This window comes from Pagrus pagrus, assembly GCF_965226575.1.
Source record: "Pagrus pagrus genome assembly, chromosome: 15".
Lineage (NCBI taxonomy): Eukaryota > Metazoa > Chordata > Actinopteri > Spariformes > Sparidae > Pagrus > Pagrus pagrus.
The window spans coordinates 31,057,535-31,129,623 of record NC_140199.1 but is presented as its reverse complement, the minus strand read 5'-3'; the positions used below and the strand labels follow the sequence as shown (position 1 = coordinate 31,129,623).

Genomic DNA, 72,089 nt, shown 5'->3' with positions numbered 1-72,089 from the left:
GTTTACTAGCCTGAACTGGTTGAATTTGGATCTTCTTCATGGCAAAGGAGTTTTTACCTGGAATTTCATTCATTAAGGCTGAAAAGTGGCTTTTGTGAAAAATGAGCGTTTCAGAGGGAGAGCAGCCTGTTTTTGCACTAAACTGCATTTCACTGAAAAAAGGTCTTTCAAACAGGTTTACTAGCCTGAACTGGTTGAATTTGGATCTTCTTCATGGCAAATGAGTTTTTACCTGGAATTTAATTCATTAAGGCTGAAAAGTGGGTTATGTCAAAAATGAGCGTTTCAGAGCGATAGGAGGCTGTTTTAGCACTGTACAGTCGCCTAAGGCTGAAAAGTGGCTTATGTGAAAAATTAGCGTTTCAGAGCGAGAGGAGGCTGTTTTAGCACTGTACAGTCGCCTAAGGCTGAAAAGTGGCTTATGTGAAAAATGAGCGTTTCAGAGCGAGAGGAGGCTGTTTTTGCACTGTACAGTCGCCTATAAGGCTGAAAAGTGGCTTATGTGAAAAATGAGCGTTTCAGAGCGAGAGCAGCCTGTTTTGGCACTAAGCTGCATTTCACTGAAAAAAGGTCTTTCAACCAGGTTTACTAGCCTGAACTGGATGAATTTGGATCTTCTTCATGGCAAAGGAGTTTTTACCTGGAATTTCATTCATTAAAGGTGAAAAGTGGCTTATGTCAAAAATGAGCGTTTCAGAGCGATAGGAGGCTGTTTTAGCGCTGAAAAGTGGCTTATGTGAAAAATGAGCGTTTCAGAGCGAGAGCAGCCTGTTTTTGCACTAAGCTGCATTTCACTGAAAAAAGGTCTTTCAAACAGGTTTACTAGCCTGAACTGGTTGAATTTGGATCTTCTTCATGGCAAAGGAGTTTTTACCTGGAATTTCATTCATTAAAGGTGAAAAGTGGCTTATGTCAAAAATGAGCGTTTCAGAGCGATTGGAGGCTGTTTTAGCGCTGAAAAGTGGCTTATGTGAAAAATGAGCGTTTCAGAGCGAGAGCAGCCTGTTTTTGCACTAAGCTGCATTTCACTGAAAAAAGGTCTTTCAAACAGGTTTACTAGCCTGAACTGGTTGAATTTGGATCTTCTTCATGGCAAAGGAGTTTTTACCTGGAATTTCATTCATTAAAGGTGAAAAGTGGCTTATGTCAAAAATGAGCGTTTCAGAGCGATTGGAGGCTGTTTTAGCACTGTACAGTCGCCTAAGGCTGAAAAGTGGCTTATGTGAAAAATGAGCGTTTCAGAGCGAGAGCAGCCTGTTTTTGCACTAAGCTGCATTTCACTGAAAAAAGGTCTTTCAAACAGGTTTACTAGCCTGAACTTGTTGAATTTGGATCTTCTTCATGGCAAAGGAGTTTTTACCTGGAATTTAATTCATTAAGGCTGAAAAGTGGGTTATGTCAAAAATTAGCGTTTCAGAGCGATAGGAGGCTGTTTTAGCACTGTACAGTCTCCTAAGGCTGAAAAGTGGCTTATGTGAAAAATGAGCGTTTCAGAGCGAGAGCAGCCTGTTTTTGCACTAAGCTGCATTTCACTGAAAAAAGGTCTTTCAAACAGGTTTACTAGCCTGAACTGGTTGAATTTGGATCTTCTTCATGGCAAAGGAGTTTTTACCTGGAATTTCATTCATTAAAGGTGAAAAGTGGCTCATGTCAAAAATGAGCGTTTCAGAGCGATTGGAGGCTGTTTTAGCGCTGAAAAGTGGCTTATGTGAAAAATGAGCGTTTCAGAGCGAGAGCAGCCTGTTTTTGCACTAAGCTGCATTTCACTGAAAAAAGGTCTTTCAAACAGGTTTACTAGCCTGAACTGGTTGAATTTGGATCTTCTTCATGGCAAAGGAGTTTTTACCTGGAATTTCATTCATTAAAGGTGAAAAGTGGCTTTTGTGAAAAATGAGCGTTTCAGAGGGAGAGCAGCCTGTTTTTGCACTAAGCTGCATTTCACTGAAAAAAGGTCTTTCAAACAGGTTTACTAGCCTGAACTGGTTGAATTTGGATCTTCTTCATGGCAAATGAGTTTTTACCTGGAATTTAATTCATTAAGGCTGAAAAGTGGGTTATGTCAAAAATGAGCGTTTCAGAGCGATAGGAGGCTGTTTTAGCACTGTACAGTCGCCTAAGGCTGAAAAGTGGCTTATGTGAAAAATGAGCGTTTCAGAGCGAGAGGAGGCTGTTTTAGCACTGTACAGTCGCCTAAGGCTGAAAAGTGGCTTATGTGAAAAATGAGCGTTTCAGAGCGAGAGGAGGCTGTTTTTGCACTGTACAGTCGCCTATAAGGCTGAAAAGTGGCTTATGTGAAAAATGAGCGTTTCAGAGCGAGAGCAGCCTGTTTTTGCACTAAGCTGCATTTCACTGAAAAAAGGTCTTTCAAACAGGTTTACTAGCCTGAACTGGTTGAATTTGGATCTTCTTCATGGCAAAGGAGTTTTTACCTGGAATTTCATTCATTAAAGGTGAAAAGTGGCTTATGTGAAAAATGAGCGTTTCAGAGCGAGAGCAGCCTGTTTTTGCACTAAGCTGCATTTCACTGAAAAAAGGTCTTTCAAACAGGTTTACTAGCCTGAACTGGTTGAATTTGGATCTTCTTCATGGCAAAGGAGTTTTTACCTGGAATTTCATTCATTAAAGGTGAAAAGTGGCTTATGTCAAAAATGAGCGTTTCAGAGCGATTGGAGGCTGTTTTAGCGCTGAAAAGTGGCTTATGTGAAAAATGAGCGTTTCAGAGCGAGAGCAGCCTGTTTTTGCACTAAGCTGCATTTCACTGAAAAAAGGTCTTTCAAACAGGTTTACTAGCCTGAACTGGTTGAATTTGGATCTTCTTCATGGCAAAGGAGTTTTTACCTGGAATTTCATTCATTAAAGGTGAAAAGTGGCTTATGTCAAAAATGAGCGTTTCAGAGCGATTGGAGGCTGTTTTAGCACTGTACAGTCGCCTAAGGCTGAAAAGTGGCTTATGTGAAAAATGAGCGTTTCAGAGCGAGAGCAGCCTGTTTTTGCACTAAGCTGCATTTCACTGAAAAAAGGTCTTTCAAACAGGTTTACTAGCCTGAACTTGTTGAATTTGGATCTTCTTCATGGCAAAGGAGTTTTTACCTGGAATTTAATTCATTAAGGCTGAAAAGTGGGTTATGTCAAAAATTAGCGTTTCAGAGCGATAGGAGGCTGTTTTAGCACTGTACAGTCTCCTAAGGCTGAAAAGTGGCTTATGTGAAAAATGAGCGTTTCAGAGCGAGAGCAGCCTGTTTTTGCACTAAGCTGCATTTCACTGAAAAAAGGTCTTTCAAACAGGTTTACTAGCCTGAACTGGTTGAATTTGGATCTTCTTCATGGCAAAGGAGTTTTTACCTGGAATTTCATTCATTAAAGGTGAAAAGTGGCTCATGTCAAAAATGAGCGTTTCAGAGCGATTGGAGGCTGTTTTAGCGCTGAAAAGTGGCTTATGTGAAAAATGAGCGTTTCAGAGCGAGAGCAGCCTGTTTTTGCACTAAGCTGCATTTCACTGAAAAAAGGTCTTTCAAACAGGTTTACTAGCCTGAACTGGTTGAATTTGGATCTTCTTCATGGCAAAGGAGTTTTTACCTGGAATTTCATTCATTAAAGGTGAAAAGTGGCTTTTGTGAAAAATGAGCGTTTCAGAGGGAGAGCAGCCTGTTTTTGCACTAAGCTGCATTTCACTGAAAAAAGGTCTTTCAAACAGGTTTACTAGCCTGAACTGGTTGAATTTGGATCTTCTTCATGGCAAATGAGTTTTTACCTGGAATTTAATTCATTAAGGCTGAAAAGTGGGTTATGTCAAAAATGAGCGTTTCAGAGCGATAGGAGGCTGTTTTAGCACTGTACAGTCGCCTAAGGCTGAAAAGTGGCTTATGTGAAAAATGAGCGTTTCAGAGCGAGAGGAGGCTGTTTTAGCACTGTACAGTCGCCTAAGGCTGAAAAGTGGCTTATGTGAAAAATGAGCGTTTCAGAGCGAGAGGAGGCTGTTTTTGCACTGTACAGTCGCCTATAAGGCTGAAAAGTGGCTTATGTGAAAAATGAGCGTTTCAGAGCGAGAGCAGCCTGTTTTTGCACTAAGCTGCATTTCACTGAAAAAAGGTCTTTCAAACAGGTTTACTAGCCTGAACTGGTTGAATTTGGATCTTCTTCATGGCAAAGGAGTTTTTACCTGGAATTTCATTCATTAAAGGTGAAAAGTGGCTTATGTCAAAAATGAGCGTTTCAGAGCGATTGGAGGCTGTTTTAGCCCTGAAAAGTGGCTTATGTGAAAAATGAGCGTTTCAGAGCGAGAGCAGCCTGTTTTTGCACTAAGCTGCATTTCACTGAAAAAAGGTCTTTCAAACAGGTTTACTAGCCTGAACTGGTTGAATTTGTATCTTCTTCATGGCAAAGGAGTTTTTACCTGGAATTTCATTCATTAAGGGTGAAAAGTGGCTGATGTCAAAAATGAGCGTTTCAGAGCGATAGGAGGCTGTTTTAGCACTGTACAGTCGCCTAAGGCTGAAAAGTGGCTTATGTGAAAAATGAGCGTTTCAGAGCGAGAGCAGCCTGTTTTTGCACTAAGCTGCATTTCACTGAAAAAAGGTCTTTCAAACAGGTTTACTAGCCTGAACTGGTTGAATTTGGATCTTCTTCATGGCAAAGGAGTTTTTACCTGGAATTTCATTCATTAAGGGTGAAAAGTGGCTGATGTCAAAAATGAGCGTTTCAGAGCGATAGGAGGCTGTTTTAGCACTGTACAGTCGCCTATGGCTGAAAAGTGGCTTATGTGAAAAATGAGCGTTTCAGAGCGAGAGCAGCCTGTTTTTGCACTAAGCTGCATTTCACTGAAAAAAGGTCTTTCAAACAGGTTTACTAGCCTGAACTGGTTGAATTTGGATCTTCTTCATGGCAAAGGAGTTTTTACCTGGAATTTCATTCATTAAGGGTGAAAAGTGGCTTATGTCAAAAATGAGCGTTTCAGAGCGATAGAAGGCTGTTTTAGCACTGTACAGTCGCCTAAGCTGCATTTCACTGAAAAAAGGTCTTTCAAACAGGTTTACTAGCCTGAACTGGTTGAATTTGGATCTTCTTCATGGCAAAGGAGTTTTTACCTGGAATTTCATTCATTAAGGCTGAAAAGTGGCTTATGTGAAAAATGAGCGTTTCAGAGCGAGAGCAGCCTGTTTTCGCACTAAGCTGCATTTCACTGAAAAAAGGTCTTTCAAACAGGTTTACTAGCCTGAACTGGTTGAATTTGTATCTTCTTCATGGCAAAGGAGTTTTTACCTGGAATTTCATTCATTAAGGGTGAAAAGTGGCTGATGTCAAAAATGAGCGTTTCAGAGCGATAGGAGGCTGTTTTAGCACTGTACAGTCGCCTAAGGCTGAAAAGTGGCTTATGTCAAAAATGAGCGTTTCAGAGCGAGAGCAGCCTGTTCTTGCACTAAGCTGCATTTCACTGAAAAAAGGTCTTTCAAAGAGGTTTACTAGCCTGAACTGGTTGAATTTGGATCTTCTACATGGCAAAGGAGTTTTTACCTGGAATTTCATTCATTAAGGGTGAAAAGTGGCTTATGTCAAAAATGAGCGTTTCAGAGCGATAGAAGGCTGTTTTAGCACTGTACAGTCGCCTAAGCTGCATTTCACTGAAAAAAGGTCTTTCAAACAGGTTTACTAGCCTGAACTGGTTGAATTTGGATCTTCTTCATGGCAAAGGAGTTTTTACCTGGAATTTCATTCATTAAGGGTGAAAAGTGGCTTATGTGAAAAATGAGCGTTTCAGAGCGATAGGAGGCTGTTTTAGCGCTGAAAAGTGGCTTATGTGAAAAATGAGCGTTTAAGAGCAAGAGCAGCCTGTTTTTGCACTAAGCTGCATTTCACTGAAAAAAGGTCTTTCAAACAGGTTAACTAGCCTGAACTGGTTGAATTTGGATCTTCTTCATGGCAAAGGAGTTTTTACCTGGAATTTCATTCATTAAGGGTGAAAAGTGGCTGATGTCAAAAATGAGCGTTTCAGAGCGGTAGGAGGCTGTTTTAGCACTGTACAGTCGCCTAAGGCTGAAAAGTGGCTTATGTGAAAAATGAGCGTTTCAGAGCGAGAGCAGCCTGTTTTTGCACTAAGCTGCATTTCACTGAAAAAAGGTCTTTCAAACAGGTTTACTAGCCTGAACTGGTTGAATTTGTATCTTCTTCATGGCAAAGGAGTTTTTACCTGGAATTTCATTCATTAAGGGTGAAAAGTGGCTTATGTCAAAAATGAGCGTTTCAGAGCGATAGGAGGCTGTTTTAGCACTGTACAGTCGCCTAAGGCTGAAAAGTGGCTTATGTGAAAAATGAGCGTTTCAGAGCGAGAGGAGGCTGTTTTAGCACTGTACAGTCGCTTAAGGCTGAAAAGTGGCTTATGTCAAAAATGAGCGTTTCAGAGCGATAGGAGGCTGTTTTAGCACTGTACAGTCGCCTAAGGCTGAAAAGTGGCTTATGTGAAAAATGAGCGTTTCAGAGCGAGAGGAGGCTGTTTTAGCACTGTACAGTCGCTTAAGGCTGAAAAGTGGCTTATGTCAAAAATGAGCGTTTCAGAGCGATAGGAGGCTGTTTTAGCGCTGAAAAGTGGCATATGTGAAAAATGAGCGTTTCAGAGCGAGATGAGCCTGTTTTTGCACTAAGATGCATTTCACTGAAAAAAGGTCTTTCAAACAGGTTTACTATCCTGAACTGGTTGAATTTGTATCTTCTTCATGGCAAAGGAGTTTTTACCTGGAATTTCATTCATTAAGGGTGTAAAGTGGCTTATGTCAAAAATGAGTGTTTCAGAGCGAGAGCAGCCTGTTTTTGCACTAAGCTGCATTTCACTGAAAAAAGGTCTTTCAAACAGGTTTACTAGCCTGAACTGGTTGAATTTGGATCTTCTTCGTGGCAAAGGACTTTTTACCTGGAATTTAATTCATTAAGGCTGAAAAGTGGGTTATGTGAAAAGTGAGCGTTTCAGAGCGAGAGGAGGCTGTTTTAGCACTGTACAGTCGCTTAAGGCTGAAAAGTGGCTTATGTGAAAAATGAGCGTTTCAGAGCGAGAGGAGCCTGTTTTTGCACTAAGCTGCATTTCACTGAAAAAAGGTCTTTCAAACAGGTTTACTAGCCTGAACTGGTTGAATTTGGATCTTCTTCATGGCAAAGGAGTTTTTACCTGGAATTTCATTCATTAAGGGTGAAAAGTGGCTTATGTCAAAAATGAGCGTTTCAGAGCGATAGAAGGCTGTTTTAGCACTTTACAGTCGCCTAAGCTGCATTTCACTGAAAAAAGGTCTTTCAAACAGGTTTACTAGCCTGAACTGGTTGAATTTGGATCTTCTTCATGGCAAAGGAGTTTTTACCTGGAATTTCATTCATTAAGGCTGAAAAGTGGCTTATGTCAAAAATGAGCGTTTCAGAGCGATAGGAGGCTGTTTTAGCGCTGAAAAGTGGCTTATGTGAAAAATGAGCGTTTCAGAGCGAGAGCAGCCTGTTTTTGCACTAAGCTGCATTTCACTGAAAAAAGGTCTTTCAAACAGGTTTACTAGCCTGAACTGGTTGAATTTGTATCTTCTTCATGGCAAAGGAGTTTTTACCTGGAATTTCATTCATTAAGGGTGAAAAGTGGCTGATGTCAAAAATGAGCGTTTCAGAGCGATAGGAGGCTGTTTTAGCACTGTACAGTCGCCTATGGCTGAAAAGTGGCTTATGTCAAAAATGAGCGTTTCAGAGCGATAGAAGGCTGTTTTAGCACTGTACAGTCGCCTAAGCTGCATTTCACTGAAAAAAGGTCTTTCAAACAGGTTTACTAGCCTGAACTGGTTGAATTTGTATCTTCTTCATGGCAAAGGAGTTTTTACCTGGAATTTCATTCATTAAGGGTGAAAAGTGGCTGATGTCAAAAATGAGCGTTTCAGAGCGATAGGAGGCTGTTTTAGCACTGTACAGTCGCCTAAGGCTGAAAAGTGGCTTATGTCAAAAATGAGCGTTTCAGAGCGAGAGCAGCCTGTTCTTGCACTAAGCTGCATTTCACTGAAAAAAGGTCTTTCAAAGAGGTTTACTAGCCTGAACTGGTTGAATTTGGATCTTCTACATGGCAAAGGAGTTTTTACCTGGAATTTCATTCATTAAGGGTGAAAAGTGGCTTATGTCAAAAATGAGCGTTTCAGAGCGATAGAAGGCTGTTTTAGCACTGTACAGTCGCCTAAGCTGCATTTCACTGAAAAAAGGTCTTTCAAACAGGTTTACTAGCCTGAACTGGTTGAATTTGGATCTTCTTCATGGCAAAGGAGTTTTTACCTGGAATTTCATTCATTAAGGGTGAAAAGTGGCTTATGTGAAAAATGAGCGTTTCAGAGCGATAGGAGGCTGTTTTAGCGCTGAAAAGTGGCTTATGTGAAAAATGAGCGTTTAAGAGCAAGAGCAGCCTGTTTTTGCACTAAGCTGCATTTCACTGAAAAAAGGTCTTTCAAACAGGTTTACTAGCCTGAACTGGTTGAATTTGTATCTTCTTCATGGCGAAGGAGTTTTTACCTGGAATTTCATTCATTAAGGGTGAAAAGTGGCTGATGTCAAAAATGAGCGTTTCAGAGCGATAGAAGGCTGTTTTAGCACTGTACAGTCGCCTAAGCTGCATTTCACTGAAAAAAGGTCTTTCAAACAGGTTTACTAGCCTGAACTGGTTGAATTTGTATCTTCTTCATGGCAAAGGAGTTTTTACCTGGAATTTCATTCATTAAGGGTGAAAAGTGGCTGATGTCAAAAATGAGCGTTTCAGAGCGATAGAAGGCTGTTTTAGCACTGTACAGTCGCCTAAGCTGCATTTCACTGAAAAAAGGTCTTTCAAACAGGTTTACTAGCCTGAACTGGTTGAATTTGTATCTTCTTCATGGCAAAGGAGTTTTTACCTGGAATTTCATTCATTAAGGGTGAAAAGTGGCTGATGTCAAAAATGAGCGTTTCAGAGGGATAGGAGGCTGTTTTAGCACTGTACAGTCGCCTAAGGCTGAAAAGTGGCTTATGTGAAAAATGAGCGTTTCAGAGCGAGAGCAGCCTGTTTTTGCACTAAGCTGCATTTCACTGAAAAAAGGTCTTTCAAACAGGTTTACTAGCCTGAACTGGTTGAATTTGGATCTTCTTCATGGCAAAGGAGTTTTTACCTGGAATTTCATTCATTAAGGGTGAAAAGTGGCTTATGTCAAAAATGAGCGTTTCAGAGTGATAGAAGGCTGTTTTAGCACTGTACAGTCGCCTAAGCTGCATTTCACTGAAAAAAGGTCTTTCAAACAGGTTTACTAGCCTGAACTGGTTGAATTTGGATCTTCTTCATGGCAAAGGAGTTTTTACCTGGAATTTCATTCATTAAGGGTGAAAAGTGGCTTATGTGAAAAATGAGCGTTTCAGAGCGATAGGAGGCTGTTTTAGCGCTGAAAAGTGGCTTATGTGAAAAATGAGCGTTTAAGAGCAAGAGCAGCCTGTTTTTGCACTAAGCTGCATTTCACTGAAAAAAGGTCTTTCAAACAGGTTTACTAGCCTGAACTGGTTGAATTTGTATCTTCTTCATGGCGAAGGAGTTTTTACCTGGAATTTCATTCATTAAGGGTGAAAAGTGGCTGATGTCAAAAATGAGCGTTTCAGAGCGATAGAAGGCTGTTTTAGCACTGTACAGTCGCCTAAGCTGCATTTCACTGAAAAAAGGTCTTTCAAACAGGTTTACTAGCCTGAACTGGTTGAATTTGTATCTTCTTCATGGCAAAGGAGTTTTTACCTGGAATTTCATTCATTAAGGGTGAAAAGTGGCTGATGTCAAAAATGAGCGTTTCAGAGCGATAGAAGGCTGTTTTGGCACTGTACAGTCGCCTAAGCTGCATTTCACTGAAAAAAGGTCTTTCAAACAGGTTTACTAGCCTGAACTGGTTGAATTTGTATCTTCTTCATGGCAAAGGAGTTTTTACCTGGAATTTCATTCATTAAGGGTGAAAAGTGGCTGATGTCAAAAATGAGCGTTTCAGAGGGATAGGAGGCTGTTTTAGCACTGTACAGTCGCCTAAGGCTGAAAAGTGGCTTATGTGAAAAATGAGCGTTTCAGAGCGAGAGCAGCCTGTTTTTGCACTAAGCTGCATTTCACTGAAAAAAGGTCTTTCAAACAGGTTTACTAGCCTGAACTGGTTGAATTTGGATCTTCTTCATGGCAAAGGAGTTTTTACCTGGAATTTCATTCATTAAGGGTGAAAAGTGGCTTATGTCAAAAATGAGCGTTTCAGAGTGATAGGAGGCTGTTTTAGCGCTGAAAAGTGGCTTATGTGAAAAATGAGCGTTTCAGAGCGAGAGCAGCCTGTTTTTGCACTAAGCTGCATTTCACTGAAAAAAGGTCTTTCAAACAGGTTAACTAGCCTGAACTGGTTGAATTTGGATCTTCTTCATGGCAAAGGAGTTTTTACCTGGAATTTCATTCATTAAGGGTGAAAAGTGGCTGATGTCAAAAATGAGCGTTTCAGAGCGGTAGGAGGCTGTTTTAGCACTGTACAGTCGCCTAAGGCTGAAAAGTGGCTTATGTGAAAAATGAGCGTTTCAGAGCGAGAGCAGCCTGTTTTTGCACTAAGCTGCATTTCACTGAAAAAAGGTCTTTCAAACAGGTTTACTAGCCTGAACTGGTTGAATTTGGATCTTCTTAATGGCAAAGGAGTTTTTCCCTGGAATTTCATTCATTAAGGGTGAAAAGTGGCTTATGTGAAAAATGAGCGTTTCAGAGCGAGAGGAGCCTGTTTTTGCACTAAGCTGCATTTCACTGAAAAAAGGTCTTTCAAACAGGTTTACTAGCCTGAACTGGTTGAATTTGTATCTTCTTCATGGCAAAGGAGTTTTTACCTGGAATTTCATTCATTAAGGGTGAAAAGTGGCTTATGTCAAAAATGAGCGTTTCAGAGCGATAGGAGGCTGTTTTAGCACTGTACAGTCGCCTAAGGCTGAAAAGTGGCTTATGTGAAAAATGAGCGTTTCAGAGCGAGAGGAGGCTGTTTTAGCACTGTACAGTCGCTTAAGGCTGAAAAGTGGCTTATGTCAAAAATGAGCGTTTCAGAGCGATAGGAGGCTGTTTTAGCGCTGAAAAGTGGCATATGTGAAAAATGAGCGTTTCAGAGCGAGATGAGCCTGTTTTTGCACTAAGATGCATTTCACTGAAAAAAGGTCTTTCAAACAGGTTTACTATCCTGAACTGGTTGAATTTGTATCTTCTTCATGGCAAAGGAGTTTTTACCTGGAATTTCATTCATTAAGGGTGTAAAGTGGCTTATGTCAAAAATGAGTGTTTCAGAGCGAGAGCAGCCTGTTTTTGCACTAAGCTGCATTTCACTGAAAAAAGGTCTTTCAAACAGGTTTACTAGCCTGAACTGGTTGAATTTGGATCTTCTTCGTGGCAAAGGACTTTTTACCTGGAATTTAATTCATTAAGGCTGAAAAGTGGGTTATGTGAAAAGTGAGCGTTTCAGAGCGAGAGGAGGCTGTTTTAGCACTGTACAGTCGCTTAAGGCTGAAAAGTGGCTTATGTGAAAAATGAGCGTTTCAGAGCGAGAGGAGCCTGTTTTTGCACTAAGCTGCATTTCACTGAAAAAAGGTCTTTCAAACAGGTTTACTAGCCTGAACTGGTTGAATTTGTATCTTCTTCATGGCAAAGGAGTTTTTACCTGGAATTTCATTCATTAAGGGTGAAAAGTGGCTTATGTAAAAAATGAGCGTTTCAGAGCGATAGGAGCCTGTTTTTGCACTGTACAGTCGCCTAAGCTGCATTTCACTGAAAAAAGGTCTTTCAAACAGGTTTACTAGCCTGAACTGGTTGAATTTGGATCTTCTTCATGGCAAAGGAGTTTTTACCTGGAATTTCATTCATTAAGGCGGAAAAGGGGCTTATGTGAAAAATGAGCGTTTCAGAGCGAGAGGAGCCTGTTTTTGCACTAAGCTGCATTTCACTGAAAAAAGGTCTTTCAAACAGGTTTTCTATCCTGAACTGGTTGAATTTGGATCTTCTTCATGGCAAAGGAGTTTTTACCTGGAATTTCATTCATTAAGTGTGAAAAGTGGCTTATGTCAAAAATGAGCGTTTCAGAGCGACAGGAGCCTGTTTTTGCACTGTACAGTCGCCTAAGCTGCATTTCACTGAAAAAAGGTCTATCAAACAGGTTTTCTAGCCTGAACTGGTTGAATTTGGATCTTCTTCATGGCAAAGGATTTTTTACCTGGAATTTCATTCATTAAGGCTGAAAAGTGGCTTATGGAAAAATGAGCGAGAGGAGCCTGTTTTTGCACACCACTAGTCTGCGTCCACACGCGACAGCGCATCTGCCAATACATTCTCTATCCCCTTCTTGTGGCAGATCTGCAAATTAAAATCCTGCAGGAGCAAAGATCACCGCATCAGACGCTGGTTGGAATTACGCATCCTAGCCAGGAACACCAAAAGGATTGTGATCTGTAAAAACCTGAATTGGCTCCACACCAGACCCCAAATATACTTCGAAATGATTCACTGCAAGCATGAGAGCAAGTGCTTCTTTTTCAATGGTGCTGTAATTGACTTGGTGTTTATCAAATTTCTTTGAGAAATAGCAGACAGGGTGATTTTTTTTTCCACACCCTGGAGAACTTTACGCATCAGTCTCTGAAAAGTTGCGGGCGCGTTTCTTAATCCAAAAGGCATCACTGTATATTGCAGGAAATGATCAGGGGTTACAAAAGCAGAAATCTCAGATGCCCGTTCAGTTAGGGGAACCTGCCAGTATCCCTTAAGTAAATCTACTTTTGTGACAAATTTGGCTGCCCCCACTCTATCCACACAGTCCTCCAGCCTGGGTAGAGGGAAGGAATCTGGCTTAGTGACTAAATTAACTTTTCTGTAGTCAGTGCAAAAATGAGAAGTGGAGTCGGGTTTGGGGACCAGGAGGCAGGGAGAGCTCCATGCACTTGAGCTCGGCACAGCTAAGCCGTGTTCCAACAGATACGTCACTTCCTGTTGCATCACAGCTCGCTTTGATGGATTTATACGATAGGCGTGTTGTAATTAAACAACAGGGCATGTCCCTCTACTATGTCATGGTGCAAAAATGATGTTCGGCGAAGGTGATCAGAAAACAACAGTGGGTGATTCTCAATCAACTTAATGATATCAAGACGGGCAGGTGCAGGCAAATGAGACAAAAACAGGTAAGTTATTCATAACTTCAGAATTTCCCAAGCGTACAGAAGGAGTGAAACTGTTTTTCTCAATGAGCCCATCCTCCACCAATGGGTACGGAGGAGGCGGGGCCACACACACCGTAGCAACAGGTTCAGGCACAGTAGGGACCGGTGACACAGACGCATCTGCCCGAGCAACGTAACGTTTCAACATATTGATATGGCACCCGGGACGTTCGTTTTCTGTCAGGAGTGTGTATGGAGCTAAAACACTGCCATCACGCAAAACTGAAAGAAAAAATGTTGAAAGCTTGAAACCCCGTGTTTGAAAGTGCACAAAAGATTTGAAACTTTGGAACTAAGTTGTGAAGATGTAAATAGTGTTTTGAAAGGCTGAAGTAAAACTTAAAATCTCTGAAAACATTATTTTGTATTTGAATTTTCTTTCCAAATCTCTGCAACTTCTGTTTGTTTTTTTTCTTTACTTCTTTACAACTACAGCACTGTTTTTACAGTGTTTCAACAACACACAGTTCAAAATTTGGCACTATTCTCGCACAGTATCATTTTGTTATCCAGTTTTGAAACCTTGTAAATGGAGATCTGAAAACTGGTGTGAATATATTTAGAAAAAGGTGTTGAGATGTTGAAACCTGAGTTTTGAAAGGGCGAATCTCTGATTTGAAAAATTTGAAGGCCTAAATAGTGTTTTCGCAGGCTGGAAAAAAAATTCAATTATCTGAAAACATTATTTTGTATTTGAAAATTCATTCCAAATCTCTACAACGTTTCTTTGTTTTTTTTCTGTTTCTTCTTCACAACTACAGCACTGTTTTTACAGTGTTTCAAAAACACACGTTCAGAGTTTAAAATTTGGCACTATTCTCGCACAGTATAATTTTGCTATCCAGTTCTGAAACCTTGTAAATGGAGATCTGAAAACTGGTGTGAATATATTTGGAAAAAAGTGTTGAAATGTTGAAACCTGTGTTTTGAAAGGGCGAATCTCTGATTTGAAAAATTTGAAGACCTAAATAGTGTTTTGGCTGGCTGGAAAAAAATTTCAATTGTCTGAAAACATTATTTTGTATTTGAAAATTAATTCCAAATCTTTGTCTTTTTCTTTTACTTCTTTACAACTACAGCACTGTTTTTACAGTGTTTCAACAACACACTTTCAGAGTTTCAGATTTGTCAGTATTCTCTCTGAAACTAAGTTTTGAAACTCCGTGAAAAAGTTTTGAAACTCTGAAGACAGGAGGAGGGAGTTGGTACCAGCCTTCTCAGCCTATTGGTTGCTGAAGTAAGCATATAGTCCAATGACATGTCGTCCTGTCGATCGGCCACACGAGATTGACATACTGCTCCACCAATGCGGTGACACAGCGCATAAATGGGGGTGTGGTTATGTTGAGTGACAGGTTCGCAGACAGTTACCGGCCGTTAATTGGTTGCTTCGAGTTCAGTGGGCTGGTTCTCGGCCGGCTAACCACCGCACCTCTCCAAATATGGAAAGTACACTCCCACTAAAATCCAAGATGGCGCAGTTCAAATCCCCGTAGTAGCGGCACAAAACAGACTGCCCCAAACCAATGGGTGACGTCATAGGTGCTACTTCCATTCTTTTTACAGTCTATGTAGTTACTTAACTTTTTACATTTTACAAAAACACAAGATGTGCTTATTATACCTGCAGTGACTATCAATAATCGTTCAAGAACAAATGTCAAAATTCTCTGATTATCTAATCAAATCAAATCAAATCAAATCAAATTTTATTTGTATAGCCCAAATTCACAAATCACAGTTTGCCTCAGAGGGCTTTACAATCTGTACAGAGACGACACCCTCTGTCCTTCGACCCTCGATTCGAGTGAGGAAAAACTTGCCCCAAAAAAGGCCCTTTTAACAGGGAAAAAATGCGGAAGAAACCTCAGGGAGAGCCACAGAGGAGGGATCCCTCTCCCAGGACGGACAGACGTGCAATAGATGTCGCATGTACAGAGCAGATCAACGAGATCACAATGTATTCAATTATAAGCGATGGTTGACAGGAGTGAAAGTACACAAAGATGTATTACAGCAATAATGATGAAATGCACATGGAAATGTGATTACTAGTGATAACAGTAGTAATGATCAATGGCAAGGATGGTATGTAGCAATGCAGTACGATAATAGTAGTGGAACGTATGTAACAGAGATGTGACTAATATTAGCGACAGTAGTGGTGGGTGTCAGGCAGGGTCATGGCAGTAGGTGCATCCACGATCAGGCAGGGCCATAGCAGTAGGCGCATCCACGATCAGGCAGGGCCATAGCAGTGGGCGCATCCACGATCAGGCAGGGCCATAGCAGTGGGCGCATCCACGATCCACGACCCGGGCGCGGCCAGGATCCAAGGGAGCCTGTAGGACTAGAAAGCACAAGGACTCCGGGGAAGAAGCAAGTCAGTGACATGCAGAGATGGGGCATGTATACAGGCATAATGTATACAGATGGAGAGGAGAGGAGAGGGGAGGAGAGAGAAGCTCAGTGTGTCATTGTCCCCCGGACTAGGCCTATAGCAGCATAACTAAGAGCTGGTCCAGGACAGGCCTGGGCCTGTCCTGGACCAGCCCTAACTATAAGCTCTATCGAAGAGGAAGGTCTTAAGTCTACTCTTAAAGGTAGAGAGGGTGTCCGCCTCCCGGACCAAAACAGGAAGATGGTTCCACAGAAGAGGAGCTTGATAACTGAAGGCTCTGGCTCCCATTCTACTTTTGGAGACTTTAGGAACTACAAGTAATCCTGCGTTCTGGGAGCGTAATGCTCTAGTTGGGTGATAGGGTAATATGAGCTCCTGGAGATATGATGGTGCCTGACCATTAACAGCTTTGTAAGTGAGGAGAAGGATTTTAAACTCTATTCTTGATTTTACAGGGAGCCAGTGCAGAGAGGCCAGTACAGGAGTAATATGATCTCTTTTCTTAGTTCCTGTCAGTACACGTGCTGCAGCATTCTGGACCAGCTGGAGACTCTTTAGAGACTTGTTAGGGCAGCCTGATAATAGAGAATTACAATAGTCCAGTCTGGAAGTAACAAATGCATGGACTAGCTTTTCTGCGTCTTTTTGAGACAGGATGGGCCTGATTTTTGCAATGTTACGTAGATGAAAAAATGCAGACCTTGAAATTTGTTTTATGTGGGAGTTGAAGGACATATCTTGATCAAAGATAACTCCCAGATTCCTGACGGTGGTGCTGGAGGCCAAGTTAGTGCCATCCAAACTCGCTATATCATTAGATAATGCATCTCTAAGGTGTTTAGGACCAAGTACTATAACTTCGGTTTTATCTGAGTTTAACAGCAGAAAATTGCAGGTCATCCAGGTCTTGATGTCCTTGAGACATGCATGGAGTTTAGTAAGCTGATTAGTTTCATTTGGCTTTATTGATAGGTATAACTGTGTATCATCTGCATAACAATGAAAGTTTATGGAGTGTTTCCGAATTATATTTCCTAGAGGGAGCATATATAAGGTGAATAGTATGGGTCCAAGCACGGAGCCTTGAGGAACACCATGACTAACCTTGGTATACAGGGATGACTCATCATTAACATGTACAAACTGAAATCGATCCGATAAATAGGACTTAAACCAGTTTAATGCGGGTCCTTTAATGCCAATTAAGTGTTCCAGTCTCTGTAGTAGAATGTGATGATCAATGGTATCAAATGCAGCACTAAGATCTAGTAAGACCAGGACAGAGACAAGTCCTTTGTCAGAAGCGATTAGGAGGTCATTTGTAACTTTCACCAGCGCCGTCTCTGTGCTATGATGTGCTCTAAAACCTGATTGAAAATCCTCATATAAACTATTTTTATGAAGAAAGTCACATAGCTGGTTGGCGACTGCTTTCTCAAGGATCTTGGAGAGGAAAGGGAGGTTGGATATAGGTCTATAGTTGGCTAAAGTTTCTGGATCAAGATTAGGCTTTTTAAGGAGCGGTCTAATTACAGCTAGTTTAAAGGATTGTGGTACGTATCCTGTTAATAGAGACAGGTTGATCATTTCTAGTAAAGATGTGCTAATTAAAGGTAAAGTTTCTTTCAGCAGCCTAGTTGGGATGGGGTCTAGGAGACAAGTTGTTGGTCTAGATGAAGAAACCATCGAAGTTAGTTGGTGGAGGTCAATGGGAGAGAAGCAGTCTAAATATAAGTCAGAATTTAGAACTGTTTCTGAGGTTCCTGTGTTTAAAGATACAATAGTGCCAGTTGAGGGCAAGCGATGATGGATTTTGTCTCTAATAGTTAAAATTTTATCATTGAAGAAGCTCATGAAGTCATTACCACTGAGCGTTGTAGGAATACATGGTTCAGTAGAGCTGTGACTTTCTGTCAGCCTGGCTACAGTGCTGAAAAGAAACCTGGTGTTGTTTTTGTTTTCCTCTATTAATGACGAGTAATAGCTTGCTCTGGCATTGCGGAGGGCCTTCCTATATGTTTTAAGGCTATCTTTCCAGGCTAAGCGGGATTCTTCCAAGTTGGTGGAACGCCATTTCCTTTCAAATTTCCGTGATGTTTGCTTCAATTTGCGGGTATCCGAGTTATACCAGGGTGCTAACCTCCTGTGCTTTATAGGTTTCCTTTTCAGGGGGGCAATAGAGTCCAGTGTTGTTCGCAATGAGCCTGCAGTGCTATCAACAAGATGATCGATTTGTGAGGAACTGAGGTTAGTGGAGGAGTCCTCTATTATATTGAGACATGGCATTGAGTTTAGTGCCAGCGGTATAATTTCCTTAAATTTAGCTACAGCACTATCAGATAGACATCTAGTGAAGGAGTTTTTGCCTAATGGTGTGTAGTCCAGTAATAGAACTTCAAAAGTTATTAAGTGATGGTCTGATAAAAGAGGATTCTGTGGAGAAACTGTTAGATTTTCAATCTCGATACCATAAGCTAGAACAAGGTCAAGGGTGTGGTCAAAACAGTGAGTTGGTTTATGTACACACTGAGAGAAGCCAATAGATTCTAATAATGAGATAAATGCAGTACTAAGGCTATCATTAACGACATCCACATGAATATTAAAATCACCTACAATAATTACTTTATCTGATTTGAGGACTAGACTTGATAAAAACTCAGAGAATTCAGATAAAAATTCTGAGTAAGGACCAGGTGCTCGATACACTACAACAAATAGAACTGGCTGTAAAGTTTTCCACGTTGGATGTGAAAGACTCAGAACAAGGCTTTCAAATGAGTTATAATTTAATTTAGGTTTAGGAATGATTGACAGACTTAAGTCATAAATAGCTGCAACACCACCTCCTCGGCCGGAGCCTCGAGGAATGTGAGTATTAATGTGACTGGGTGGAGTGGATTCATTCAGGCTGACATATTCTTCAGGATGCAGCCAAGTTTCAGTAAGACAGAATAAATCAATATTACAATCTGAAATTAAGTCATTTACTAGTACAGCTTTCGATGACAGGGATCTGATATTTAGGAGTCCGCATTTAATTCTCTTGTCTTGTTTTGAGATTGCAGAGTTGCTGTTAATTTTTATTAGATTTTCATGCACAACTCCTCTTCTGTGGACTTTTGATTTGATTAATTTAATTAATTTAGGTGGTCGGGGGGCAGACACAGTCTCAATGAAGTTTTGGGTGTGCAACTGATCTAATGGAAGCTCAGAGAAGCGTGTAAGACTGCAGCTCTGCCTCCTGGTCTCAACTCTGGGTTGTCAGGCTGGTTGTTGGCTAATGAAATGGGTTAAATTTCTAGAGATGAGAGCCGCTCCGTCCAAAGTGGGATGGATGCCGTCTCTCCTAATGAGACCAGGTTTTCCCCAGAAAGTCCGCCAATTATCAACAAAGCCCACATCGTTTGCTGGACACCACCTCGACAGCCAGCGGTTGAATGATGACATGCGGCTGAACATGTCATCACTGGTTAGGTTCTACCCAAACTTCCATCAAAGTTAATTTTTAAGTCATATGTGGCAGTTACAGGTGATGCATGGTAATTATTGTTGTTGTTAACAATGTTGTTTGTATTTTTTCTGTATTATATTCTCTTTACAGATACAACCTGGTAATATTTGGTGGCGTCGATGGATTTTCAAGGAAGGTATCACAAATCATGCATACTAGCCTATACTGTACAGTTGTTCAGTCAGTTAAAGCAAAATAAGTGTCAGATTTCTCACCGCAGAGGAATAACAGAGTTTCTACAGGGTCTTTAAAAAGTAAAAAAAAAAAAAATCTTTTGCATATTCAGGTATTATGTAGGTCTTAGAATTATACAGGTATTAAATATGTTAACCTTCAATTAGGTGCAAGGATTTTATTGTCATTTTTGTTGTGTATATATACATGGACAAGAGAACGAACTTTGTTTCTCATCAGTGAAACACCATCAAAAACATAAAATCAAATCAGAATAATAAATACAGTATCTGCTTCTTCGCCCTGCTCCTTTTACGGAACACGGCGAAGAAGAGAGACTTAACTAACAGTTACCACATTCAACACGGAGAGAGCAGCACCATTAAATATCTGGATATTAACAGAGTGATAGTTTTTGTAAGTGTCAGGTGGATGGAGGCTGCAGACGCACGTATCACCGTTACGAAACCCAGCGATCTCATGAAATTCTCTACAGTTTACTAAGCATAACTCGGCTATAGCATTTGAGAAATCAGCCTAATTACTGCCGTGAACGCAACTTTATAACCATCAGGAATGGTTCGGCTGATGGAGGGATGTGAAACACCGGCCCAATCTCCCGGTGACAGGAAAAAAAGAAAAAGCTCCGCTCCGGAGCGGCTAGTCTCCCTCCTGAGTCTGGGCTCCGATTTCCGACAGTAACAGGTCTGTCACTGACTGTTTGTTTACACAGCTGATTAATGAGCATCTGACATATCATGGTTTTTAGTTCACCTCATTGCTCAAAATAAAAGTTGAGTTAAGTTTTCACCACAGACTTGATGAATATGTGGTTATATCGTATTTATTTATTTACTTTACTATTAAAAGCAACAACAACATGAGGTTCGCCGCATTAGTATGGTTTAATAGTTATTCTGACACAGCAGAACTCCCCTCCTACATGTTCTACGCTGGATCCAATGTGCGTGCACCTGGTCAGAGCTGGCCTGAGATTTTTTACGTACCCTACGCTCACGTTCAGATTGATAAAAGCCGATCCTTGTGGTAGATCTGGCGTACACCCATTTTTTGGTGTCCGCATATTTGATAAATAAGGGCCACTGTGATGGTCTTTGATGTGCAGCTGCCCACCCTGACTGTCTGTTGTCATTGAGTCAGAACGTTGTAGATCTAGTTGCAATTGCCTTATCCACATTTAGCAGCTGCAGCTTTTCTACCAACTGCTGTGGGATGATGGTGTTGAATGCACTGCTGAAATCTATGAACAGGAGTCTGGTGTAGGTGTTCTTCTGCTCAAGATGAGGTGGAGAATGGTGGAAATTACATCTTCTGTGGATATGTTGTTCTGTACGCCATTTGCAGCAGGTCTAGGTCAGCAGGGACACAGTTCTTAATGTGTTGCATGACCAGGCGTTCCAAACATTTCATAACTGGTTTCATAAATAGTGCAACCGTGGGGTCAGTGCAGTGTCAGGGGTTTGTAGTCAGTGATGTTGTGAAATCCCTGCCACAGGTGAGGTGAGTCCTTAACATCAGTGAAATGGCTGACCAGCGCACTTCCCCTGTCAGCCATGGCTTCTGATTAGCAAGTCTTTTGATGGTTCTGACATCCGTTACATTCTCAGTACACTTGTTGATGTAGCTGATGACAGTCTGTGTATTCCTGTAGGTCTGTCTTCCCATCATATGTTGCTGCCTCTCTGAAGATGTCCCAGTACGTGGTATTGAAGCAGTCCTGTGGTGTTGCTGTTGCTTCCTGGGGCCACATTCTGACCTCCCTGACCACTGGCCTGTCCTACTTCACTCTGGGTTTCTAAGCTGGTGTGAGTCTGACAGTTACATGGTCTGAGCTACCAATATGGGTGAGAGGCTCTTCTTTTTTAAGAGTTTTTAATGTTTGTATAGGCCAAATCCAAAGTGTTGTTTTCTCTGGTCGCAACGTTTACATGTTGGCAGAATTTAAGGAGTCACCAGCTGCTATGAAGAAGGTGTCTGGGTGCTCCTGCTGCCTCACACTGATGTTGTTGTAGAGCTCGGACATGGCTTCCTCCACGTTAGCACTCGGTGGTACGTAGATGGCTGTTACGAGAACAGCCGACAGCTCCTGTGGCAGGTAGAATGGTCGACACTTCACCATCAGTAGCTCTACATGTTGTGAGCAGCATGTGGAAACAGTGATAGAATCCATGACACCACAACCTGCCGCCTCCCCTCCGCTTGCCAGTTAGCGCATTTATCAAATGTTCATTTAAATGCTGCTTTTGGCCTCAAAATGAGGGTGTCTTTTTTTGGAGAAATATTTTGACAGTATAGATTGTATAGCCTATGTTCCATGTTGTAGTAACATCTATAATATGCTGGAATAAATCTACAAATGAGACAAGCTTTGAACTGATAACTGATGCAAACTTTTCAGCCCACTCATAATGTATCACAGTACACACAGCTTACTTGTAGTTTTCATAGAAAGTCATTGGATTGGATATTTGCATTTTAAATTTTGAAACTGCTTTACTTTTTCTACTTCAATTAGGGTGAACTCCAATTTCAAAGAGTCCTGGCTTGACAATAATGCATATAGTGGTTGACTAGGGAGATTAGAGAGTCTGTGTGAACCTCTCTAGTCATTTTTGGGGTGTTTCTTATATTTCCACAATTGTCATACTTTGGCTGTAACAATCCCACCAATATCACATCAAACTTGTGTACACTTAGTTCTTTGAATGTGAATGAATGCATTTACTTTGCAAATAATTCTGGGGCCCTGATTTCCCTTCATATATATTTATAGAGAAATTAGCTCTCTTTTTTGACAAGTGTCCTACAGAACCATGTTTATTAATATTATATCAACAGTTATCAATGTAATACAGTTATAACATTTAGGTAATACATTTGTATGATTTTGTGAAACATAATTCACCTGAAATACAGTATGACTACAGAAGCTGTCAATCCTTGGCGAGGAGCATTACTGCAGTTTCTGCCATGGTTTACTTGACTGTCTCCTGTCATTTTAACATAACCAAACATAAGATTACTCTTTCCTTTTGACAGTTATTTTCAAACATTGTTGATTGTTTTTTTGTACCCAAACCGTTTTTAGTTATTAATCTGTGTTAATTTGCACAGGTCATGTATTTGGATGCGGCGACTAACAATCGTGCAAGTACGGCATTCTCCTTCTTCCTTGAGGCCATCCGGCAACACGGCATACCATCAAGGTTATTATTGTTGTTAATGTTATCTGCCTGTCATTAATTTGATCATTTTTAATTTCTCCTTAATATTACAGTATATTCTAAAATCAAGAAAAATTCTCCTGAGCAAACTAGACTGTAATCCATCTCAGTTGTTTTCTCTCATGTTTTAACAGTACTTCAGAATCAGTAAGAATGGTTACTGCTGCAGATGCTCTTGATTACAGATGATATTTTTTTCTTTGTTACAGGGTTCGAGGAGATCAAGGTGTAGAAAATCTGGAGATAGCCTACTTCATGTTTTCATGACGTGGAACTGGCCGAGCTAGCTTTATCTCTGGAAAAAGCGTGCATAATCAAAGGTAATATGACAAAAATTGCCTCAACCAGTTTGTTGGGACTGCAAACAAACGGGTTGTCATTTTAGTTGACGAGAGAAAGCTGGTAAAACGTGGGTCAGGTAAACAATACGACATCACCATGACAACATATTGTCATGTGTGTATTGGTTTGTCTCGTGTTTGTCATCCAGCATTCAGATTCTAGATTCTAGATCGCTTGAGCTCACCCCTCCCGTTGGCTAAGTAACGGTGGCCTCCGAGGCCAAAAACATTTGCAAACGAACTGTTAACTGATAAACAATAACTTTGCACGAGTGTTAGAAAAAAGTAGTTATAATTGCTCAGACTGCCACTTGTGCCGTCAGGCATATTTCAAAGCAAAAAGTTACACAGGAGGACTTACAGTACAGTGGGTACTAATTGAAAATGGACGTTTCACTCACATTCACGCATTGCGTGAAATGTAAGTCACAACTGTAGCCACTAGGTGGAAGCATAGTACTGAAATGCAGCTCAAAAGATTTTGGGACAATTCCACGTTTTACCACAATGTAGCTGCAATGGAGAGCAACTGGATGTTGCTTAAATACAAGAATAGCCTATAATAATATCTGATATGAATTATTAGCCTAAGTACTATATAAATACATCTGTGGTTGTGATTTTCCTCGCTCGCTGCAGCTAAGCAGAGACAGAAACTATTACACACAGCCTACAGAAGTTTCAAAGTCCATACAAGCATATTTGTAGACAAGAAATGATTCTAATCAGTTCCATAATTCAGAGAGGATTTTTACTCAATGAAAAAAGGTCAGTTTTTAGGTAGAAAAAATGGGAGCAGCACATCCAGATGCACATGTGTGTCAATATCTAGTAGTTTTATTTTCAGCTGGTATGTTTGAGACAGGTGTCCAAATGGACTTTTATTTAATTCTGAACAAATCTTATTCTCAATTTCCTTCTTTAAAAGAGTAATAGAAGGAAAGAGCCGATCTGGAGCACACTCCATGTATAAGTTAACCAGCGATTAAACTTATTCTAAATAAATGTGTGCTCCAGCTACAGACTGTAGCCATACAGGCCATACAGGCCATACAGTCCAATTCTTTCATTGGGTCAGTCCGAGTTCTCAATGGGCCGAACGACACCAATCCGGACGCCCTGGGTTCGGATCAAAAACATTTTATAACTCGGGTCAGACCAACCCTCACCCTAACCCTTGGCTACTGTATTCTAAGATTTGTACAGTATTTGTAAACAACTTATTCTAAGGTCCGAGACAGCAATATTTGATTTTTGATAATAAAAAGCTCTGCGGCTTAAAAAACATGTTTATTTATGTTCTTGTATGGTTTATGCTAAAATCTATCCATATTTTTAGGAACTGCAATATCCAGAAATTGACTGGGAGGATTCCCCCCCTGAGACCTCTGACCAGGGGATTCAGGTCCTAGCAATTCAAGTGCCTCTGACAGCAATAGGTCTAACAGCCCATTCAGGCTCGCAGAGTCTACCTGTGATGGCCATGACCTGTACATACAGACGTTGGACTTCATTCAGCACCACACCTCTACACCAGTTGACTAGACTAGAGAGTGTATGAGTGGGAGAGTGAGAGTGTGTGTGCGTGAGAGTGTGTTATGTGGCCATGCTCTTTATTAATATCAGAAGATTCACCAATGCCACGGCACAAAGAGTGGCTTTGTCCTCGTGACATTGAACCCCTCTCTGCAAGTTCCCTCTGTCCCCAGGGTGCTCACGTATTTGTCAGCGTTCACATTCACCCTAAGGCTGACACCAGACCTTGACCTTGAGCTGTTTATATCAGCATGCTACTTGGCCTGCATGCCATTAGGAGGATATGTTATGGCTGTGTCAAAGTGGCAGGAGTGCCAGCCGAATCGCCGGACCATGACACCATACACCAGCTTTTTGCTCATACAAGACTGTTTTGTTTTTTTTTACATTTCCTTGACTTTTCAAGGCTGTTTTGTCAACACAACCTGATCAATTACCTGTACTGAAACCATATAGAACAAATCTAGTAGAAATTCAGTAGAAATCCAGTAGAAATCTTCCCTCTTTATGGCAACACCATAGGCTGCACGGACATGACGTCAGATTGACTTGTCAGATAGAGATGCTTTTAAGCCTTAGCTTTGGATGAACCACTTCACATTCAGTTTTTCTTTTCTGCATTTTTGAAGTTGTTATTTTTTAGTATGGTTGTGTTCATAATGACAGTAAAGGCAGTTCTCATTTATTGACTTGGGGTCAAAGAAGTTTTCATGATGAAGATTGTACTTCAAAAAATGAATCTATGGGCAACCTGAGTGCTAGTGAGGCCCCTATTTCGACATCAGTTAGTCTAATGATAGTGGCAGCGAAGGATCAAAGTTTATTTCATCAAATAATTGTAGTGCAAGAGTAAACTCCCCTTTACATTGCTTTTAAAAGTACTACAACCTGCCAGTATTGGGCTTTTGTTTGCAAAAGAAAAGGCCCAGGTAAAATGATTCTGAAGTCATGGGGCTACCTTGGTTTAAAAAAAAAAAGTAACAACCAGATATTGTGAGGAGTGCCATTTTCTTTCCTGTCAGCTGAGTTTCTTTCAATTTCAGTTGAACCTGCTGTGTGTGAATTCAGCACTGGCCAGTACAGGTCCAAAGTCACAACACCAAGTATTTTTGCCCGAGAAAATGGTCTTAAACAAGGTCATTGGTCTTCAGTCTTTTGACCCCATCAAACTACTCTCTGGGAAATGAAAATTAAGAGGGAAATGTCCCAGATCAGTTATTATTCTATTATTTCCCAGACTATTACAATACATATTAAGGGGCAATTAAGGGGTTTAAAAAATTAAAAAGTAATGATTATTTTATATGAATGGCAAGAATGGATGTTCATTAAAAACTTTTTGCAGTGAAAGTTAAAAAAAAATTAAAATTCCAAAAACATTACAGCATCATCACGTCAGTGTCTAAAGTTTGTTTAGTGTTTCTCAAATCACCGTGTGTATTGTTTTGCAAAAAGAGTGAAGCTGACATGCTTATAGTGGTGAAAATATGGGCCGATGTTTTGCTCCATGAGTGTAAGGCTTCAATAATTGTGTAATACTTTTGATTTTAGTGTAGTGTTTTAGAGTAGTTTAGTGCAATAAAGGAAACGTCAGTAAGGCCGGTACTGGTGCACTACCAGCGGTTGCCTCTCTTCCTAGGGGAGTTGGTGCTGTGTGAGGTGTGTTGATTGTATGTGAGGTGTGCAAGGGTGACTATATAGTTAGTAATTGGTATATTAGAATAAAATAAAACAAATCAGCTCTATCAAAAATTTATTTTCAACATTATCACAACAGCTCAACAGCTGTCCTAAAAACTGTTTCAGAGAGCAAGATGTGTTGAATCAATGGCTAGTACAATGGAATTAGATTACATTTTACATTACAACACTAAATTAAAATAAAGGTACGACCCTGAGGATATGAACAAATGAGCATAAAGTTACCTTAACACAAACATGCTAAGAACTTTCACAAGAAGGACCATTATATCAGCCCAAACCCAGTGTCAGATGTTGCAATGCATGCTTCAAGGACTTGTTTAAACTCCTCGTAAGTTGAGAAGCGGCCAGGGATGCGTAGGCACTGGTAACAAGTCGATGATTTTGGGAACTCTCCACGCACAACCTCGACCCTCAGCTTGTCAGGGAGCACCTCCCATCTAGTCCAAAACTTCAGTAGGTCCTTGCGAGACTGTGCTGTTCCTCCAAGTACATAAAAAAAATGTGTTATTTTGTTGCGATATTAAAATACATAACATAATCTTTCATCAACTAATTGCATACAAAATTAAATGAATGAAACCTAAAAATTAGTACAATTTACAAATATGGCATACTGGTTTCAATGAACTGCCGAAGGTACAGTCCAATCTTGGCTCTTGTCTCATGGGGATATTCCTCGTTGTCATCGTCAACTGACTCACTAGTTGGCCAGACAATGTTGCCAATCATGACCTAGTTTTAAATTGAAAGATTTCACAAGTTTTACATCTCAGTGCATCTCATGGTGAAGACAGAAATATACAAATATATTAATTATTACCATTACAAATATATATTTATTACCTGTGGGCTGCAGACTGCATTTTTTTCACACAGGAAGACATATTCAGCCACATCCCTTCTTTCCGACAGTGTTGGCCACACTCTTTTAGGCCCTTTCTCATCTGTTTGGTCTGAGAAGACGTTCTTCCCAGAACCTGCAAAAATAAGAACACAAAAAAAACACAATGTACAAAATAAAATGAAGTAGGGCTGTCAAACAATAAAAAAAAATAACTGACTAATTGCAGTACTATGCAATTAATCGCAATAAAAAACATAAGTTTAGTATCTTGATCTTCAAGTAAGGAAAGTGGATTAAAGTGAGCATTCCCTTTTCACGTTAAAAGCCCTTACAGATGTCAGTGCAAGAGTTGTGAGAAGTACTTGAAAATCATACTCAGGGTAGGAATGTAGTGGAGTTAAAGCACAGCTAAAGATACAAATTCAAGTAAATAATAAATCCTCCAAGAAATGACTTATGTACAGTAACTCAATACTTGTAGTAAAGTACTGACCCCTCACTGCTCCTGATGGGCTGTGGTTAGCGCCTTGCATGGCAGCTTCCGCCATCAGTGTGTAAATGTGTGTGTGAATGGGTGAATGCAATGTATGATGTAAAGCGCTATATAAATACAGACCATTTACTTTACATCACTGGTCAGTGCCTAGGGTGGTGTTAAAAGAGACAAAATAAACAGTCCTGTTTCTGACTGGCATTTAACACCATAACTGAAAAAGCACCAAGGTTAGCTAAACTCATGTTTAAACAGATGTGTATGTGCATCTCTATCTCCTCAGCCCTCCTTCTCTGTTGCTGCATGCGTGGCAACACAGACAGGCTCTACCAAAGTCACATGATGCGTTTAATCATGCCTTAATTTTTCTTGAACGCGTTACGGTTTCCAGATTATTCACGCGTTATTACGCTAAAGCAGAAGTGTGATTGGGTCATTTGTGCTAACTTCCTGTCAGTGGCTGGAGTTAACTCGTGTGGTTGCACTAATTAACTAAACCAGACACCGGGGTGCCGGAGAGCAGCCGTCCATATATGGGAAGACAAATTTCGAACAGCTGTACAAAAGTCAGTCCTACCACACGTTTTACCAACTTATTGAAGTGATATTCGATTGTATAGTAATATGACTGTGACCGTCTGGGTTTTTTGTAGCCTGTAGTGACCATATACTGTATTTACAAGAGAGTGGAGGTGGGGTCTGCCATGATTGGATCTGGCAGAGACCTTTCCCCCTTAACTGATCCCAACACTGAAATTTACAGATGTTTCTTTGAATATTGCTTTACAGGGTGGGAAAATGCCTTGAAATTTCAGATGAATGTAGATCCAGAGTTAGCTGATGTTAGATGATATAGGCCTACAAGTATTAGTGTATGCAAAAAAGTTTCAACTTTATCAAATTGTCCCATTACTGCATGCTGCAACAGTCGCTGATGAAGAAATTTTCTGTTTTGACTTGTCAGTCGTGGCAGGTCCCACATGTCGGTTAGGCCATTGACACCATCCCTCTCGTCCTCAGATAGCTCCCTGTTGGTATCCAGCTGTGGGGGAGAAAATAGTGCCCCATTGTCAGTCCATTGTTTTAACCACACACCCTAAAAAGTTAAACAAAGAGACTTAACTTCTTACCATCTGGATTGTGTTCCTTTGATCTATATCAGGGCAATCCTCAAGTGCCAATACTGCTGTCTCCAACTGTCCCCCTAAGAGCACATGTACAACAGCAGGACTGATCCCTGCCAAACCTGGGCCACCATGTATGAATGAGTGTCCAACCATTCTGCCTGCCATCAGGAAAAGGTCGGAATCAATGAGAGTCTGAGAGGTACAAGGTGATCCTTCTGTCCCTCAAACAGTCTTGTCACATCAGCATTGCCTGTGTGATAATCATGAAACAAGAGTTGCTATAACAGTTAAAGGGAATGGCATACATGAAAAAACAAATCAGCTACAGATTGCATTTTAATAATCTCTTCCTTTGACCAAACTGATGAAAATGAGACACAATACACTTGATAAACAGATTTCTTAGGGTCTGACAGTGTTACACATTTGCCAAGAAAGCAGTCTGAAAACAGATGAAAAAGATGAGATGGAATCTCAATAGAAAGAAGCCTCTCAATGTCATACTGTTCCTACCTAAAAGAACAACTTTGTTTTTTTATAAGTCATTTGTCACTTTGAAAAATAAAAAACCCACAGTACAACAACAGGAAAAAAAAACATACCAAAGTTAATGTGGAATCCAGACTGCAAAGTATGCATAGCAAAGCTGATGAAGTACCGACTTACACCATCACCGATGGCTGAGTCACCTAAAGCAAGAAGAATAATCTTTATTAGCTCACAAACAGTATGGTTGTCTTTTACTTTGCAGGAGTTGGAACCAATCACTATGAAAAGGGCATCTTTGTCAAGCTTATATTGTCATAGGCTCATTTTTATTAAAAAATAAATAAATATTGCAACCTTCAAGCACACAGTGAAGTGGAGAGGCCCATTTAGTTCTCTGGGTTTTGTAGAATCTGATAACTGCCTTTTCTCTGTCTTCAACATCCGACTGCATGTCCATTGTGACATGAAGAGGTATCTCCAGCTGTTGCTCCATCAAGATACGTCTTCTGAAGAGTGTTGATGCAGCTGAAGCATTCATGATTTGCTTCCACTCTATGAAATACAAAAAATCATAAATAGTTGAGAAAAAATTAAGTGTGATATTAAAATTTTAGAAAGGTATGTTCACTGCCCCTTGGAGCACCTTGGAGAGTGCTGCTGCAGATAATCTTCATACAACTTTATGAATGGTCAAGACGATTGTTAAAAAAAGATTTAACTCATATTCTTGAGAGGACATGGATCAGGTTTAGATACTTTCAACAACTGAGAACCCTGCTGAGTTTACCTATTATTCCATGACTACACAAACCTTTTTGGAAGAGAAACAAAGTTGTAAATATAAGATAAACAAAAACAAAGCCCCACAATGTCTGTGTGATGTGCAGCTGAATGCACAGCGAACTGACGGGAGTAGACGCGAAAATATGCAGTGAGTTTTTGGTGTATTTGTGGATAATTGGTCTCAGAACCACATCTACATCTGGAGAAAAGCTGCTCCAGTGCCAATTATTGATTTTATCAACAAGAATAGCATCTGAACATCTGTATGGTTCTATTAATGAACACGGGTGACTCTTACAGTGTTTGTTATCCACAGCTGTTTATACTGTAGAACTGATGTGTTGAAAGGTCTGCAGCCTCAGAGTTGCTGCACAGAGCAAAGTGCCATTACTCACAGTCGTTCTATGTTTTCATTTTTCATGAATGAAATGTCGGGTTAGCAGCTCATCATTCAAATTGATTTTTGATTAAAGTAACTTGTGTTTTATTCTTGAAACACATTGCTTGGCAAATGCATTATAATAGCAATCAGCCAAAGTGATAGATAGATACTCATATTTCCACCATTAAAATAGCAACAGTGGATTTGTACACATCCTAAAGGCACTTGCGCCACGTGCTATAGATGGTTACAATAGGGCCCTTTGTCCAGTGAAATGATGATCTTTCGATGCTAGAGGGCTCAGGGGCAAATTGACAGTGCTCACACATTGGCCCCACTCTATTCATTGTGTAATTAAAAGCAATTCATGTCAGAAAGTAGCTGAAGACACAGGTCTTGTATGAGAAACAGGGGAACTTAAGATGACAACCAAACACAGTATAACAACTAGTATATTGTGGCAGCATAAAAGTCAAAATTGTTTGTGAGATCTGTTTTTTAAGAAATGATTCTGACTGGCACCTGGGGCAGAGTGACGAGCAACAGCAGTTGAAGGTCCGGCCATTTCATTGAAACCACTGGTGCTCTGTTCGGATCGGCTGGAACCTGGCTGCATGACACCTGTTGTGCCTGAATTCCCATCTCTGGCATCATTATCAAGAAATGGCATGATGTCTGATGAAAATCTAAACATTTTCAGATATACCATGAGGACCTCATGTGTAATAGCAATCATCAAAACATCACATTGGTGAAATATAAGGAATGTGTAGGGGTAACTGAACCCATCTCCGCAGGAGCTGGCATGGTATTCTATGTCCTCTCTGGGGACATCTTGTCCACATATTGGGCATGTTTCCTGAATATGTAAAAAAGCAAATGATCATAAAATTAAATCTAAGTAAGGGTTAAATACAATAAATAAACATTTTAATATAATTTCAAAAGAAATTATGAGTTAGCATGGTTAGCACAGTTAATGTGTAAAAGTGATGAAATGATCTTTGGGAAACTCAACTGTAGCTATGGCATCTTTTCCATGTATGCTGTCAATTTCAGAGTCATCACTGATCTGTGAATTGACAAAAGAAATGAATGAGGTAGGAGGCTTGGTTTATTTATCTTTTCTAAAGTGCCAGTTAAAAGATAATCTACAAAACTTCATTATAAGGCTGAACACTTCTGACAAAAAATAACAATAGGTATTCACTGTTTTCTTTATTTTTTCCACGGTTAGCCAGGATGTAGAAATGCAGGCTTTTGTTTTTTAATTAAATTAAGTTTTATTTCTTGATTTCAATATCAACTTTTTCCATTTTTTATTTTCTTTATTTCTCTGTTCTTCGCTTTTCTTTTGCTGATTTAGTCTAACTACACAGATAGCTGTGTTATTGATAGCTGTCAGGCGGTTTCAAATCATTCAGATGCTGAAAAAATAGGGGACAATGGTGGGTACTGGGCAGATCATTTAAACCCTGTAAGTGGTGAGAGATCTGACTTATTTAAGTAAATCCTGATGCCCAGTCAGGTCAAGGTGTGGGTAACTTGGAGGCAATATTAGGTAACTAACCATTGAATACAAGAACATCTCACAAGACCGGCTAGTTTTGAGATGCTGGGACACAGTTGTCTTGCCATTACAATATTGTCCTCGGACTCAAACTCAGACCTATACTCTTTCCCATTTTTCCTGCTGTCAACCCATCGACACCAATAATTGTGTAAACTTGTCCTCAAGTAGCTATACTGTAACATCACTAAGTATTAAGTACAACTAATAATGTAAAACTAAAAATACATTCACATATTACTTTTTAATTTAATTCTTACCACTTCCGCTTCGCAGTCCTTTATGTGGAGAGCCAGGAACTGTAGTGGCATCATAATACCGCACTTTTTGCACGAGGACTTAGGCATCTTTGCAAATTCCTGGGAATCGTACGGGAGTGGAGTACTATCGATGTCCTCTTGTAAAGGGAGGATGTATAAGATGTGTCTCCCGTTGTTCGACACATTTTTGAGGAGCTGTGCATTGTAGCCTTCGTCTTCTGTCGCCACAACAGTAAGCTTTCTCTGTCCATGACCTCCTAAAAAAAAGAAATACAAATCTTACTTCAGTTAGATTACACAACGTTGGCCTGACAGTTAATGCAGGTGTTTCATGTCTTGCACTATGTTTACACATGGCCGTCTATTTTCATAAACGGAGACATTTCCCTTCATTTGCACCCTTCATTTACATGCAAACGGACGCCTATTAAAACGATTCTTTCCAAAAACTCCAGCCAGAGTGGAGATTTGGCCTCATTGGGCGTCAGAACTTGCATCTGTGCCACCTGGCTAATGTGGGCTTGAGCTTCTCGTTACACTGGTACATACAGTCTTTGGCATGCTCTTGATGTCATATATACACGAGCTAGTGTGTAAAAAAAAAACTTTTCTGTAAACAGACAGGTGTGCATGATGTTATTTTTAAAAACGGAGAGAGTGAAATGTCCGTTTATGAAAATAGCCGGCCACGTGTAAACGCAGTGTTGATGTAGCTGTGGTGTACCCTGTTATTCAGCAATGACATTAATTTTGGAATAAGAGTAGATATGAACATGGACAGATATTTATAATTTTGTCATGACACTATATAAAACTGTGATATGGCTATATATGGTTAAATTATTAGCCAATACAGCTTGGTAGGTGAAATGGCACTCGGATGCCGCCCAAGCCGAGTGAGTACTCGAGTACTCTGATATCGGCTACAGCCCTAATAAATTCATTCAGTGAATTAAAAACTCCAACAGGTTTCCTTTGCCTTTCTCCCTTACCTGATGCTTTGTAGCAAAGTCAGCCTCCAGACAGCTGCTTCAACTTGGGGTAGTGTTCTTCAAGTTGACTGACAATCTAAATAAAGGTGTAACATGAAAAACACTGTGATCCTTACTGTTAGGGTAAAATCAAACATGGCACACTTGTGAGGTCTTCTTTATTTATAATTCATCTGTCTACATGGCCCCACTATTTTTACAAAAGCCTTTTCTTTTCATTTCACACAAATCTGATTTAATCAGCTTGTACTCAGCAATCCTTTTTTTAAAAATAAAATCAAGCTTAATATCAAATTTACCTTGATGCATTTATTTCTTTCAACTCATTACACTACAAAAAACTATCTTATGTCTCTCACCATGAAACACACTCTTGTTGTGTGTGTCTGCGTGTGTGGTGGGAGGGAGGGGGGTTGACAGAGGTGAAAAGAGCAACTTAAGAGTGTATCGTCTTGAAATGTCCGACCAAGTCGCGGACTTTACTTTCACTTCCGTCAGCTTACTACGACATGTAGCCTACGAGGTGCAAGTGGCTGCTCCTCCTGCTCCCTCCACCTAGCTGGTGGAGAGTGCTCAAATTTTGGCAAGTACGATTACAGGCTGTAGGTGGAGCCAGAGGAGTAGGATTTTGTCCTAAATTACTCATTTAACTGCTTACTATCAGAATATAGTGTCAGTTAGGGTTGTCACGATACCAGAATTTCAGTAGTCGATACCAATGCCTGTGAATTTCCACGATTCTCGATACTAATTCGATACCACAATTTTAAAAAAAACAACAGAACCCATGTACTTTTAAATTCACCAATTTATTGAAAACTGCTTCAAACTGTCAAGTATTTAACACCAATGTGCTTCAACATCTTTTTGCACAGAATTTAAATTGCAGTACCAGCTGCCAACTGCCAAAAGGTACTTTTAGTTTAAATAACATAAGGTAAGAGACTGTCAGACAGTATCTCATCATGTCACCTTACGTATAATGACGCAGACCGTATCGTTACATTACGTTAAACATCTACATGAGTGAGCGCCTGAGCGAGAGTAGAAGCCTGCGCCCCAGCTGACTCTCATGCCCAAATGACGGAACGTAGGCATATTCGGGTTAACGTATGACGTGACACAACAGTGATAGTAAACGGAAACTCACTCGAAACTCACTTGAATTCTTTAAACAAGTCGGGGTGCCTGTCTTTGAGGTGTTTGGCCATGTTTGACGTGCTTCCTCCTTTCGTTTGAAAACTTCTGAGGCACTGTTTGCATGTCGGCTTGTTTGAGTCTAGAATTGCTCCGTATTCATCCGCCTCGAATGCAAAATATTTCCACATGCGACTCTTAGTACCTGTCTTGTCGACGAGCCGATGTGTTGTGCTTTCACTCTCACTTGCTAAAGCTATTTTTTCTAAGACGGCAGGTTTCCTTCTTCAGCGCCGCTGACTGCTCTGTGCTGCTCACACGCGTATACTGCCCCCGTCAGTTCCGCCAAGAATCGACTCGGCTCGCCGAGTGAAAAGTTGTATATTCGGTTCTGACGTTACCAGAAAAAAGCAAGTATCATATTATTTTTTTCGTGTCGGCATCGAATTGGTACCGAAGTATCGGTTCTTGTGACAACCCTAGTGTCAGTTCCAGCAAATATGAATAATTTTTACCTAGTGACGCTTTAATGCAATAGTAGATTAGTCATAGATTTATCGTTGCACCCTACTCCTGACCCATCAGCAGAAGAACATTAAATTGAGAGTACCTCGTTGTGGCAAGAGTTGTCTGCCACACAGACTGTTCTTTTTCCCAGGCCTGCCTCCAGGAGACGGATTTCTTCAGAGGACTTTGGTGTCTGTTCACCAGGGCTGACATCAAGAAAAACTGGAGCCTGATATACTTCTTGTTTATTGTCTGGGAAATTTTTGCTAGTGCTGCAGGCCGTTTTTTGCTCCTAACTGTTTCCCGCCGAAAAAATCCTGGAAATGATCTACAAAGGGAAAAACAACATTTACTTTCACGTTGAACATTACAATGATCTTCACAAATGTGCACTGCATTAAAAAAATCAATATAGACTTTAAATAAATGTAATATCCAGCTGAAGTGAAACGGGGCTACACAACAATAATGACAGGTTGAGGTGAGGTGAGGTGTTCTGTGGTCATCTGTCATTCAGTTCTCATTAAAACACACAAAAGTCAATTATAATTTATTGTCCATTTTGATTTAAGCTCTACAGGTTCGGACTAACTTGTTTTCAGTGTAACATTGTATATTAATTAACCATCAAAATGAGTTAGGCCTAATGATCATATCTATAGGAGCTGAATGTGCGTGGTGTGTTCTGAGGTTTGGTGTAATTCACTCAGTGTGTGTGTGGGGTCGCTGTGCTGTCACCTGGGGAGCTCAGGTGCATATAGGTGGCATTATTCACTCCCCCCTTTGTTAGGCTTTGACCCGGAAGGGCAAACGGTTTTCGACTGCTGTGACGCGGAGGCGCTCTTCATTAGCTGTTTTGTTTGTTTGTTTGTTTTTTCTTTTGTTTACGGACAACGCACCGTAATAAAACCCACTGTGGAGCAACTCAAGGACAGCGTGGACATTCATTCATTGCAGTATGAGAGCAAAGCCAAGGCGAGGCATGTCAACCAGGTTATTCCTGAGTTAAAACCTCAGTAGCTCAAGTATTAGGCTGAGCTCCTTTAATATTAGTCGAAAACCAGCACCAGTTGGAACTTCGTGGGACACTCGTACGGAACGGAGGCGAGCACAAGACGAGTGGAGCTGCTGGAAGCGGTTTGGACTTCGAGGGAGTTTGGAGAGCGTCTGGACGTGGATATTGAGACGCCGGAGCCGCAGTGCTGGGGCTGAGCTGGCTGTGGAGCATCGGACCACCGGACCATGGGATCACCGCACGGCGCCCAACGCACGGAGGTATGTGTAGCGCTACACCGGTAAATGGCCATTTAAATTGTGTGCACACATAGCCGGGCATAAACCCAATGCATTGGTCGCCGAAGCGGACAATAAATGTAGCGTCAGTTCTTTTGTTTGCTGCGGACTGTTTATCAACTGACTATTCATTATGGAGAAGCGCAACATTACGTCGGACATAATTAAAGCTGCCGGGACTAATGTGCAAACTGTAAATAAATCCAGTAGTGTGGCTGGCGGTGTTGAAACACAAACTCAAAAACGAGTGGTTAAACTCACTGCAAAGGCGCTTGCCAATGAATTAGACAGGTTGCAATCTGGCAGAAAAGCTAAGTTTCACAAATCAGCCATCATAAGAAAATCAATACAAGGTTTGATTTTAAAGCATGATAAAACAAAGGTACAGGATGCTCTTGAGGAATTGTTTGAAGTCTGTTATGAAGTAAAAAACATGCATAACAATTTGTTGGGTTTGTTGCCATGTGAGGAAAAGGAAAAACAGGAAATATGGTTTAAGGCAAAAATGTTGCCTATTAATGAGTGCATTTCCAACACAAAAAAGTGGGTATCATATGATGAAGGTAATGAAAATGGTAATGTTGGGGATGATATCAATCCTAATGACAGTGTTTCAAATATCAGTAAACGCTCAAGCCATAGGAGCCGTAACAGTGCAACGTCAGGTACTGCATCCTCTGCAGCCATAAAGGCTGAATCAGAAAAAGCAGCACTTGTTGCTCTGGCTGCAGCTTTAAAAGAAAAGCATGCCTTGGAGGAGCAGGAACAGCAGCTGAAAAGGAAAAGAGAGCAGCTTGATTTGGAAGCTGAAATAGCTGCGTCCACTGCTAAGCTGGCTGTATTACAGGCTTCAGAGCGGAGAAGTTCTTCTCAAGCACACAGCAATGGCATGAATTCCTATCTGGAAAAGGAGAAAAAGAAAAGATTGGAAAAATCTGTCAACGTGTTAAACCCTATGGCAAGGGAGTACCACCCTGTTGCATGGAAATCAACACAACAAAATGAATCATCAAAGTGGTCACTACCACCCAACAAAACACAATTAAAGGACGTGCGACCCAAGGAAACTGAGCAATGGGTTCAAGCTGCTTCAACGCATCAGTGCAGCCAAAATGAACAGCAACAGGATAATAGGTCTGGAACGTCACTGCATTTTCAACACCAGTCATCAACTGCTCAACCTACATATCATCACCACATTAGCCAAAGTCCACCATACTTACCATCATGCAAAGGCAAAATGAATGATTAGGGAGCAATGGAGGACCATAGCTCATGACATAATGGAGACAACCAATCAACCAGCTTGCTTCATTGATATGGTCATGTTTATCGAGCGTCGTGTCATGATTCTTTCTGACCCTTTGTTCGGTGAGATACAGGAGTCATCTGGTGTTGCTGGGATAAAGACTGTCACTGGGTTTAAAGCACAACCTAGAAACAAAATGAAAGGAAATGTCGTGGCCACCACCATAACATCTATTGAAGTGCCTGAATAAATTAAAGAGCCTACATCAGGTCCAGAAAAGGCTGAATGCCTGTGCTGTGCTCGTGGCCACTCTTTGGAGGACTGCAAACAGTTCAAGGGAAAGAAGCACAAGGAAAAGATTCAGATTCTGAGGGAAAAGGGGGTTTGTTTTGCATGTTTATGTGTGGGACACATGAGCCGTGAGTGTGAAAGCCGCTTGACATGTAAAATATGTAGTCAAACCCATCCCACTGTGCTTCATATTAAAAGGCAACCAGCCCCGGAACAGTTTGAAACATCTAACCAGCCAACTTTACCTAAAACAGGTGGACATACAGGGGCCGGTAAGGACCGGTGTGTGTTATCCATCCTGCCTGTGAAGGTCAAAAGTGCAAAGGGAAATCACATAATAAAAACCTATGCCTTTTTGGACCCAGGAAGTTCGGCGACATTCTGCTCAGAACATCTAATGCAGAAGCTGAACATCACAGGGAGAAAAACCAACTTCCTGTTGAGCATGATGGGGCAGAAAACAGTGGTTTCATCATACTCATTAACTGGCTTGGAGGTATCCAATCTGGACAGCGAGGATTTTCATATTCTCCCAGAGGTTCTCACACTGACAAAAATGCCGGTTAATGTTAATAACATGGTAACATCTGAAGAACTGGCAAAGTGGCCATATTTGTCCAAGGTGAACATCCCAAACATAAAAGCAAATGTTGACCTGTTAATTGGAACCAACGCTCCCAAGATATTGGAACCCTGGGAGATCATTAACAGTAGCGGAATGGCCCATATGCTATAAAGACAGTGCTTGGATGGGTTGTTAACGGACCACTGAATGGAAACAGTGGTGCTTCAGAGGTGGAGCTGCCCTTGGCGATGGTGAACAGGATTTCTGTGTGTAAGCTCGAAGAAATGCTGGTCAAGCAGTACAGTCATGAGTTTAATGAGAAGACCATAAAGAAGAAAGAGATGTCCAGAGAAGACCATAGGTTTCTGGAAATCATGGAGCGCTCAGCAGTACTTCAGGAGGGAAGGTATTGTTTGAAACTTCCATATAAGAACAAAGAGGTCCGTCTGCCTAATAACTTTGCAGTGGCTAAGCAAAGGATCCAGGGTTTGAGGAGAAAATTCCTGAACAACAAACACTTGCATCAGGAGTATGCTGGGTACATGAACACGCTCATCAGTAAGAACTATGCAGAGCAAGTGCCTCAGCAACAGCTGCATGGTGAAAGGGGTAAGGTGTGGTACATCCCTCACCATGGTGTCCACCATCCGAGGAAAGGATCTCTCTGTGTAGTGTTCGACTGTGGAGCCACATTTCAAGGAGCATCCTTGAACAGTGAATTGTTGCCAGGTCCCAACCTCACCAGCTCTTTGCTTGGAGTTCTTCTTCGTTTCAGGAATGAAGTGGTGGCATTCATGGGTGACATTCAAGCCATGTTCCACCAAGTGAAAGTTGCTGAGGAGGACAGAGAATTTCTTCGCTTTCTTTGGTGGCCAGATGGTGACATCACTCAGGACCTCAGGGAGTATCGGATGACTGTACACCTGTTCGGCGCCGTGTCATCTCCTAGCTGTGCAAGTTATGCACTGAGGAAAACTGCGGATGACAACCAGCCTGAGTTTTTGGATGAGGTTGTTCAGTCTGTAAAGCAGAATTTCTATGTTGACGTCTGTTTAAAGAGCTTAGCCACCGAAGAAGAAGCGATCCAAATGATAAAGGATTTAAGTGCTCTGTGTCAGAAGGGGAGCTTCATCTTGGAGAAATGGATAAGCAACAGTCGTGTTGTGTTGCAAGCCCTCACAGAGGAGCAAAGGGCCAAGGACCTGAAGGAGTTAGATTTGGACCGAGACAACCTGCCAGTGGAAAGGGCTTTGGGTCTACTGTGGTGCGTGGAGACTGACTCTTTCAGGTTTAAGATGGAGATGAAACAACAGTCTCTCACCAGATGAGGTATGCTGTCAGTCACCAGCTCAGTGTACGATCCGTTGGGTTTTCTAGCCCCAGTCACCTTGCCTGCCAAGATGATGCAACAGGAGCTCTGTAGGAGAGGCTGCGGATGGGATGATGATCTCCCCAAGGACATCTTACCTCGTTGGAGAAGGTGGTTGGAGGACCTGGGCCAGCTGTCTGCATTCAATGTGGGAAGGTGCATCAAGCCAGTGGAGTTTGGAGGGATCAAGCATGCCCAATTACATCACTTTGCTGATGCCAGCAAGGGTGGATACGGAACTGTAACATACATCCGTATGTTAAATCAGGAAAACAACATCCAGGTCACCTTTCTGCTCGGCAAAGCCAGGGTGACACCTCTGAAGGCTGTGACTATTCCCCGACTGGAGTTGACAGCAGCTGTCCTCGCAGTCAGAGTGGACTCATTGTTAAAGGCAGAGCTGGACGTCCAGGTGGAGGATTCAGTCTTTTGGACTGACAGCACGTCAAGTTTTGAAGTACCTTTATAATGAGGACAGGTGCTTTCATACGTTTGTGGCCAACAGAATTTCGACCATCAGAGAAACATCTGAACCCTCACAATGGAGGCATGTAGGTTCCAAGGAGAATCCAGCTGACGATGCTTCAAGGGGAATGAAGGTCTCTGATTTTCTGAACAAAACCAGGTGGTTGCAAGGTCCTGCATTTCTTTGGAAGCCTGAGGAGGACTGGCCTAAAACTGTGTTGGACATCTCAGTGGACTCTGATGACCAAGAGGTCAGAAAGGAGGTAATGGTGAATGCCATCAGTGTGTGTAACATCTCTAGTCCTACGGACCAGCTCATTGTCTTCTTTTCTGACTGGAAGAGGCTCAAGACAGCTGTTGCCTGGATCCTAAGGTTGAAGGTCATGTTGTTGGCACAGAGTTAGAAGAGGAAGCAGTTGGAGGCTTCTGTGGCTTATCGTCTGGAGAAAGAGGGTCAGGGCAGCTCAAGGAGGACTGAAAGAAAGAGAGTCACATCAACATTCATGAGTGGCAGTCTGACGCTGGATGATTTGCTGGGAGCAGAGGGTGCCATAATCCGTTATTGTCAGCAACAGAGGTTTGGTGAAGAGATGTCTGCTTTGTCATCTGGGAAAGGATCAGTGAGTCGAAAGAGTCCCATATACCGGCTGGACCCAGTTTTGGAGGATGGATTCCTGAGAGTTGGAGGAAGACTGAGCAGAGGAGCAATGCCTGAGGAAGCCAAGCATCCACTCATTCTCTCCAAGGATCAGCACATTTCCATGCTCATCCTCAGACATGTGCACCAGAATCTCGGCCATGGTGGGCGGACTCACACACTGTCCAAGGTGAGGAGGAGATTTTGGATTACCAACGCCAATGCAGCTGTCAGGAAAATAATTGGTGATTGCAGCTTTTGTAGGCGATATAATGGAAGAGCATTGGAACAAAAAATGGCTGACCTGCCAAAGGTGAGAATTCTTCCTGATCTTCCACCATTCACCAACACAGGGGTGGATTACTTTAGTCCAGTGGAGGTGAGGAGAGGAAGATCAACCTGTAAGCGATATGGCGTTATATTTACTTGTATGGCAAGCAGGGCTGTCCATCTGGAGGTGGCTGTTTCACTGGACACCGATGCATGCATCAATGCTCTGCGGCGCTTTATCAGCAGAAGAGGGCAGGTGACTAGTCTAACATCAGACAATGGCACCAACTTCACTGGAGCAGACAGAGAGCTGAAGGAGGCGTTTGCCGCTTTGAAACAAGACAAGATTCAAGGAGCACTGGCACAGGTTGGAATTCAGTGGAGCTTTAATCCACCAGCAGGCTCACACCATGGTGGTGTGTGGGAACGAATGATCCGCCTGGTGAGAAGAGTGCTCAGTTCTGTTCTGCATCAGCAGAAGTTGGATGATGATGGACTCCATACAGTGTTCTGTGAAGTGGAGGCCATTTTGAACGATCGTCCAATCACCAAGCTCTCAGAGGATGCTAACGACCTGGAACCTCTCACGCCTAACCATCTTCTTCTATTAAGGGGTCAACCAGCTTTGCCACCTGGAGCATTTGAACCTCATGATCTGTATGTGAGAAGGCGCTGGAGGCAAGTACAGTATATCTCAGACCTTTTCTGGAAGAGATGGATACGGGAGTATCTGCCCTTGCTCCAAGAGAGGCAGAAGTGGAACGAAAGGAAGAGGAGTTTGAAAGCTGGAGATATCGTGGTGATCATGGATTCTTCAGCTCCACGGAAGGGCAAACGGTTTTCGACCGCTGTGGCGCGGAGGCGCTCTTCATTAGCTGTTTTGTTTGTTTGTTTGTTTTTTCTTTTGTTTACGGACAACGCACCGTAATAAAACCCACTGTGGAGCAACTCAAGGACAGCGTGGACATTCATTCATTGCGGTATGAGAGCAAGCCAAGGCGAGGCGTGTCAACCAGGTTATTCCGGAGTTAAAACCTCAGTAGCTCAAGTATTAGGCTGAGCTCCTTTAATAATATCAACGATCATAGTAAACCTACAAATGTACCATCTTAGTTTTTAAATCATTATTTGTGGAAAAGTCCGTGCGAGTCCTATAAAAATTTAATTACTCATTCTTTAATCCACAAGTATAGTATTCATAAACATGCAGTGCCAAAACTTCATTGCCGATCGCTCGTCCTCATAACCCCGAAGCATGATGGGAGGCCCAAGAGCATCATGGGGGGTGACTCAACTGCGCATGCTCTATGGGCCCCATAACGCCGAAGTAAACCCGGAAGTCAGAAACATTTTCGGCCTATGCGTCAGGCGAGCATCATCCATTGAAATCAATGGCGGCCCCTCGGAAATTCGGAATGACGGTCCTTCGGAATGGGGGTCACCCCCCGTAGCAGCCACTACCTTTGCATATCAGCCTGGACTGTTGGCTGAGGACAGACAGCAGGGGCAGGTGCAGGGGCAGGTGGCTGTTGTCTGATTAATGCCATTAGCGAATGGGCGACATCTGCAATCATCTGCAAGAAAAACGGTGAAATCTGCCTTTATAGCATTTTCACAAATAGAATAAAGGTTTCACAGATCAGAAACTGTATTAGAATGAATGTTTAGCCTCTTTAGGATAATCTAGGCCAGATTTGAGAAGACTAGGTACAGTGGTTTTTGACCTGGACCAGGTCTAATGTGGTCTATATGATGAGAAAACGGTGAAATCTGCCTTTATTGCATTTTCACAAAGGTTTCACAGATCAGAAACTTCGTCTGAATGAATCTTCAGGGCCTGTAGATTAATCTAGTCCAGATTTGAGAAGTCTGGGTACAGTGGTTTTTGATGTGGACCTGGTCTAATGAGGTCTGTAGGTAATGTTAGCAAACAAAAACAGTGAAATCTCCCCTTTAGCATTTTCACAAATAAAATAAACGTTTCACAAATACAACTGCGGCTGTCAGGCAAAGTTAATGTCATACCTAAAATGTTTTCTTCAAGAAGTGTCACAAAAAACAGACAGTGTACAAACAGTAGCACTGCACGTTACGTTTATTTCCTCTTAACTTTCCCCTTAGTGCCGAATCGGAGGCTAACTTCAGCGTCGTCTGATCACCCCTCCCCCCCGTCGGACCGACGGCGGGAGGGTGTCATCCCGAGTCCCGAAGAAAGTAACGACTTCGGGTAACGTAACATAAGCGAAGAGGAAAACACAACGTCGGTGAGGGTTTTAAACCCTCCATTTCTCAGTTATGACTGCTGAATCGTCAGCGATACGCGTGTTAGCCCACATGCTAACCCGTTAGCATTACAGCTACAGTCGGTCCTTCTGCTCTTCAAATGGTTGTTATCCTAATGTTAATTCATACAACACAATAACTTGAAAAGTTGCTCACCTCTCTGTTGCCAGCCCCCGCCATGGCCTCCAGCTCCCTCTTCTTTCACTTGAACTTCTCTCCTTCTCTCCCTCCTCAGTTCTTATCGTCCTCTTCGTCCTCGCTCCTTGTCGTCAGTCTTCTGCTTCTGGACTGGTCCTCCACGGCTCCTGCCGTGAACTCTGCGCTGTGTCACCGCATTGGTGGAGCAGTCTGTCAATCTCGTGTGGCCGATCGACAGAACGACATGTCATTGGACTATATGCTTACTTCAGCAACCAATAGGCTGAGAAGGCTGGTACCAACTCCCGCCTCCTGTTTTCAGAGTTTCAAAACTTTTTCACGGAGTTTCAAAACTTAGTTTCAGAGAGAATACTGACAAATCTGAAACTCTGAAAGTGTGTTGTTGAAACACTGTAAAAACAGTGCTGTAGTTGTAAAGAAGTAAAAGAAAAAGACAAAGATTTGGAATTAATTTTCAAATACAAAATAATGTTTTCAGACAATTGAATTTTTTTTCCAGCCAGCCAAAACACTATTTAGGCCTTCAAATTTTTCAAATCAGAGATTCGCCCTTTCAAAACACAGGTTTCAACATTTCAACACTTTTTTCCAAATATATTCACACCAGTTTTCAGATCTCCATTTACAAGATTCAGAACTGGATAGCAAAATTATACTGTGGGAGAATAGCGCCAAATTTTGAACTCTGAACGTGTGTTTTTGAAACACTGTAAAAACAGTGCTGTAGTTGTGAAGAAGAAACAGAAAAAAAACAAAGAAACGTTGTAGAGATTTGGAATGAATTTTCAAATACAAAATAATGTTTTCAGATAATTGAAATTTTTTTCCAGCCAGCCAAAACACTATTTAGGCCTTCAAATTTTTCAAATCAGAGATTCGCCCTTTCAAAACACAGGTTTCAACATTTCAACACTTTTTTCCAGATATATTCACACCAGTTTTCAGATCTCCATTTACAAGGTTTCAGAACTGGAGAGCAAAATTATACTGTGGGAGAATAGCGCCAAATTTTAAACTCTGAACGTGTGTTTTTGAAACACTGTAAAAACAGTGCTGTAGTTGTGAAGAAGAAACAGAAAAAAAACAAAGAAACGTTGTAGAGATTTGGAATGAATTTTCAAATACAAAATAATGTTTTCAGATAATTGAAATTTTTTTCCAGCCAGCCAAAACACTATTTAGGCCTTCAAATTTTTCAAATCAGAGATTCGCCCTTTCAAAACACAGGTTTCAACATTTCAACACTTTTTTCCAAATATATTCACACCAGTTTCCAGATCTCCATTTACAAGATTCAGAACTGGATAGCAAAATTATACTGTGGGAGAATAGCGCCAAATTTTAAACTCTGAACGTGTGTTTTTGAAACACTGTAAAAACAGTGCTGTAGTTGTGAAGAAGAAACAGAAAAAAAACAAAGAAACGTTGTAGAGATTTGGAATGAATTTTCAAATACAAAATAATGTTTTCAGATAATTGAAATTTTTTTCCAGCCAGCCAAAACACTATTTAGGCCTTCAAATTTTTCAAATCAGAGATTCGCCCTTTCAAAACACAGGTTTCAACATTTCAACACTTTTTTCCAGATATATTCACACCAGTTTTCAGATCTCCATTTACAAGGTTTCAGAACTGGAGAGCAAAATTATACTGTGGGAGAATAGCGCCAAATTTTAAACTCTGAGCGTGTGTTTTTGAAACACTGTAAAAACAGTGCTGTAGTTGTGAAGAAGAAACAGAAAAAAAACAAAGAAACGTTGTAGAGATTTGTAATGAATTTTCAAATACAAAATAATGTTTTCAGATAATTGAAGTTTTTTTCCAGCCAGCCAAAACACTATTTAGGCCTTCAAATTTTTCAAATCAGAGATTCGCCCTTTCAAAACACAGGTTTCAACATTTCAACACTTTTTTCCAGATATATTCACACCAGTTTTCAGATCTCCATTTACAAGGTTTCAGAACTGGAGAGCAAAATTATACTGTGGGAGAATAGCGCCAAATTTTAAACTCTGAACGTGTGTTTTTGAAACACTGTAAAAACAGTGCTGTAGTTGTGAAGAAGAAACAGAAAAAAAACAAAGAAACGTTGTAGAGATTTGGAATGAATTTTCAAATACAAAATAATGTTTTCAGATAATTGAAATTTTTTTCCAGCCAGCCAAAACACTATTTAGGCCTTCAAATTTTTCAAATCAGAGATTCGCCCTTTCAAAACACAGGTTTCAACATTTCAACACTTTTTTCCAAATATATTCACACCAGTTTCCAGATCTCCATTTACAAGATTCAGAACTGGATAGCAAAATTATACTGTGGGAGAATAGCGCCAAATTTTAAACTCTGAACGTGTGTTTTTGAAACACTGTAAAAACAGTGCTGTAGTTGTGAAGAAGAAACAGAAAAAAAACAAAGAAACGTTGTAGAGATTTGGAATGAATTTTCAAATACAAAATAATGTTTTCAGATAATTGAAATTTTTTTCCAGCCAGCCAAAACACTATTTAGGCCTTCAAATTTTTCAAATCAGAGATTCGCCCTTTCAAAACACAGGTTTCAACATTTCAACACTTTTTTCCAGATATATTCACACCAGTTTTCAGATCTCCATTTACAAGGTTTCAGAACTGGAGAGCAAAATTATACTGTGGGAGAATAGCGCCAAATTTTAAACTCTGAACGTGTGTTTTTGAAACACTGTAAAAACAGTGCTGTAGTTGTGAAGAAGAAACAGAAAAAAAACAAAGAAACGTTGTAGAGATTTGTAATGAATTTTCAAATACAAAATAATGTTTTCAGATAATTGAAGTTTTTTTCCAGCCAGCCAAAACACTATTTAGGCCTTCAAATTTTTCAAATCAGAGATTCGCCCTTTCAAAACACAGGTTTCAACATTTCAACACTTTTTTCCAAATATATTCACACCAGTTTTCAGATCTCCATTTACAAGGTTTCAGAACTGGATAGCAAAAACAGAAGTTGCAGAGATTTGGAATGAAAATTCAAATACAAAATAATGTTTTCAGAGATTTGAATTTTTACTTCAGCCTTTCAAAACACTATTTACACCTTCAAAACTTAGTTCCAAAGTTTCAAAATCTTTTGTGCACTTTCAAACACGGGGTTTCAAGCTTTCAACATTTTTTCTTTCAGTTTTGCGTGATGGCAGTGTTTTAGCTCCATAAGTGTCGACCACATAATCAGTCTCTGAGAGCTTGCGCTCTACTAGATAAGGGCCAGAGAACCGAGCCTGCAGCTGGTTCAAAAACTCGTGCCACAGCTTTCCTGTCAAAACTGCCGCTTCATCTTGGACTGGCTAGCGGCAAGAGTGAGCAGTTTCACAAGTGTAATGCAAACGTTCACGAAAGGAGCTGACATAATCTAACACATTGTGTTCCACCCGCATAACATCTGAAAGCCATTTCTCTTTTAACAAACGCAAAGGTCCGCGCACTGTGTGGCCGAACACCAGGTCAGCTGGGCTGAAACCGAGGGGTTCCTGAGTCGTTTCCCTCACTGCAAACAACAAGAGCGGGAGACCCTCATCCCACTTTTTGGCCGAATCAAGACAAAAGTTTTGGAGCATAGACTTAAGCGTTTGGTGAAAGCGCTCCAAGGCTCCTTGCGACTCTGGGTGATATGGACTGGATTTCTGATGTTTTATTTTGAGCTCCGACATGACTTGTGAAAACACTTTAGACATGAAGTTAGATCCTTGATCTGACTGGACAACTTTTGGCAAACCGAAAGTGGAAAAAAACTTAACCAGGGCTTTAACCCCAGGCGAAAAAAAAGTATACTTCAACATACTAAATTTAAGCACACTTAGTGTACTTCATAAGCACAAAATTATTGTACTCAAAGTGTGTTATTTTCGAGTACTAAAAACGTACTTAGTATACTGATGATATTTCATTATTGCTACTTAAGATATACTAAAATACAACTTAGTATGCTTGACTGTACTATTTTGAGACACCATTAAGATCAACTTAAATATACTTAAGTACACTTTTCTCTACTAATACTGTACTTATTTATAATGTTCTTTAGTTCGATTTAAAGTATACTTTAATCTACTTTTCAGATTACTATTAATAAATTTAGAATATACTGGAAATGTATTTCTAATTTAATCATAATGTGTTGCCATTGCATTTTAAATATATTTACAAAAATTAAAAAGTTGTACTTAAGTATATTATAGTTCATCTTAATGGTGTCTCAAAATAGTACAGATAAGTACACTAAGTTGTACTTTAGTATGTCTAAAGTAGCACTCATGATATATCATTAGTATACTAAGTACATTGTTAGCACATCGAAAATAATATACTGTGAGTACACTAATTATGTGTGCAGAAAGTATACTAGATGTATTTCATTAAAGTACACTTCAACAGTACACAGAAAGTATATTTTTTTTAGAATTAATTTGAATTTCAAATTACTTTTAAGTAAACATAAAACATAATTAGAACAAACTTGGGGTAGAAAAAAAGTTTATTTTTAACATGCACGGCATTACAGAGAAAATGTGCATAATAAAGTACATTTAAGTACATCTTTAACAACATCTTAAAGGAACTTGGGGCAGGATTTGGGAAAAAATGAACATTACACATTAAGTTTTTTTAATGCTAATGGGTGATGAAGCGTTCAAAACCAAAAAGGATGAGCCCACCCATGTATCTCTCCATTGCCTTGAACAGGCTGTGTGCTGCATAATGTACTGCAATTCGGGCCCGAATTTCCCGCGCAGCCCTGCAGACGTGACGTGAGCTGACGCTGAATGCGCGTCCTCGACGGCATTCGATAAGTTTCGACTTGGAGGAAGAAGAGGAGTGTGGTGACCCGGGTCGTAATGGAGTCTGCTGCGGCCAGCAAACGACCGAGCGCCAAACAGAGTCCAATAAAAAGTAACCCAAGGAAGAAAAAGAAGGTTTTATCGGCAGCATCTCGTTACTCGAAACAAAGTTACGAGCAAAGCCGGGCTGGTACCCGAATATACATTGGTTACGCACTTGAGTCATGGAGGCAGCTACAACTGGAGTTGGGTCTGAAAACGGATGCTGACATGGCTCATTTCCTAGTAACCAGGTAAGAAAACATTACAGGTAATGTTTAGAGCTTGATTTTAAAATCATATTAGATAACCGAGGACTCGGAGTGACCTAAGTTAGAGTTAGTTACATGTTTGCAGCTAACGTTACTTTGTACGTTATGTGACATAACGTACAAAGTATCATTAGCTGCGGTGGACAAAGTTACATTTTACAGCTAACGCTACCTCGTACGTTAGGTCACATAACTACAAAGTATCCTTAGCTGCGGTGGACAAAGTTACATGTTTGCAGCTAACGTTACTTTGTACGTTATGTGACATAACGTACAAAGTATCGTTAGCTGTGGTGGACAAAGTTACATTTTACAGCTAACGCTACCTCGTACGTTAGGTCACATAACTACAAAGTATCGTTAGCTGCGGTGGACAAAGTTACATTTTACAGCTAACGCTACCTCGTACGTTTGGTCACATAACTACAAAGTATCGTTAGCTGCGGTGGGCAAAGTTACATTTTACAGCTAACACTACCTCGTACGTTAGGTCACATAACTACAAAGTATCGTTAGCTGCGGTGGACAAAGTTACATTTTACAGCTAACGCTACCTTGTACGTTTGGTCACATAACTACAAAGTATCGTTAGCTGCGGTGGGCAAAGTTACATTTTGCAGCTAGCGCTACTTTATACGTTAGGTGACCTAACGCTGTGTAACACTGAATAGTTACAGACGCTTTCCACGGTTAGTCTGAAACCGAATAGTTAGAAATATGTCCCTTTTATATATAAAAGGCAGTTTAGAGCTAAACGTGAAGTGCACAATCGCATATAAACAAGCTCAGGTGGTGCTCTATAAATTGATATTATTATCGTTATTATTACGACCTTGCTTGTGAAACGTTTGTGTGGTTGAGTCCTTTGGGGGGTGTGGTGGGTGAAAAGAGTGGTCTCAACTCATCGATAGAGCTTTTAGCATTTATTCTTCTAAATTTGACTTGTGTTGTACCTTCCACACAAGATTGTTTCAGATATCATACATTGCGTTGTATGTATAGCAAAACCAATTGTTTCTAAAAGTGACACACAAAATACCGAACGACTGAGACACGTGTTTTGATTATTATTGTTGCAGGCAAAAATTATATGGTCATAGTTGTTCTGGCCAAACAGAAAAGAGACCAAGGTAGCAAAGTCACGGCCAGCTTGTTGATATATGCTTGCTGACTCAGACTGTAACTTTTTAAAATATTGCTTATTTCCAGCTATCAGAAGAAGCAAACTCCTGAAGCAGCTACTCGGGGAAGTAAGGAGATGAGAATATCAACACCCAGCAAGCGAACAGCTGCTAAAATCTCTCATAGATTATCACCAATTGAACCAGTGTCTGAGGGGTTAGTGTGTTTTCACTTTCTAAGTTTTAGTCATTAGGAATTTCAATCTTTTCAGAATATAGACAAAACATTGAACAATATTATAATATAAAATAACATGAAGTGCTGACATTACATTACACATTGTAATTATGTATTTAGCCACACTTCACAACTACACACACACACACACACCACTGATTACACTGGTGACATTATCTTGACAGGGAAGATATTCTAATGGCTGGAGTTGAGGCAATGGCGGAGGACCAAGCTTTGGATCCTTTGGAAGAAAGGTAAATGTTCATGACACATTTTATAGTACATTTAGATTTTTTAAATGTATAATCCTGTTTTTAAAGGCAGGGCAGATTTGTGTTATTAATAGAAGCATGGAATTGCTGAGTGATTTTTAGGGGAGATGGATTTTGCTCCATATTTGCTTTGTAGTAGAGGTACCAGTACTAGTCTTTACGTATAACATACATACTTGTGTTGTCTGTAGTTTCAAATCCATGGATCTTTTAATGGATGCTGTTATAGTAGATGAGGAACAAGCAAACAGCTTCCTCAACAGTGTGTGAGTTGAAAACTTCTCCGAATCTTCACATCTTGTAATCTACAATGTCTACTTCATTACACATTTATATTTATCCTTTTGTTTTTCAATTACAGAATTGAACTGGATGTAAATGGTTCCAATCCAACTGACAGTGATTACGTGCCACCTATCTGTGTACGGTATGTATCTCTCCGTAGTATATACTACGATAATCTGTTTGTTTCCTCAAGCTTTTTTTGCGCGGGGGGGGGGGGGCGACTGTTATTACCAACAGTCCTGTTGGTAATGAGTTTCATCTGTATACACATTTTTATCCTGTCACACAGAGCTGCTGGTGGTTTACAGAGTGCGATTGATGCTCTACCCATTGTTGGGCTTGATGAATCTGTCGTTGACATTCAAAACCGCAACGATGAAACAGATGAAGACCCTGAGTCAGATGAGGAGAAAGACAATGATGTGCCCTCCTTCCCCGGTCCAGAGCAGGTCTCCGTTGAAGAGGACCTAGTTGACCAGCCTGCATGTATCGCCTTCAACAGCAGCTTGGAAAGAATGGTCAATTTCCTCCAGCTTCCCATCAAGAAATGTCATTATAGGGACGGCGAGACGGGTACAGGATGTGATGCCACTCCACCGTTTCGGGTCAAATTCCAGAAAAGGGGAAGTGCTACCATTATCGAGTGGGTGAGTTGAGAGTTTACACTGGTCAGGTTAATCTTTGAATGACAAATAAAGGAAAAATGGGGCCCTGGAAGTCTCAGAATTTACAGAGGATCACAAAGAGCTAGAATGTAGCCTACAAAGAAATTTGAGTTTGAGCTTGAGATCTGACTTTGGATTTACTTGGCAGATAAGCTTCTAAATATGAATGTCATCTGGCTGCCGGACCCACATAAACAATGAGCTGCTGCTTATATAGACATCAGATTAGATTTGCAAATAACACTTATTGGTAATTGTCCTGCTACAAATCACCCAACTCTTTCAATACTGACCTGCACATATCAGTTTGGGGACCCAGTGAAGAGTAGATGTTGCCTTTGGAAATTGTTGATTGTGTAGGAGCCATGTTTTATTTATAAACATCTATAACACCAAACTGCTAGGTGGCAGTGTTTCCTTTGTGTTGCTGACCTGAACCCGATGTTGGCGGGGGTCGGGCAGGTTACTTTAGGTTACTCAGTGGTGTTGCCCAGGTGTTGTTGATGAATGGAGGTGCAAACAGTTTTCGACTGTGCTTGAGCGATTTTTCTGTCTATTTTTTTATGTTGATAAATGAAAAGTATGCGGCTTCATTAAGAAATTAAATGACGATTATTATTTCAAACGCAAAGGGAGTTTTCGTTGGTTTATTGCTCGTGTACACGTCAAATCAAAACAATCAGCATCCAGTAGTGAACAAAGGAAAGGACTAGTCACTACAGATGGGAATCAAAATAAACTGATGCCTTTACATATTGTATTTCCTTATAATACATATTTGCTACTGTGTATTACTGCACCGTCACATAGTGAGTGCACAAGGAATTGAATTACTTTTATATCTGTACAAATTTGAAATGAAAACATGATTATTTGATTTTATGGACTAAAGTGAATCTTGTGTTTTCTTTCTTTTCTAGTTTTGCATTCATGGGCATAAACTGTGGAAGTGGAACAGCCAGCCTGTCCTGAAGTATTCCATGCAAGGAGGGGACTTCATGGTCGCCACAAACATACTCCTCTCTGGCAATAACTTTTCAAAGATGGCCCTCTTCTTCCGATATATGAATATCGGCTTAGTCTCTACAAAAACATTCAGACTAATTCAGAACCATTACTCCATTGACTCTATAAAAGAGTTTTGGGAGAAGAAGAGAGCTGCCATCATTGACCGCTTGCGTGCAAAGGACAGTGTTGTTGCCCTAGGTAAGTGTGGAACTGCATCTTGCAAAGTCAATTTGGCAGAAGTTATGAGAAAGAAAAAACAAATGACATTTCTTCTCACTGTCCTGAGAGTGAGTGTTTCCCAGGTATTGCAAGCTATTACTCTATTCAACATATGTCTGTGTAACATGAGTGTATATCTAAAGTAAAAAATAAATGTGAATACACTTCCAGGACATGTAATGGCCCTAGTTTCAGCTGCAAAGGTCATAATATGCTTGCTTTATCTATTTCAGCTGATGGAAGGATGGACTCCCCAGGTAAGTCTTCTATTTATCAAATCTCTGATCTGTGTAAACACATTTGCTGCAAGCAAAAATGTTTTTCATGTGATAACAACACATTTATATCTACAGGCCACACTGCCCAGTACTGCACTTATACCGCAATGGAAAATGAGTCTAAGGATATCATCAGTGTCGTCACTGTGGACAAGAGACAAACCAGCCGTAACAGTGTAATCATGGAGAAGCATGCCTTCATACAGACGTTTGACAGCCTTTTGGAGGACCTGAACATCACAGAGATTGTCACAGACGCACACATGCAGATAGCAGCACTGATGGGTGAGTATATTTATTACAAAAATTATTAGACACTTGCACGACTGGTTATGGAGAATGTAACTTCTCTTCTCTGAATAACAATAGCCAAAATAATAACAATGTAATAATCAAATATTGTGAACAAGCCTTACTACGTCTTTGTATTCCAGACCCTAAGAAAGGGAGATACAAAGACAAAGGTGTACTGCATTCTTTGGATGTATGGCATGCAGCAAAAAATTTGACCAAGAAACTTCATGCGGTAAATATACTATAAGTGGATGTTACTGTTTATACTTTTTGTGAATAACACTGAAAAAAGATTTTTTTTTGTTGTTGTCATTTTTCCTTTTTTGGTTCACAGGCTGGGATTGTAAAGGGTCATTCCATCCTACTTGTGTGGCTGAGGGACATCATCAACCAATTTTGGTACATTTGCCAGAAAGCCGAACATCGTGATATGTTCAATGTAAGTAGTGTTATTACATAAGACAATACAGTACATCAGGGAAGTGTTTTCTCTCTCTGTTGACATCATTGCCACAACACAACAACAATCCATGTTGAAATAATTATTTTTCTATTTTCCTATGATTGCTACCCTACCTGCTTCTGGTGGTTGAGGAGGGTTTCTGTCACATGACGAATGTTTTTCTTCTCAAAATTGTATTTTGTTGTAGGATATGTGGATGGGAGTGCTTTATCATGTCACAGGGAAGCATGAATGGACCCATGGCAAATGTGACCATGGACCACTTGATGAGGCGACCCGTGATAAAGAGCTCATGGTGCCAGGGTCTGCACCACATGAGGCTCTGCAACGAGTCATGTTCAACAGACGCTGGTTGAAGGATGTCGCCAAGTATCTGACCTTTCGGTAAATTAATAACATTGTCTTGTCTGCCGGAATATCTTTTCCATTCTTTTCATTAGCAGAACAGCTATAGTATCAATATGAAACCTGACGCATTACAAGGTAGCACAACAGGGAATCACAAAAATATTCTTCAAAAGTTTTAGCTTTGCTTTACATTACAGGTCAACTTCAGAACTTGAGAGTTTCCAGAATTGCATTCTCACATATGCTGGAAAAAGGTAATTTGATTTTGATTTGATTAATTCACTTGTTTTGTTATAAAGAACAGTTGAAATTATTGAGTTATCCTGGTCCCATACAAATGAAAAGAGATGTTTCAAGCGAGCCCTATGCCCAAGAGAATGTAATCCTTGCAGATTTTATTTGGTCTAACTCTTTTACCTCTATTGTCCCCCCTCCCACCCAGGTTTGCCTTCTCTCCTCCCGTCTATGAAGCAAGGTGTCTTCTCGCTGCATTAGACTACAACCACCACAACCACCGACCAGATTACATCGGCCGGAATAATGAGAAATCGTAAGTCTCACATTTTATTGATTGCCTATGCAATCTTCAAGACAATTGAACATGATCTGTACTACAAAATAACTTGTCAAATGTGCTGACTTAGTATGATCTGTCACTACATAAATTATTGGGCTGGACTTGGTTGACAGGAAAGGTAGGGGAGAGAGGGGGACATGCAGTAAATCTTTAAACTGTTGTCTTTTAGCTACAAGAGACTCTACAGCAAGAAGTCGCGCAATTACAGTGTCCAAACGGTAAAGGTTGCGAAAGACTACAGCTACATCCCTGAGCTGCAGCGCTGCATCCTAAGGAAGCGTATCGATGGAGGGGCGCTCCCAAGAATAGCAAAACGATGGCCGGATGACCCAAAGCATCTTGGAAATCTTGCAGGAGTGGTGCCCCCCCCAACGGCAGAAAAGGTCCAGACACACATTCGCCGAGGACAGATATGTCTTTCACCTACATCCCACATTCATGTCCGATCAGTTTCAAATAATGTTTGGTATTGTTTTGCAGGTCAAGTCAAAACCTACCTCCTTTGAATTAAAAACATTTAGAAGTCAGTCTCACAAGTCATTCTCTGTATATGCCAGCTGTACTGTACTAGGGTCCAATAATGCAGAAAAGTTTAGATCTTCTGCCAGTAACCAATTATAATACACTGCTAATTCATTTAAAAGTCTGGTACTTCCATTTGTAATGCTAGCCATTAGTTGTATCTGTTCTGCCAGGGAAGGGTTGAAAATAGTAATTACCAGATTACCAGAGCATTGGTATGTGTTCTGATGCTACTGTTCTCTTCTCTCCATAAAGGCCTCAGCTACATGATCCAGAGATGTGAGCCAGAAAAGAGAGAAGACAAGACCGTCTTGTTTAGCACAGATTTATTTTATTCCATCCATCCATCCATCCATTCTCTCCCGCTTCATCCGGGGCCAGGTTGCGGGGGCAGCTGTATGAGCAGGGACACCCAGATTTCCCTCTCCCCAGACACTTCCTCTAGCTCTTCCGGGAGGATCCCAAGGCGTTCCCAGGCCAGCCGGGCGACGTAGTCACCCCAGCGTGTCCTGGGTCTTCCTCAGGGTCTCCTCCCCCCGGTGGGGCATGCCCGGAACACCTCCCGAGGGAGGCGTCCCAGGGGCATCCGATATAGATGCCCAAGTCACCTCATTTATTTTATTATGAACATGTAAATACATATGTAAATACAATATAGATGTGAGCCAATATAGATCTGAGCCAGAAAAGAGAGAAGACAAGACCGTCTTGTTTACCACACATTTATTTTATTATGAACATGTAAATACATATGTAAATACAAAATAAAACTATGTACATAATGCAAATTAAAAAAAATTATTCCTTTTCACTGTACACTTTGAAAATAAATATTAAAATATATATTGTACATAAATAATTAATTATAATTATAATTATTTTTTGAGGTATTGTGGTTGTAAACAAAACAGTTGAAAATTTCAGCCTGGCACCCTAAATGGAGCTTCTTTGTAGCCTGTGTAGTTCGCAAAAGGGTCAGGGAATTTGGCTCGGATTTGAAGAACGCAGCAGCTCGGTATCGGCCTCCGGTTCCCTCTTCCCAGACGCCCATGCTGCCAGATTGGAAATTGGCGGTAGGCAGCAAACCGAAACTCTCTGTTATCGGTGCCCACATCTTGGCTGTCCTCCAGAGCAAAGATGTCATTCCACATCATCCTAACCAAACGCAGTGTACCCTCATCCAGGCAGTACATCTCCAGGCGGGCACTCCTGCTCAGACACTGGTCCGGAGCCTGCCGACAGCACAAGTTCTCCATTTGGGTTGGCATGCATCTGCAGTTCAGGCAGGTGCACCACGCAGGCTGACCTCTGTCTGGAACATGTGGTCCTGGTGTTTGTTGCCGGAACTCCAGGATGTCCAGCATCACCCCCGGTAGGCGGGTCACCACTGACTGGAGAATGACATCCCTCTCCTCCTGGCTCAGATGTTGTAAAGCTGTCTAGAAATTGATCAAGATAATATGTTTACATTGCTAGATTCATATTTCAAGTCTGTGTGCTCTTTCACTCATTCATATAACAAGGTTTTTTTAACCAAATAGCTATAACCAACCTGCATCTCAGCTATACTGGCAACTCTAAGCTGTGCTAGCCGGTCTCTGTCCTCCTCCCTGAGAGCGCCAGTGCGCTGCCTGCCCCGGCGCCCTGGTGCTCTGGAAGAAGCACTGGACCGCGACCTGCTACCTTCACCCCTTGAGCGTGTCCTTCCTCGACCTTCAGAGTGACCTCTTCCTTTTCCTCTCCCGCCTTTGCCTTTACCCCCTGGTCTCGCACTTTCCCATGACTCATCAGAATCTGGGGCAGGCTGAGGCACATACTCCTCCTCTGAAGTTTCCTCCATGTGTGCCACTCCTTTCAGAGTCAATTCCATATCCTGAAACAAAAACAATGAGAACAATAAGAATAACTTTATTAATCCTCAAGGGATGTTGTGATTTTATTTGTTATTTTTATTCTGATTCTACTTCGTGTAATACCAGTTATGACATATTGACATTTCTGTTTTTCTTGTATTCACTTTGTTATGGCGCAGACCTCAGTGGCACTGGCACATAACACTTGGCTTTAGACATTGAATCATACTATTGCTGTTACATGATAATGACTGCACACTTATGTCAGTTTGTTAGCATGCTTTATCCAGTGTTATAAATATTAGCTATGTTGGTAATTACAGTCAGAAATAAGCTGCAGCCACAAAGCAAAATGCTCATAAAATACCATAACGTAAGTGGCAGGCAGCTTCACTCATCAGGCACAAAACAATGGTTATCGCTAGAGTGGCTGGTGAAATTTGAACATTTAGTAACCATTTGGCCAGTGGAAGGTAGACTTACTTTACGTTACAACTTTCATTTTACTGAATGAATGCGCTAATGTTGTCAAAGAAATATACTAAAGTTACACTAAAATAAACATTGTTAGTTTACTTACTTCGTCGCTTGACATGATGCTGTTCGTAGTTGTAGGCTACCAACGCCGTTCTTGCGGTAAACAGTCAGGTGAACAACGAGTAAATAAATAACGGTAGTGTCACAGCATCAGCTGCACCGCTGTGAAGAGTTCATGCGCGCTCCCGCGCCGGCTTGGCCGTTCGCTGCAGTTACCCTAACGGCTGCAACGGCCGTCGTGTCACTATCGAATCTTATTTCCTGATCCTGCCCCATGTCCCTTTAAACAACATTTTCAAACAGTTTCTCTTCATCATAACATTTTTATTCAAATTTGGATCATCTGACCCCAGAGAATTCTTTTTAGTCATACTCTTTAACAAGTTAACTAAAAAACAATAATAAAAGCAAAAAATAAAAAGAAACAATAGCTGTGCTAGCACTACCCTGCTAGCTGTGCACCGCAGAGAAGCTAGTAATGACAGGGATGAACATTAAACTGACTTTTGAAACTTTTACACGTGAAACACATTGACACAGTTTGTTTAAACTCAAAATGTATGTCCACCAAAAAACAAACAAACAAAAACGATTACAAACAGTTACTGATGTTACTGCTTACTGTTTCTTTTTGCTCACAAAATTCTCATTGTTACATTTTCTCCGAATCACTGCCCTCACATCAGACACATTTGTTCCTGGAAAATTCTGTAAAATAGAAAAGGACAAATAAAATGGTGTTACAAATCATGCTTTTCCAGAGTTATCACATTAGCAAGAAGGGGGCATACATACATGAGGACAATCTGAAACATGTTGCTTCTGGCTATGGCCAAGGCAAGGGTAGAGGTATAAAAACAAAATGATAATAAGGAAAAATAGACTTAACCAATACTTACCTACAAGGGCACTCAGCTTTTCCGGATTTAGCTGCTCTTTCGCTGTTCCAATAGGCCCTGGTTCTCCAGCAGGCCAAACCCCAGAGCTGGCGAATGTCCTCAGTCTCACCATCCACCTCCCCTACTCCCATTGCTTTGTGGCTCTTTGGTTTAGTGCTCATCTGAAGACAACATGGAAATAATAACAGTGGTTACAACTATGAATCACAGCACAGACATAGTGTGCTGAACAAGTGTGTAAGTCTTGTGAAATTCCAATCTCTGTGCAATTACCACATTTACAGGCTATATTTTTTTATTAATGCTACACAGCATTTTATCTTTATATTACAAAGATGTGCTCACTTCTGTGCAATTATCCAACTGTGGTCAGTGAGAGGCGTATATAATGTATACATTTATCTATTTTGATTTTATTCATCAATTTATTAATCTTTTCCTCTACTTTTGATTCTTGAGCTGCTATTACAAGTTACTGGTGTAGGATCAATAGAGGTCACGTTATCTTGTCGTTTTTGCATTCAGATACTGTACTGACATGACTATACTGTATCTGCAGACATGAACAGCTTTCATACATAGCTTCAGGTTGGCTGATAAGGTCCGTTATTTCTTGGAAGTAGTTTAAATTGAAATCATAAACTAAGCAGCTAGACGACCGGTTAACATGTAGGCTAAACCAGTAGACTGTACAAGTGTACTAAGCAAAACAACTTAACACTGAATGTGAACAGGTAAACACGTGCTGACCTATGGTCCCAGACCGGACGGGAGAGCGCAGGGGAGTACGTTTTCCTCCTGCGCTGAAGCCGGTTAGCTTCAGGGCTAACACCCTTCACTTCACTTTGCTGCCAGACAGCAGTTGGTAAAACGATAGGAGAGACGTTACGTGGTCTGGAGAAGCTTGTGCGTTTATTTGGCCACATACTGAACTGCACATGCACGGCTAACCTCTTTCACTGCTCCGCTAATGTCTGCTCCAACCTCACCTGCTGCCCGCTCCACTACACACACACACAGACACACACACACACACACACAGACTCGCACTGCTCCTCTTCATCATGTAATATTACACTGTGCTACTGAAGCACATACACACAGGCGTAACGCTGCCGCTACCAAGAGCAGTAATAATAGGTTAACTTACAGTAGCTGTAAGACTGACGTTAGCTAACGTTAACGTTGGTTATCTGGCTAGCTCCGATGACTGAAGTTGCTGAAACACGTCATGACTCGCCAACGAAATCATAAAATTAGCCGGTGTGATGAATGGAAGTATAAAATGTATGACCATTCGATCAGAAAATAAAAACACTGAATGTACTTACTGTGAATCAGAAGTAGGCTTGTGCTTGCTTCGCTTCGAGACGGAGACTTTAGCTGCTCAATGTCATTCAGCAGCAACGTGACCAGAATGAAGCGCCGTGAATGGTGGAGCTCAAGGAGGCGGAGCTGAGCGCAGTGCGCTGATTGGACGGCAAAGATGCAAACGTTGCTATTTGAATTAGGCGCATTTCTTTCCAAACAATATTTGAAAAAAATCCCTGCTCAGATTGACTATAATATACTGTAACAATGTGTTTTTTCCATAGGCTAAATAAACTTATATCTTTCTGACAATCAAGTATTTGTGCATTAATGTAAGTCTGTTTTAAAATATACGTTTACTAAGTATATTTTATTTCAAAGTACTTATAGTACTATATTAGTAGTCATAATAAACGTATACTGATTTCAAGTCTTTTGTAATACACAGTATGGTTTACTAAAGTGCACTTTAGTTTCACTTAATTGGAAATGAATTTAGGTACACTTAAAAAAGTGCAAATGAAGTTGAGTTTGTTTTAAGCTGTACTTCTTCATAAAATGTATATTAAATAGTTCTAACAGTGGTAATTTAGTGTAGTACTTATGAAAGGAGTAATTACTTAGCAATACACTTTCTACATATTGCATGTATGTGCTAGTTTGTTTGTTTTCATTTCATTCCCAGTTATCTATTAAAGTACATTTTTAAAGTGTGCCTAAGTTCACTTCCAATGATGTTAAATTTAAGGGCACTTTAATAAAGTATACTAACTATATATTACAAATAAGTATGCTTTTAATAAGAATACTAATCTACTACTATAAGTGCTTTGAAATAAAGTATACTTTGTAAAAGTATATTTTAGAACAATTTAAAATAGACTTACAGTGAAGTACACTTTTAATAAGTGTACCTAAGTTCACTTCCAAAGAAGTGCAAATTAAGTGCACTTTAATAAAGTATATTAACCGTACATTACAAATGACTAAAAAATAAGTACACTTTTAATGAGAAAACTAATCTACTACTATAAGTGCTTTGAAATAAAATATACTTTGTAAAAGTATACTTTAGAACAATTTACAATAGACTTAAAATAAAGTACACTTTTAATAAGTGTACCTAAGTTCACTTCCAAAGAAGTGCAAATTAAGTGTACTTTAATAAAGTATATTAACCGTATATTACAAATGACTCAAAAATAAGTACACTTTTAATAAGAATACTAATCTACTACTATAAGTGCTTTGAAATAAAGTATACTTTGTAAAAGTATACTTTAGAACAATTTAAAATAGACTTACAGTGAAGTACACTTTTAATAAGTGTACCTAAGTTCATTTCCAAAGAAGTGCAAATTAAGTGTACTTTAATAAAGTATATTAACCGTATATTACAAATGACTAAAAAATAAGTACAGTTTTAATAAGAATACTAATCTACTACTATAAGTGCATTGAAATAAAGTATACTTTTTAAAAGTATACTTTAGAACAATTTACAATAGACTTACAATGAAGTACAATTCTAATAAGTACAATAAAGTACAACTTTAATTATTGCATAATTAGTATGTTTAATTTTAGTATATTAAAGATGAACTTAATCACATATATTTTAAAGTACACTTTCTAAAAGTATATATTAAATATACTACAAATTAAGCACAAAAAGTAAAAGTATATTTTTAACAACCTTTGTATGCTACAAATATATTTTTAATATATTTAAGTATAATACTTTTTCACCTGGGACAACTGCTTTAGATTTTATGGTGCGTAAGGGCACGGCCTCCGGATAGCACGTGGCCGCACACATCATCGTCAGGATGTACTGATGCCCTGACTTAGTTTTTGGCAGAGGACCCACGCAATCTACCAGCACGCGCTCAAAAGGCTCACCCATCACTGGAATAGAAAGGAGAGGTGCTGGTGGCACGGGCTGGTTTGATTTACCCACCACTTGGCAGACATGGCAAGAACGACAATAACTGGAAACATCCCCTTTTAAACCCGGCCAGAAAAAGTGTCGGAGAACCCGGTTGTAAGTTTTTTTAATACCTAAATGACCAGCCAGACTGGAGTCGTGGGCCAGACTCAGGACCTGTTGGCGGAACGGCGCTGGCACAATCACCTGGTGAACAGAATCCCACTCACTGGAACCAGGGCCCCACTTTCTCATTAACACCCCTTTATCAAAGAAGAACACAACATTTTTACCAGCAGCGTCTTGTGCCGCGGCAGCAGCAAAAACACAGACATCCAAAGTACGATCATTCTTTTGCGCATTAATCAACGTTGCTCTATCCACATTCAATGTCAGCTCGCCCTCCTCAGGCACCAACTCCACAGTGTCTGAGGCTGGCACAAAACAGATTGGCTCTTTTTCACAGAGAGAACACATGAAAGAATCAGACAAATCCACAACTTAGCCCAACTGACGAGCTTTGGCGCGCGTAATTGCAGACGCGGGGAACACATTGCGTGGCACCGACGTGGGGGCAGGAGTGAATGACTCAACGCAAGGGACTTCTACCACCTCCGGGTCAGGAAAGACTCTCCCCCCAGCCAGATCATTCCCCAGGATAAAATGAACCACTGATGGGCAGCTGCGGACGCACACCAACTTTAACGTGACCCGACACAATAGATGAGTTCAAATACACTTTGTGCTGAGGGACCATCAGTGTGCTCATCTTAACCCCCCACACTAGAATATACGAGTTACATGAAGTTTTTTCACTTAGCGGTAACACTGACGACAAAATGAAAGAACGGTACGCGCCAGTGTCCCTCAAAATTGTCACGGGCACCTTGTCCTTGTCCTCTCCAGTGAGTGAAACAAACCCCTGCGAGATAAATGGGTTGTACGAGGGATCGGCCTTTACACACTCACTCAGCGGAGATGACGAGGGCAACGCGGCCGCTGACGTGGCTGAAATCAAACCCACCCCAGTTGGTGATTTGCCGTATCTAGCTGGCCTGCCCTGACTTTTCCTCTTAAGGGTTGGACACTTGGCAATCAGATGACCTGATTCATGACAGTAATAACATTCACGTCTATCGGGGTTCCGGTATGACGACCGACTAAGGTAGACGCGTGGAGAGATGCTCTGAACCTGAAAATCATATATTCATGTAAAAACGCTAACTACTAGCTGCACAACTAGTATAGCTTGATTGTGTAAGAGTCAACGTAACATTTGAGCCATTTCAACGATGCCAGACAAGCCAAAGTCACAAAGAGTAGCGAAAAGCGAGTCGAGTAAGCTAGCTAGCATTACGGCTAATGCTAATGCTGGGCTAGCAACGGCGGCGAAACCTACGGATGAGGACGACATGGCTCTCCCAATCTCCGTGTTAAAATCCGAAATGGAGAAGAATCGTGCAGTTATCATGGCTGAGATTCAAACCTCACTCTCTCCTATAAACCAGTCACTGGATGCAGTTTGCAAAAAACTCAAGGCTTACGAACCGCACCTTACGGTAATGGAAACTAGCCTCTCTGACCATAGTGACAGACTGGAAACTTTGGAGCGCAAAGTGGGCAAACTCCAGGAGGAAAACAGGGATTTAATGGCGAAGACGGAGGACCTCGAAAACAGGTCCCGGCGAAATAATCTCCGAGTCATTGGCCTGCCAGAGGGATGTGAGGGACGAGAGGCTGTCACCTTTATGTCAAAGTTTTTTGTGGACTTGTTTCAAGATGACACGTTCGTCACCCCGCCCGAGCTGGACAGAGCTCATCGAACCCTGAGATCCAAGCCTGCGGAGGGGGAGAGACCGAGACCCGTCATTGTGCGGTTCCTGCGCTTTCAGCAGAGGGAGCGAGTCCTCGCTATTGCACGGAAGAAAGGCCAGCTCCTGTACCAAAACCGTAAGATTTTTCTATTCCCTGACCTGAGTAACGCACTGGCTAAGAAGCGAGAGAAGTTCAACCCCGTTAAAGCCAAGCTACATCAGAAGGCCGTCAAATTCTCTCTCCGCTACCCTGCTGTGCTTTGTGTCACTCATCAACAAGTGGACTACAGATTCGAGGAGCCAGCGGACGCGGAGCGTTTCTTCCATGATCATTTTGAGTGACCCGACTGCCTTGCTGTGGACATAGCCTGCAACGTTACTCTGTATTTACATTGAGAGATGATGACTATGCAACGAGTGTCCTTTGCTGACAGTTGCTGTATGCTGCCCTCTGCTGGATGACTCGCGCTCAATCCATAGACGCTGGACCTCGGTTCCTGCCTGGACACTGTGTTCCTCTGTTATAGCCTATCGAGCATGGTTTCTGTTTTTGATTTGCCGATGGCGGGGACATTGTTTTGAAGGGTCGGTCATGGTAAGACCACACACTTCCTATCCTGGCTGTTATATTCTCGGAGCTATATAGTAATGTTAATATATCATTTTTGATCATCCTTTTTGTTCCACGTGAGTATAGCCCATAAACTTGGACTTGATAATGGGCTATTTTGTTAACTGAAAGAATATGCCCATGCACACTGCTTGAACTCTGTTTTAAAATGTTTTCTGTCTAAATCCTTATATCTCATAATATTAGTAAACTTTATTTGGGTTATGTTACACATATTTGTTGGCAAGGCCTGCACTTGTTACTAGTAGGTTTATTAGACGAGTGCCTATCCACAATGAACCACAATCTTGGTAGCAGTAGGTATAGCCTAATTTAAATATGTTCAGACTCTCTCTAGTTAGTTAGGAGAGTAGTGTGCCTAACCTGGGTGGGTTTCTCCGGAATTCAAGAGGAGAGTTGGATCTGCAGTTTACTCCGTTTGGGGGAGTGGACATAGATGGGTGGGGGGGGGTGGGGTGCTCTTTATATTTCTCTTTTTTTTTTTTGTTTGTTCGTTTGTTTGTTTGTTTGTTTGTTTTGTTTAGTTTCTCTCCTTCCTTTTGCTCTGCCTGGGGTTTCTTGTATTCTGTCTGGGATCGATTTTGTCTATTATGTCGCAGCAAACTATAGTGTTGGAAAAGCATGGCTGGTAGTGCTGTAAATATGGGACGTACCGGTTCTGTTAGATTGGTGAGCTGGAATGTCCGCGGGCTAGGGGGTCCATTGAAACGATCAAGGGTGTTTTCACACCTAAAAAGCCTGAACACAGACATAGCGTTCCTCCAAGAAACCCACCTGCGGGTGGATGATCATGGCAGGATGCGCAAACCGTGGATTGGGCAAATTTTCCACTCTGCTTATAATAGTAGATCCAGGGGGGCAGCTATTTTAATTAACAAACGTATCCCTTTCTCCCCTACACAGATTATATCTGATCCGGGGGGGCGCTTTATCATAGTGAGTGGTATCCTATTTCAGACCTTAGTTGTATTGGTTAGTGTCTACGCCCCAAATTGGGACAATCCACATTTTTTCACCTCTGTTTTCTCAGAAATACCGAATTTAGATTCCCATCGTATTATTTTAGGGGGGGACTTAAACTTAGTCATAGATCCCAATCTCGATCGATCTCATCCTAAGGTATTTACCCCATCTACCATGTCGAAGTCATTGTCTTCACTTACAGACCAGCTAGGCTGCGTAGACCCATGGCGTTCTATTAACCCAGGCAAGAAAGAGTTTTCATATTTTTCAAAAGTTCACCAAGCTTACTCTCGAATTGATTATTTTTTTATAGACAAGGCCCTTCTACCTTTCGTACAATCCACAGAATATTCCACAATTATTATCTCCGATCATGCCCCACTCATCTTGGATCTAAGGCTCTCTCCTGAAACTAAGGGGCAATGGAGGCTTAACACAGGTCTTCTGGCCTGTGAAGAATTCTGTGAGTTTATAACTAATAGAATACAATTTTTTCTTGAGACTAATAGAAGTGAGTCTACCTCGCCTTCTTTGTTGTGGGAGACACTCAAAGCTGTAATACGAGGTGACATTATCTCCTATAGTGCTCAGACAGCCAAGAAGAATAATCAGAAACAGCATGACCTACTTGAGGCTATTCGCAGTATTGACAGACAATTCTCCTTCTCTTCCAATCCAGACCTCTATACCCAAAGGGCCAAGCTCCAGTCCGAATTTGACCTGCTCTCTACAGCCAGGGCAAAATTTCTACTCAGGAGGACTAAGGGGACTTACTATGAATATGGCGATAAGGCTAGCCGCCTTTTAGCCCTCCAACTTAAACGACAAACAGCCTCTCGTCATATACCTCAAGTCTATAATTCATCCCATTCCCTGACTACTGACCCAGCTGAGATTAATTCCGTGTTTGCCTCCTTCTACTCAAACCTTTACAAATCAGAGCCTCCTGTAAATAAATCCACGATGATTGACTTCTTAGATAACTTAGATATTCCCACCATAGATGCTGATAGTATGGCCAACTTAGATAGTCCTATACACTCTGAAGAGATAGCTACCTGCCTTAAATTAATGCAAAGCAACAAAGCGCCAGGTCCTGACGGATTTCCCGTAGACTTCTATAAGAAATTCTCCCACCTGCTTATCCCCTTATTGTTAGATATGTTTAATGATTCATTGAAGCGAGGGTCTCTTCCCCCGACCTTGAACCAGGCCTCTATTTCTCTCATACTTAAAAAGGATAAGGTCCCTGAGGAGTGTGGCAGCTGGAGACCGGTAAGTTTGTTAAATGCTGATGCCAAGCTTTTAGCCAAAGTCTTGGCACACCGTTTAGACCCGCGACTGCCAGAGATAATCTCTGAAGATCAAACAGGATTTGTTAGGGGACGACAACTGTCTTCTAATATCAGACGATTGCTAAATATTGTGCTTACTCCTGATTCCTCCCAGGTTGCTGAAATGGTTATATCAATGGACGCAGAGAAGGCCTTTGATCGGGTTGAGTGGGACTATTTATTTTCGGTTTTAGGGAAATTCGGTTTTGGGTCTAAATTTATTTCATGGATACAACTTTTATACTCTGCCCCTACTGCTTGTGTCACAACTAACTCCCAGAGATCTGACTACTTCCCTTTAATGAGGGGAACACGTCAAGGCTGCCCATTGTCCCCCTTGCTTTTTGCTATAGCAATGGAACCCCTTTCCATTGCTCTCAAGTCTTCACCGCTGTTTGTGGGTATCGGTAGAATGGGTCTAGAACATCGCGTTTCGCTTTATGCAGATGACCTTCTTCTTTATGTGAAGGATCCCATTAATTGTGTGGATGATGTCCTCCAGCTTTTATCAACCTTTGGCTCTTTTTCAGGCTATAAGCTTAATATCAACAAAAGTCAGTGTTTCCCTATTAATGATGCAGCTAAGAAAATCAGAGCGAGCGCCCTTCCATTCCATCTAGCCCAGACTACCTTTCGGTATTTAGGTATCAATATTGCTCATTCCCTATCCGCACTTCTTCGGCTTAATCATACTAAACTGGTCTTGGATATCAGATCCGATCTGGCACGCTGGAACTCTCTTCCTCTCTCCCTGGCTGGCAGGATCAACTCAGTTAAAATGAATATTCTGCCACGACTCTTATTCCTTTTCAATTGTCTTCCTGTGTTTCTACCTAAATCATTCTTCCAGACGTTAGACAAAACCATTTTGAAGTTTATCTGGGCCGGTAAGAACCCTAGAGCACGCAAGGTTGTTCTACAGAGAAGTAAACAAGAAGGGGGTCTCGCGTTGCCTAATTTTTTATATTATTACTGGGCAGCTAACCTTCAGAAAATTAATGCCTGGTTTAACTCTCCTGATCTTGGGTGGTGTAAAATGGAAGACTGCTCTTCCAGACTGTCATCACTGGCGGCTTTAATCTGTGCCCCTCTGGTCTCGTCTGGTCCTCCTCGCATCACTAACCCAATTGTGGTTTCCTCTGTAAAGATTTGGAAACAGTTTAGGCAACATTTCAAACTTTCTGCCCCCAGCCCTTTTGGCCCCATCTGCCACAATCACCTGTTTTCCCCCTCCAACTCTGATGCCGTTTTTGAACTATGGAGGCAGAAAGGCCTGGCCCTCTTTTCAGATCTGTATTTAGAGGGCTCTTTTGCCTCCTTTGCTGTGCTCAGAGATAAGTTCGACTTGCCCCATTCCCATCTGTTTAGATACTTCCAGGTTCGTAACTTTGCTCAAACTCACTTTAAACCCTTCCCTCAGCTTCCAGAACGCTCTCTAGCCTTTGAGTTGATTTCTCCCCAGGCAACCCACAGTTCAATTTCAACTTTATATTCCTCTATCTCAGCCTCTGGTGTGTGCCCTCTGGTGGCGGTTAGGGGTAACTGGGAAGAGGAGCTCGGGCAGGACATAGAAGATGACTGGTGGGATGAGGCATTAACTAAGGTCAACTCCACATCTTCATGTGCTCGACTAAGTTTGATCCAGTTTAAGGTATTACACAGGATTCATTTCACAAAAGCTAGGCTTAGCAGACTGTTTCCAGGTACCAGTGACTCTTGTGAGAGATGTAACCTGTCACCTGCAGATCATACTCATATGTTTTTCTCTTGTTGTAAATTAGCTGATTTCTGGTCCTCCTTCTTTGAGATGTTAAGTAAAGCCCTCAATATTACACTACAACCCTCACCTATGATAGCTATTTTTGGAGTATCCCCTATTCCAGCCAGTCTTACTAAGGTCCAGTCTGATGTGGTTGCTTTTGCCTCTCTCATAGCCAGTGGTGGACAGTAACGAAGTAAATTTACTTGAGTACTGTACTTAAGTACAGTTTTTGAGTATCTGTACTTTACTTGAGTATTATTTTGGGGGGATACTTTTACTTTCACTCCACTACATTTGAAGGACAAATATTGTACTTTTTACTCCACTACATTTCTATTGATGCTCTCGTTACTCGCTACTTTTGATCTTACGTCAGCTGATGATTTTCTTTTTTTGCAAAATTCAGAGAAAATAAACTGTTTCTGCTGATTCGCGTATGGTTTGTCTTAGTCGTATTGCCGTACCTGTACTACGTCATGAGCACCCGTGGCCTTATCTCAAACCCATGTTTGAGATTTTTGTCACAAAAACTGATTCGTTTCAGTTTAAATGTTGGTTGTGCTTACCGCGGACCAATTATATCACGGACTACAAAGACTCGTCTTCCAACCTGAAAAAGCACGTCGCGGTATGTAAAGTAGCTACTAACGTTAGTTAGCTTAATGTTTGTGAAAGAGAGAGAGAGAGTGTGTGTGTGTGTGTGTGTGTGTGTGTGTGTGTGTGAGAGAGAGAGAGAGAGAGAGAGAGAGAGAGCGGATGTGCGCGCGTTAGTGAGGTGCGGCTGTCTTTGATGTGGGTTATCCGGCTCATTTTTGGCTGTGATGTATGATATAAGTAAACTAGCCAATAAGTTGTTTATCTGTAAATGTCAATATAAGTTCTTGTAGTGCCTACATCTACATCTTTTTTTATGTAGAGAAAGCATGGATGTCAGATGCAAAAATATACTGAACTGACCGCAGCTGTCTGCAATATATTTCATGTGTTGATGAATGCAGCTGAGTCTGTGTTCTGAGGCTTCTTGCCTTTATTTGTTTATTTTTGAGCTATAAACATGTCTGTAGCAGAATCGCATCAGTGTATTGTATAATGACATTAAGCTACTTTCCTTTCCTGTATTTCCTGAGATATTTCTTAAATACTTTTACTTAAGTAATTTTTTAAACAAATACTTTAGTACTTTTACTTAAGTAATATTTTGACTAAGCTACTTTTACTTGTATTGGAGTAATATTTGACAAGGAGTATCTGTACTTTTACTCAAGTAGTGAAGTTGTGTACTCTGTCCACCTCTGCTCATAGCACGAAGACGTATTCTTTTACAATGGAAAAACGAGAAACCTCCATCCACTACATCCTGGTTGATTGACCTCATGTCCTTTTTGTCATTGGAAAAGATAAAATACTCTTTGAGAGGTTCAATTATTAATTTCTATAAGAGGTGGCAACCTATTGTCTCATTTGTTGACGCACTTATCCCGTCAGATCCCAGCTGAATCACTGTCTTCTATTCCTTGATGTTCCCAGAGTATCTATGTGTATGTTTATGTAGGCTGCTTTTACCCCCGGTTGTTTGTTGTTTATTCTGTGCTTAATCTTATTATGACTATCATCATTATGTGTATGTGTATGTATGTGTGTATGTGTATGTATGTATGTATATATATATGTATATATGTATGTGTGTATGTATGTGTGTATGTATATATATATATGTACATGTATATTATTTTTGTTTTCATTGTTTTACCTGGCTTGATACTTTGTTGTTGTGTGAATTTAGGGTGGGTGGGTGGGTGGGGAGGGAGGGTGGTGGGTGGCTATGGTGTTATTTGTCCAGTTACTTGTATGGATAGCTACATCAATAACAGGGTGAAAATTCTTAAAACCTGTATTGGGGATGTAACCTTGTATGCTAAGCTTTATTGTCTTGTTGGCTCTGATTCCCCAATAAAACAAATGTATAAAAAAAACAAAAAAAACATTCACGTCTATCTCCTGAAGCAGGAAGAAAGGTTTTGCGCACTGCTTTTGCCGATCTCTGCCTGCGCTCAGACGGATTCGACGAAAAAAACTCACGGGCGCATGGCGCAGAAAAAACACTCTTATGCGTCAAGACAAATTCATCAGCATGTACAGCGGCTTGCTCCAACGAAACTACTTTCTGGTCGTTCAAATACAAAACAATTTTGTCAGGGAGACAGTTCTTGAACTCCTCTAACAGGACGAGCTCACGCAACTGATCCACTTGGGTAACTTTGCTCGCCTGGCACCACTTATCAAAAAGCGCACTCTTCTCGCGCGCAAACTCAACAAACGTCTGGTTGGCAGTTTTCTGACTCTGGCGAAATCTTTGCCTATATGCCTCGGGCACAAGTTCATAAGCTCTCAACACAGTGGCCTTCACAATATCATAGTTTAAACTTTGGTCAATAGACAAACTGGCACACACCTCTTGAGCTTTCCCTACTAGTTTACACTGCAACAAGAGGGGCCACACGTCCCTGGGCCACTGTAGAGAAGCTGCAATGCGCTTAAATGCACAGAAATACGAATCGACCTCAGTCTCCCTGAAAGGTGGGACTAGAGCAATGTTTTTGCTTACATCAAACCCTGAATGAGCAGTGCCAAAACCTGATAATGGGCCGGGACCTCCAGGCACAGAGTTGGCCTGCGCCCCCGCGCGTAATTGCGCAGCAGGTGGAACAGTGTTCACTGGAGCTGGGGAAACTGGGGGTGTGCTGCGTTCCAGCTCCAAGGCTCTCACTTTGAGATGCATAGCCTCCACCTCGAGCTGTTTAGTCTCCTGCTCCAACTCCTTCATTCGGAGAGCTAAACGAAGACTTTCTGTGGACAGTTCGGCAGACTGGTCGGGAGCCACAGCATCTATGCCCGAAGCCGGACCAGCGTCAGCCTGCGCCTTCGCCTCTGACTCGTGTACAGCAACACCCGTGGTCTCAACCAGGTATGTCAGCACCCCCCTCTCCACCAACTTAACACCCAGACACTGATATAACTCGGCTTTCTTAGCAGTATAGGGAACATCGATTTTATAAAAATTGGCCACAATCATTAACTCAGCTTTCTTACATATACGCAGTTTTTCCCATGTGGGGTCTTCGACAAAATCATCCAAATTGAAGTCGGCTGCCATCGTCACACCCACAAACTACCAACCAGAGAGAGAGAGTGAAAGAAAACTTACCGACTTACCGCTGTATAGATCGCTCAAAACAAATGCGCAAAATGAGGACGAGCCCCCAATTCATGTTATGCCCCAGCTAGGAGAACCTAGAGCACAACATGATTTTGCGGTCACCTTCCCTCACTCCCAAGCCACAGAGAACCCAAGACTCGGGTTTGTGTGCATTTAGCAAATAATGGTTTATTTTACAAAGCAAGAAAAAAGAATACACAACTTAAACATAAAACAGCATTGGCGTCGGGGTGGGCCAAGGCCAAAATAACAAACAACCCAACTAACTGAAGAACCGAGGCTGACCTGCAAAAGAAGAGAAAACCAAAATACAAAGTCTAACCTCCCTACTTACTCAAAAAACAGGAGAAACGAAGGACAAAGCAATTGGCAGCCCACCCCTACTGCTGCATGCGTAACTGAACAAAACAGACGGGGTTAAGAGTGGAGGAGGGATAGCGAATGATCGGCCGGATGTTCCTCCATATATGGTCCCCCCTCGCGCTGGCTGGACCAATCGGGGCTCGATCCAGCAACACACCTGCAACACATCATTCACTCACACATTCATTCAGACACACCCACAGATTCCTAGACCCGCCCCTGGCTCGTAGCATGTATTTCTACTGTCTGCTATGTATTTCTAGTGTATTTCTACTGTGTGCTGTGTATTTCTACTGTGTATATCTACTGTGTGCTGTGTATTTCTACTGTGTATTTCTCTTGTCTGCTCTGTATTTCTACTGTGTATTTCGACTGTGTGCTATGTATTTCTAGTGTATTTGCACTGTGTGCTGTGTACTTCTACTGTGTATTTCTACTGAGATGTGTATTTCCATTGTGATGTGTATTTCTACTGTGTATTTTGACTGTGTGCTATGTATTTCTAGTGTATTTGTACTGTATGCTGTGTATTTCTACCGTGTATTTCTAATGTGATGTGTATTTCTACTGTGATGTGTATTTCTACTGTGTATTTCTATTGTCTGCTCTGTATTTCTAAGGTGTATTTCGACTCTGTGCTGTGTATTTCTACTGTGTATTTCTATTGTGATGTGTATTTCCATTGTTGGCTCTGTATTTCTACTGTGTATTTTGACTGTGTGCTATGTATTTCTATAGTATTTGTACTGTGTGCTGTGTATTTCTACTGTGTGCTGTG

The 72,089-nt window shown here is 41.1% G+C and overlaps 1 protein-coding gene across 5 annotated transcripts; it reads right to left on the bottom strand.

Annotated features, from left to right (window-relative positions):
* Window positions 1-26,169: 26,169 nt before the first annotated feature.
* On the bottom strand, window positions 26,170-43,438 carry LOC311270948 (uncharacterized protein). Of its 5 annotated transcripts, none has more exons than XM_084376223.1 (14): window positions 43,290-43,437; window positions 42,312-42,424; window positions 34,815-35,039; window positions 33,068-33,143; window positions 32,076-32,332; window positions 31,264-31,317; window positions 30,768-31,104; window positions 29,435-29,632; window positions 29,194-29,280; window positions 28,595-28,749; window positions 28,378-28,506; window positions 26,971-27,104; window positions 26,742-26,859; window positions 26,170-26,607 (listed from the first exon to the last, which is right to left on the bottom strand). In XM_084376223.1, exons 5-13 carry the CDS (start codon window positions 32,160-32,162, stop codon window positions 26,853-26,855), a joined length of 1,188 nt encoding a protein of 395 aa, XP_084232349.1. In that variant the 5' UTR covers window positions 32,163-32,332; window positions 33,068-33,143; window positions 34,815-35,039; window positions 42,312-42,424; window positions 43,290-43,437; the 3' UTR covers window positions 26,170-26,607; window positions 26,742-26,852. The 5 variants fall into 5 exon arrangements, with proteins under 5 accessions (XP_084232349.1, XP_084232351.1, XP_084232348.1 ...); XM_084376225.1 differs by lacking the exon at window positions 42,312-42,424 and having other exon boundaries at window positions 30,768-30,931; window positions 31,031-31,104; XM_084376222.1 differs by lacking the exon at window positions 42,312-42,424.
* Between the last annotated feature and the right edge of the window lie 28,651 nt (window positions 43,439-72,089).

Coding starts and splice junctions, on each gene's coding strand:
- LOC311270948 (XM_084376223.1), bottom strand. CDS start 32,162: ATGCCTAAGTCCTCGTGCAAAAAGTGCGGTATTATGATGCCACTACAG. Junction 31,105..31,263: donor GAAAAGATGCCATAGCTACA/GTTGAGTTTCCC, acceptor TTACATATTCAG/GAAACATGCCCAATATGTGG. Junction 27,105..28,377: donor AGCGACTGTTGCAGCATGCA/GTAATGGGACAA, acceptor TTATTTTTGCAG/GTTCTGGGAAGAACGTCTTC.